Genomic DNA, 72089 nt, shown 5'->3' with positions numbered 1-72089 from the left:
TTAGGAATTTCCATGTAAGCAAAACATTTTAAGAAGCAATGACTTATCACATGCTTAGTGGCTTTTCCAGTTTGTGCAGTGGCCATTAAGTAGCCTGAATCAATCAATTGCCACGTGCACATATTTTAATTTGCCAAACTCTGCAATATGAGTAACACCCATTTGTCATAAATCATTGGGAAGCAGGCCTGGAGGCTTTACTCCTAATTGGTCACAGGTAATTATTGTGGGCACACAGCACACTGTTTGACAATTTGAAGATCAGTTTCTCTAATTAAACCCAATTGGTTCTTAGACTTTTCTATTTTGGTGATGAAAGGTATGTGACTGCTGAGCCAGTTTTACCTGGCATAAGTGACCATCTTTGCTAATCCATCAGCTGACTCATTAACTTCACCAGTGGTAACTCAGGAGCTGGAGTTACAGAAGATGTTGAGATACCCTTATATTGGGCTGGAAACCAAACTCAGGTACCTGCTCATAACTGAACTGTCTCCTTTGCTTTCCCCCTGTTATTAGACAGCGTTTAACTGCAGCCCAAGCTGGCTTCAACCTCATGGGAGATCCTCTTGCCTCTGACATCCCTGTGCTGGGGTTACAGTGTTGCCCTGTCATGCCAGGCTCTCCTGACTGTCTCCTAAGGGTCTAGCATCCTTCCATACCTTTACACTGGGGAACAAGTTTCCAGCACACAGCGCTCTTGGGATCAAGACCTCTTAAAGCAGAGTGTCCTCCTAGGAAGGCAGTGACAGCTGAAGTCTTTTGGAAACTAACATGGCTGAGTCCAGTCAGCAGCCTCAGGCAGGGCTGAGGAGCCCAGAGTACATTTTGTGACCTCAAGACTTTGCTCCAAGATAAATTCCCCAGCAGATTAAGGCTTATTGTCTGAGGTGTTTATTTATTCTCCAAAGACTGTTGCATGAGACCCGCCCATAGGAATGTCAACACAGGGGCGCAGCATTTGTTCCTTCTCTTACCCTTGTTGTGTGAACTTGCAGAAAGTACATCATGAGTCACTGTCCCCAGTGCCTCCTAGAACTGCCCCATCAGAATGCTAAGCAGGGATGACATTACAAACCTGTAGCCCTTTCAGGATAGACTATGCCACACACAACGTGAAAAACCACTGGGCGTATGTGAGTATGGGTTTGCACAGGGTAAAGAGGAAACTTTGGTGGCTTGTTTGGAAGAGTGAGCTCAGGGCTGGGGTAGGGGCTCGGTGGGAAAATGTTCATCTATCATGGATAAAGCCCAGCACCTGTAAGCAGGGGTTAGCGGCTCATGTCTGTAATCCCGGCACATGAGAGGGAGAAGCAGGAGTTCAAAGCCATTCTTAGCTACATAGCAAGTGTGAGACTAGTATGACTCCACGAGACCCCATCTGCAAACGAAAGTGGGCTCTGCAGTCTGATGGACCCCACTGACGTCTGCAGCCTACCTACCACTTGCTGACTTGGAGAGAGGCCTTCAGTACTTCTGTCTTACCCCCTCCCCTTCTCTTCCCTGCTCACTCAAGTCCAGCCTGCTTCCTGGACACACCACGGCTCTGGCCCGCATCTCAGGACTTTTGTGCTGGCTGTTAGTTCTTTGAATAATACTTTTCCTAAAAGGTCAAGTCTTTCCCACCACCAAGTCCCTTAGGCCTTCACTCCATTCATCACCATGTTAAGGAGGCTTCCCCTCTGTGTTCCCACCCGTCTCCACCTTCATCATCACCTAGACACACTCTTTTCTCTTTGAGATACTGTGGGATCCCATATCTTGCTTGTGGTCTGTTTCCAAACGACTGTGAGAGCAAGGCATTTCCTGACAATGGTTTATCCTTTGGTGGGGTGTCCTGTAGCCCAGGATGACCTACAACTTGCTTCATAGTCAAGGGTACTCTTGGGCTCTTCCTCCTCCTGTCTCTTCCTCAGTGCTAGAAATGTGGGTGTCTCTCTTCACCTCTGTATAGCAGTCTCTAGTGTTTTTAACGGCCACCACTCAGCAAAGGAAGACACAGCACAGGACTAAGACAAGAACGCTGTAAATCGGACTTCCGTACTCTCTGACCTCAGCCTCCTCGTCTGTAACATGGAGGTCTCTTAAAAGCTATGAAAGCAGGCTGATGGGATGCTCAGGGGGTATGGGTGCTTGCTGCCAAGCCTGACTCCCTGAGTTCAAGCCCTCAGACACACATGGTAAAGGGAGAGCATACAGTCCCCCAGTTTGTCCTCTGCCCTCCACCTGCTCATCTTGGCCCACAATAAATAACTGGAATACAAAATAAAAAATATGAAAAACATCACAGGATTGAATGGCCACAAAACATTTTCAGTATCATCCGGCATAAGACGAACAGTTAATAAAGGCCGTCTCTCTGCGTCTTGGAAGAAGCCTTGTTTCTAAGACATGATCTGTGTGTGCTGTGAACTCTATGAAATCCATAACCCCATTTTTCCTTAAAGGGAACACGTGTTGTAAAATCAAATTAGACTGCAGCTAGGGACCGTATAATTGACTACACTGGGATTATTTTGAAAGAATGATTGTCAGTAATTAACCAGGGCAGGCAGAGAAACTAAAAGAATCATTCTTGCAATAAAGTCACCACCGATAGGGGCAGCAGAGGACAGATGTTATGAAACCAGTTTCCAAGTCACTTTCTGTGCCAGGGGCCCTTTGCTTGGGGACTGAGTTACCTAAGAGGCAGGGTCAAGTTGTGCCTTTTGAACGTTCCTTGGCTCACAAGCAAGAACATGTGTGGGAGCCTTGGCTTGGCATCCTGCTTCAGTAAGATCTAGGGTGGAGTCTTAGGGAGACATTGGAAGTGATTCTGTGTTTTCTCCTCTGCAGCACCTTCATCTCCCTGGCCAGAAAGATCAAAAGGTCTCTCTAAAAACAAAAATAAAAAGAGAGTTGTTGCTGGCAGCTGGGCGGTGGTGTCACATGCCTTTAATTTTCAGCAGTGCTTGCCCAGGCTCTGTCTCTAGCATGCCATGAGCTGGACGTGGTGGCTTCTGCCTTTGGTTCTAGAGCTTGAGAGGTAGAGAAAGTGTGATCTGGAATTCAAGGTCACCCTCTGTTACCCAGTGAGTTTGAGGATGAGACTGGGTTATCTGAGATGCTGCCTCCACCCGCCCCTCCCAACCACCACATGAAGAAAAACTCCCACTCGACCAGAACAAACACAAATCAGGTATGGGGGTGTGGCTCAGTGGTAGAGTACATACGGAACTTGGTGAGGACCTGGGTTCAATGCCTAGCACACTAAACCAAAAACCATGTTCAGCTGAGTATCTTCTCTGCTCACAATTTCCCCATGCTTCAGTCTCTATGACCACAATCCATTCTCCATCACCCTGGTGTCCAGGGACATTCACTTTGTGCCTGCAACCCTGACCCTCCAGCTGCCTCTCAGAACTCAATCCGTACAGCAGCACCCGCTGTTCCCTCTGAGTGGAGCTTATGTCCTTCAGACAGCTGTGCCTAGCACTTGCTTGTCTTGGATCTTTTTCCAGTGATCCGTTTCCAGCAAGGGATCTCTCATGTATGTAAAAACGACAAACGGTGGGTGCCTTGTGTGGCTATGCTGCTGTGATTGTATTCTTTCGTACACAAAAGATGTGTGAGGGAAGGACCCAGTCCCAAATGTCACCTAGGAAAACAGGACGCAGATTCATTGCAGCCTGTGAGCTGAAGCCAGGCAATGGTAAGACAACCAGGTCATAGCCAGATGGGGGTTGGCGTTAGCACGGGAGGTGGGCTTGAATTTCAGAGGTAGACATCTTATAGGGTCTGCTGCTGTGAAGAGGCACAATGACCATGACAACTATTATAAAGGAAAAATGTTTAATTGGTGTGGGCTGCATTTTCAGAGGTTAAGTCCATTACCATGGTGTTACGTGGTGGCGTGCAGACAGACATGGCGCTGGAGAAGGAGCTGAGAGTTCTACACATTGATCCGAAAGGCAACAAGAAGTGACCTGAACTCTAACAAGGGGTGTAGCTTGAGTAAAGGAGACCTCAAAGCCCACCCCTACAGGGATACACTCCCTCCAACAAGGCCACACCCACTCCAAACAGGCCATGCCCACTCCAAACAGGCCACACCTCCTAACAATGCCACTCCCTTTGGGGGGCATTTCCTTTCAAACCGCCTCAGTAGGGCTGTAGATTCGGGGTCCCAGGAGGCAGAAAGAAGTGGGTGAGGAGTGCTGCCACACGTCAGTGAGGGAAAGAGCTTGGCATGGGCCAGAGACTCTTAGGACATTCTCAATTCCCTGATGACCAGGGAAGCAGGGTTCTGAGAGCCAGAGGCTGTTGGGAAGGAGAAGCATCAGAAAAAGGTGGAATTTGCTGAGTAGGTTTTTCCTCTGAATTCAAATGCTCCTAGAGGGAGGAGATACCCGAAGCTAATAAAATTTGCTATATATACCCAAGATGCTCAAAAAGCTGTCAGAGTCACAAAGCCCCCAGCCAAAGTTGTAAAAGCAGCAAGCAGTTGAGGCTGGGCAGAGACTCTTCGGTGCAGCTGCCTGTAGCCCATGGAGAGAACTCCAGGGGCGTGGCTTTCCTCACTGTGTTTTCCTAGGCAGGGACTCTACCACTGAGCCACGCCCCCAATCCCTCACTGGGGGATTCTAGGCAGGGGCTCTACCACTGAGCCACTCCCCCAGCCCCTCACTGGGGTTTCCTAGGCAGGGCCTCTACCACTGAGCCACGCCCCCAGCCACTCACTGGGGGATTCTAGGCAGGGGCTGTTACTTCAGAGCTACACCATCCCCTTCTCTATGCTTTTGTTTTGTTTTATAATTTAATTTGTTTCTAGACAGGTTTTTGTTTTGGCCCATGCTGGTCTTACGCTTGCAGGACTTCTTTCCTGTCTCAAGTGCTGGGCTTACAGGTGTGCGCCACACCTCCTGACTCTTGACTTTGAAAGAAAAACTATTTTACATTTTTGAACTTTTGCCTGCACTTATGTTTGTGTACTTTGTGTCTGCACCATGTGTATGCTCCTGTCCCTTGGGGGTCACAAGAGAATATTGGATCCCTTGAAACTGGAGTTACAGAGTCAGGGAGCCATGTGAGAGGAACAGCAAACAGCTTTGGAACTCAGCACAAAGAGGCCGGGAGAGCCTTGGAGAGGCAGATCCGCAGGACTGTGTGTCCTGTGGTCCTCGTGCTGTTATTGAGTGTGGCTCTGCTTATTACCCTCTCGGTCAGCACGTCCCTCACAATGCGTTCTCTGAAAACTCTCAGGGGGCTTCTAGCTGCTCTGGGCAGTGGCACTGACACTTACAATGACAACGACTGACCTTCTCCAAGCATTGCTGCTGGAGCAGATTAATGGCTCAAACTCCGCCCGTAGAAAGGATTTAGACCTGTAGAGTTGTTAGTAAGGTCAGGTTAAGATGGTTCTGCTATGGCTTTGATGCACAACAACTTGGGGAACAATTTAAAGCTTAGAAAGGCACTCTCTGAGGTCAGGAACCAAGTCAATGGTAGCGTGGCTGTTGCTGGCTGATGTGCCCTTGCCTGGAGAGGTTGGTGATCAAAGATTTTTAATTTCTTGGTACCCATTTTTTGCCCTCTGGACGCCTCTTCTTCAGTTCTTGAGCTGCTGAGAGCTATTTTCATCGGCAGGGTTACAGGTAATTTTTTAGCTGTTTTCATAGGAATGTCCATCGAACCCGGAGCCTCTGGAAGAGCAGCAGCCATTGCTCTTACCACAGAGTTATCTCTCCAGCCTCTGACTCCTTCTCTCTTTTCATTTCTCTTTAACAAGTGTTTTCATTCCACGAAGTCGTTAAGGTTAAACTATTTCCCAATGTTTGCATTGCTGTGGAAGTTTTACGTAACTCTAACAAGAGTGGCTATGAAAAAAAGCTGTGTATTATTTGGATTAGATGGAATTTAGTTTAGAACTTTCAGCATATGTATGCTTGTATTTAGGCTTTTTTTTAAGCAAATGGACACTGTTCTAACAACACCTTTGGGTGTTTTCAATGTCTAGCACCATCAGCAGCTCCCGGATGAACTGGGCATGCTCAGGAGCAGGTGTGACTGGAACAGATCTGGGCTTCCCTTTCCTCTAGTCACCTGAGTCCAGCTGTACTATCTGTCAGATGACAGAAACTGGCTTATGCTAAAGAAGACAGAACAGAGAAGATTGGCGTTCTCCCCAAAGGCACACAGCGTGGACACTGCCCAGAGAAGGACAGGAAGTCCGGGCTCCTCTTAAAAGCTCCACTGGTATCTAGAACATCTCAGGTTGAAGTGAAGCAGGTCGTGGACTGGTTGGGGCCATGAACGTTGGAGTGGAGCAACGAGAGAGCTGTGAGATCCTGTAGGAGGCGCTGGCACAGAAGACCATGGCTGCTCGCCCAGGGCAGCCCTCACAGGTGTCCTCCTGGCATATGTCCCCCAAACTCTAGAACCTACTCAGCCCTAGGGACACAGGGTGTGAGAGAGTGGCCTATGAGGTCTGCTCTCTCCCAGCAGGGCTCCTGCAACCTTCTCCTTTTGCAACAAGAGTCTGGCTGTGTCTACCCAGCACAACCAGTGAGTTGCAGATGCGTCTTGTCTTGCAATGGGGCAACCAGTGGCCACAACCCCACTGGAGGGACAGATACACCTGGTGGCTGTGCACCCTGGAGGTTTTGCCCTGCTGAGTCGTGACTGTGTAGTCGATAGAAGCCATTGCCAGTTCACCGGGGGTTAAGAGACAGAGAGAGAGAGAGCGAGCACTGCATATCACAGGTAAAAACTCCAAAGCCTGGGAGCAGAGAGATGGCTCAGCAGTCAAAAGTCCTCTCCAGCCTCTGTGAGCACCACACATGCATGGTGCAGACATGCATGGTGCAGACATGCATGCTGACAAAGCAAGCTTGCCCGGTCCCAGCTCTCTCAGCTCGCTGTGTCGCCCACAGGCTCTCTATAGCGTCCCACCTCATGCCTCCCAACACTCGGTTTCCATCCCATGATGCACCTGTACACCATTAGCATCCCTAAATTTTCCAGTTGATGAAACAGCGGGGGACAGCAGCACTTTAGGTATTTTTCCCCTCACTTAAAAGATTAGTTCTTACTTACAATGTATTTTAATCACATTCATGTGCTCAGGACAGCTCCTCCTGGTCCCCGCCCCCAATCATTCAAATTTGCATCCTCCTGTTTTGCTTTTTAAAAACCTTTCAAGTCCAGTTTGGGCAGCAACACAATACTGCCAGCCTGAGGTCTAAGCGGATTATCCTGTGTACAACGCTTTCCCATCTTGCTACCCAGGGGTGGAATGAGGACCTGAATTGCCCAGTAAGAAGAGCAAGACCTTAGGTTCATTAAAGTCCATGGTGGCATCTGGCCAGCGCATGAGTGTGTGAAGATCTGGGTGTGCTGTTGCTCCTCCCCCACAGGGTCAGAGGGGTTTCTGTGTGCCAGCTTCTGGAAGCTTTGACCTTTAGACTCAGACACAGCACTGTCTCTATCTGACCTCCTCCACCCCAATCAGGACTGTCAGTAACAGAGGTTTGTTTACCTCTGCAAGCTGTGGATTGCTCATTTAAACAGAGAAGGAAGCAACAGTGTGAACCCACTGGCCACAGAACCCACACAGCAGGGAATTAGGGCAGAGTCCTGCTGAGATGGGCTGGATCCAGGCTTCCCATGATAAAGGAGACAGGACCCCTTCCTGCTAGCCAGCAGCTGCACTAGAAAAGTCTCAGTTCCTTGAGGTCAGAGGACTGAGGAAGGACAGAGATGCTGAGGAGAGAAGAAAGGAGGAGTTTGGATACAGAGGATGGGGAGAGAAGGAAAACAGAGCGTCATGCCCCAAAGGACACTCAGACAGTGAGGGACATAGGCAGAACCAGAGAGGGAGAGAGTGACCACCTCAGTCAGAGGGACACAGGAGTCCATGAGTCACAGCTCATACCTTCTCCGTTCCTCTCATTTCTGTCTATGGTTTTTCCCGAAGAGAGGGAGAGGAGAAAGACACCTTCAGGACACATTCTCTCTCCTCTCTCTCTCTCTCTCTCTCTCTCTCTCTCTCTCTCTCTCTCTCTCTCTCTCTCTCTCTGAGTACCAGATAGAATTCTCCTTGTTCTATACCATGAGTATGGGGTGTCTTCAAAGTCATGAAAGGTAACCAAAAGCATTAGAAACAGGCTGTAATGTTTAGTGAGGGTGGGTCTATGTGAGTCATTTGTCCAGTTCAAGAAGATGTAACCTATTCTCGGTACTGGGGGCTTTATTTGGTGTCATAAGATTCCTAGTTGGGTTATTGTCTTCCTCATTATGTGACAATGCCATTTAAATTCCTTTCCTTCTTGAATGTATTTTAGGACACTTCTACACTAGCAGGTTTTTTAAAACCTTCAGTGTTAATTTTTCTTCCTCTCATTCTCCCTCTACTCTGTTTGGTACCCAACGATATGTTGACTCCGCCCCCTGGCAATGGGTGGGACACAGCAGACTAACCCCCTCCCCAATAGCATTGCTTGGTGCCTCTAACGCATCAGGGAGGCCTTTGTGAGTTTTGTAACTTTTTGAGCCTTGTGTCTTTGCATAGCATCCTGTGTTTCCTTCCTCCTTCCAGGAGAGAACATTTCAAGTCACAAGAAATAGCTACACAGCAAGTCTAAAGGCTGGGACCCCTGGTGGTGCTACTTGGATGTTCTGGGACTTTAAGAGGTGGGGTTCAGGGTGGGGGGAGTGGGGGATAACATGTTTGTTGTTGGCCACTCTGAGTGAGTAGTCAGAGTCTGGTCCTTCCTCTTCTTTTTGGGGTGTGGCCATGGGATGACTGCTTTTAATCTGCAACATGCTTTTGTTAAGATGCGCCGTCCACCCTGGCTCAATCATTGGCATCCTTACCTCAGAGAAAAGCCCTGACCTGCACATATGTTAAAATGCTTTTTAACAGTTATGGAAGCAATCTACAGGAGGAATTACATTTTCAACCAATGTCGCTGACAGACTGGCTATCAGTGTGCCAGAGGAGGAACCCATGCATGTTACCATAGGCAAACATTGACTAAAAATGCATCACAAACCAAAATGAAACTCCACACTGTAAAACTCCCAGAAGAAGTGTGCGACATTTGTGGCTGGCCTAGGGTAGACATTCAGATTTGACACTGATGACATAAGCCATGATAAGAATGGTAAATGGAACTTTATAGGTGGAAAAAAAAAAGCATGGCCCCTTACACGACACCGTTGCTGGGTTCCATGGCGTACGCCTTCAATTTCAGCATTTGGGAAGTGGAGTTTGTTGTAATTTGAGACGTGTCCTCTAATTTAAAATGATTGTTTGCATGTACATTTTTCAATTTTCTGATTATTTAAAAAAGAGGTTTAAGGATGGGGCTGGAGCTCAGTTGGTAGAGTGCTTACTCAGCATGCGGGAAGCGTCCGGTTTAGCCCCCAGAACCTCATAGACTTGGTGGTGGTGTCCACCTTCCATCCCAGCACGTGTGGAGGCAGGAGGATCAGTTCAAGGTAGTTTTAGGCTACAAAGCAAATTTGAGGCCAGCATGGTGTAAATGAGACCTCATGTCTCAGAAACAAAGCCCAACATCGCTCATTTCTACCAACTTTCCTGCATCATCTAACGGCACCAAATTTGGTGATAATAAGATTGTTTACATGCTTTGATAACATTATGCCTTCAAAAATCCTTGTTTAAAATGTGAGGTCCTTTTTTTTCATAGGCTGTGATGTGGTCGATTCTCTCCCTATGAAGACAATGACTGGAAAATAACGGGAACTTTGTGCATCATGGGAATAAACTTTTAAATGAGAAACTAAACATTCTGAGACCCCATGGTGGCAGAAGGATCCCAACCACAAGACACTGTGCATCACAGCTCTGGGCTCCTGGTATGTTTCATAGTTCTGAAGTTCTGGGGTGGGTCTTCTGCCCTGATGGGGAAATGTCCTCCTGTGTAAATGTTTCCCTTATTGGCTGATGAATCAAATAATGATTGACCAGTAGCCAGGCAGGATGTATAGATTGATCTCCCAAACGTGGAGAATGCTGGGTAGAGGAGAGACAGTAAGAAACTTCCAGGGAGAACCATATCCTTAGTGGCCAGTCTGTGTACACTAATAAACCTGTACAAAAGACTTAAAATTTTTTAAAATTTGTATGTGTGTGTGTGCGCGCACGCGTGTGTGTGTGTGTGTGTATGTGTATTTGTATGTGCTCATGTTTATGTTACAGGCCAGACAGTGATGTTTTGTTCTTCAGTTGTCCATTTAATTACTAGTTTGATTTTTTACGTGGGCTCAGGGGATCCAAACTGAGGTCTTGTGCTTGTGCGGCAGATATGTTTCTGACTGAGCTATTCCCCAGCTCCTCTTCAACTTTAACTTTTTAAATATATAAAGTAATGGGTTTCATATGTCATTTTCATACATGTCATACTTCACTCCACTGCTACCCTGCTTCTCTGCAATGAGGATTAAACTTATGGTCTCATTTACGCTAGTCTAGTGTCATTCCAAATTCTCACTGTGGATGGCCAGAGTCCAGGTACAGTGGTTTGAATGAGAGTGACAGCATAGACTCATGTGTCTGAATGCTGGTCCCCAGGTCATGGAACTGTTTGGGTAAGATTAGGAGGTGTGGCCTTATTAGGAGGTGTGGCCTTATTAGGAGGTGTGGCCTTTGGAGAAGGCATGCCATTGGGGGTGGACTTTGAGATTTCAAAAGCCCAATCATTCCCATTTAGTGCTCTCTCTCTCTCTCTCTCTCTCTCTCTCTCTCTGTCTCTCTCTCTCTCTCTCCCTTCTCTCTCTCTCTCATGTTTGTGGATAAGGACTTGAATTCTCAACTACTGCTCTAGTACCATGACTGCCTGCACATTGCCATGGTTTCTACCTTGATGAACATGGACTCAAGTGCCACAAGATACTCTTTGTGATGTAAGCTGCCTTTGTCATGGTGTCTCTTCACAGCAATATACAACTAACTAAGGCATCAGGCGAGTGTTCTACCGTTGTGGTACATCACCAACACTTTTTTTGTTTTGTTTTGTTTTTGGCAACACGGTTTTTCTTTATTGCTTTGGAGTCTGTCATGGAACTCACTCCTCGGGCAAGGCTGGCCTTAAACTCACAGAAATCCATCTGTCTTTGCCTCCTGAGCGCTAGTATTAAAGGCATACTCCACTTTCTCCTTCAGCCTTAGGTGGTACAGTTGCTGACCCCTATATCATGTTATAGTGCAACAGCAAGGGCCTCACCAGACACCAGTGCTGTGTTCTTGCAAACAACTGCTTCCAGAACAAAACATCCTATTCATATAATGGCTGGGTTTCCAGTATCCTGCTACAGCAGCATACAGACTAATACAGTCTCTGCATCTTGCAGCATAGAGTCTAACAGGGGTGAGGGATGGGACAGAGACTGTCAGAGAGAGAGAGAGATAGCAAGAGAGAGGGTCAGAGAACTTCATGTTCTGTGAAGATAGTAGTAGAATAGAATCATCTGTCTTTAGTCACAATGATCAGAGAATATTTTCGTTAGGGTTTCTAATCTGTGGCAAAACACCACGACCAAAAGCAACAGGGAAGGAAAGGTTGTATTTTGTTTGCATTTCCTCTTCACAGTTGGTTATCATCCAGGGAAGTGAGGGCGGGGACCTAGACGCTGGAGCTGATGCAGAGCCTAGAGAGGGTGCTACTTCCTGGCTTGTTCCTCATGGCTTGCTCAGTCCACTTTCTTATAGAACCCAGGACCCCAGCCCAGGGACGGCAGCACCTGCAGTGGACTGAACTCTGTCAATCATTATTAATCACTAATAAAAATTGCCCTGCAGTGTGATTTTATGCATGCATTTTCTCAGCTGAAGCTCCTTCCTCTCAAATGACCCCAGCTTGTGTCAAGTGAACATAAAAGCAGCCAGCACAACACCCAGAGGTTCCCACCGCTCCTCTGCAGGTTTCAGCCTCTCTCTCCTCTGGCTCCACAGCCTCTGCCCTCCTGAATCTCTTGCCTCTCCTCCTCTCTCTTCTTTTCTCCCAGCTGTGGCTGTCAGGGACTCTGGAGAAATCGCATCTGCGGCCCTTCAAGGACATGGGTTGGGGGCTGCATAGACACACAGAGACACACAGAGGGCCATGGGACAGTCTTCTTCTCACTTCAATGTAGCCACATTCACATATGAAGCTAAGCACACGCAGAAGGACCTCCACCATTGAAGACTGTACCTGCAAACACACCCCACACGTGCAAGAGTAGACTCGCTAACATGTCTAGACTCAACCGCAGAAACACACAGCCTCACAGTTATAATAGAAATGACCTTTCACATATGAAAAGTGTACAGTGCACACACTCAGGTCCATGCCTGAATAAATAATCTGATAAGTCTGAGCTGACATGTGTACACTCACCCCAAGAAATAGATATTCATTACTCCCAATGCCCTTTTGTCCTATGTATCTGTTTCATGGTGTCCCTGCCAACATCTAGGGTGGGGTTAAGAGGATAGGGAGTGAACAGATCACCAGCAGCCCAAGCAGGAATTATGGGTGCTCCACACTACTGGACAGTGATGAGACAGAGGCGGCAACAGCTGAAGTTACATAACTGGGTGAGAGGCGGGTTCAGCATAAAAGGTCCTGCTGGAGTGTGCAGTGAAGTAGAAGGTGTTTAGACGAGGACCATGGAGTCTAGTGTCCTGCTCCTCCTCGCTCTCCTCGTGGGCTTCTTGCTCCTCCTGGTCAGGGGCCACCCAAAGGCCCGTGGCCACCTTCCTCCAGGACCCCGCCCTCTGCCCCTCTTGGGGAACCTCCTGCAGATGGACAGAGGAGGCCTCCTGAACTCCTTCATGCGGGTGAGACTTACGTGGGGATTTAGTGTGGGCTTACCTCTGCTTTTGTCTATGGAGATCTCTCATTAGGATGAGGAACGGACTCCTTCCAGGCCGTAGGTTCAGGTGGGAAGTTCGCTGGGTGTAAGGTGAGATGCTGGTTGGTAGTGGATGGTGCTCAGATTGACAGGCTTGTCCTCGCTATGCTGGAATCGTGTGGGGGCGCTGTGCTTGGCGTGTGAAAGGTGTCCAGGTATTGAGGTGTAAGCGTGTAGAATTTCACTCCAAGGGGCCCGTCTGTTGCACAAAAGAAAGGAAAATGTCAGAGGCATCAACAACAGGTTTTGCTCCTGTCAACAAAAGAGAGAGCCAAGATTAGCTTGAGGTGTCCAGGGACAAAGGCAGAGCAGGAGGAGGGGTGAGTAGGGCGTGCTTATCTGTTTCTTCCAGCAGCTAGCATTGTATTTTCCAGTCTGCATTTATTTTCATGCTTGGGACTTAATGCTTAATTAGCACTGTTTTTTAATAGTTAATCATCATCTGCACCCATGGTCCCACCTTCCATGAGAGAGCTGAAGCAGGGGCTGTAAGTCCCACTCCTCTGTCTCTCCCTTGGTTGTGGAGATCAGATGTCCCTCTTGAACCCTGGATTTATTACCTCCTGGCTTTTAAAAGATTCTACTCCCCCCATCGATGGCAAATTTAGTTATTTTAATTTACATTGTGTGACAGTGTCTCCCTGTGTTTTTTTAGGTTGGCTTCCAACTCCTGATTCTCCTGCCTTAGCCTCATGAACTCGATGGCAAGTGTGTACCCCATGCCCTGACATGAGTGTTTGAAACATGTGCTTCCTACTCGTTAGAAAGCTCAAGTCAACACCATGCTGATTTTATTTTTAAAACTCCTGTGACAATGTAACATATGTGTGTCCCGAATCTCAGTCATTTGTGATCCCCTTTCCCCTCTCTCCTCCCTCTCTCTCTCATAGAAACCTTTCTTTTTGCCAACAAGACCCATCTTACCTTAGTATCCTTTAGTTTTTCTCCCCCTGAGTTTAACTGGGGTCATTCACAGTGGGCTTCTGTGTGACTGATTGCTTGAAGATCATTAGGCACAAGGAGAAAGGACACCTTCTAGGCTCTGATTCAGGAGGGAAGGTTGGTGAGGAAAAGGTGAGATACTGACCCCCAGCCCACCCCAATAAGCATGGGTGGAGCCTATTTTCTCATGAGCATCTCATGAGTGACTACGCCACCAGAGACTCTGACACCTTCCCCCAGCTCCACTAAGTGCCCACAGAGAGGGTCTGTCGTACTGGGACAATGCTGCATTTTTTCCCTCATTACAGATGGCTGTGAGCCACCATGTGGTTGCTAGGAATTGAACTCAGGATCTCTGGAAGAGTAGCCAGTGTTCTTAACCTCTGAGCCATCTCTTCAGCCCCATGGGGACAATGGTCTTAATGACATGAACACACAGTGTCAATGGAATGTGCAGTCTGCAGGAAATTAGAGCCTGATATGATTGGCTGCCTTTCTAACTGTATTTCTTGAATGATAAAGAGTCCCATGTTTCTCCTCATAGCATGATGGGGCAGAGTCGGGGAGCAGAGCTGCATCCTTGTCACCCAGGAGCTGACAGCCTGGTTTGAGTGCAGAATAAACACAGGGACATTAATTAGATAAGTCACCTGCTCACCTGGATTATCGATACAGAACACAGGCAAAGCAAATGGCTTTCCTCCCTAAGGTTGATTATTATTTCACGTGTGTGAGTGTTGCCTGCATGTATGCATGTGGGCCACATACATGTTTGGTACTCAAAAGAGGCTGGGGTCCCCTGGAAATGAGTTAGGATGGTGTGAGTACTGTGTGGGTCCTGAATCCAGGCCTTTGCAAGAACTGAATCTTTCCAGCTCCAACCCCAGCTGAGTCTTAAGGTCACCTAAGGGTCCATAAGAGAAGGATGTGATGAGATTCCCAAAGACTCTGGAGGGAGAATAAATGGAGAAAAAGCTGTTTCTGAGGGCCAATGGGGGAAGCCAGGAAGGAACAGTCCCAGGTGGAAGAGAACATGGTGTCATGGTGGAGAGGTAGGTGTTGAATTTTGGGGTCTTGGGGAGGAACCAGCTTGACTGAAGCCAAGAAGGCTAAGATGTGAAATGGTCCACCCAGGCCAGAGAGAAGGTGTCTCCTGGTGACTCTGTCCTCTGTTGTTAGAACACTAGGCAAGAGGCTCAGTCTTTTATAAAGTAAAGAGGTTTATGTCCTGGAAAGATGGATCAGTGTAAGGATGCTTGCTGCTTTTCCAGAGGACCCAGTTTGGTTCCCTGCACCCATATCTGACAGCCAACAAGACTTGCAACTCCAGCTCCAGAGAATCTGATGTTTCCTCTAACCTCTGGGAGTACCCACACACATGTGGCACACACACGCACACACACACACATACACACAAACATACACACACACAAACATACACACACACACAAACACATATATACACAAATACATAGACATACGCAGACAATGAAAATTAAAAGCAAGGCTGTTTATTCAGCTTATAATCATGAACAGACACTCCAACATCAGGCACTCCTTTATCCAGCCTCTGGTGAGAAGCCTTCTCATGTGTCACAATGCAGCAGAGGACAGAAAACGTGTCACATACCACTGATGACCGTACCAGCTCCATGAGTCCCAGCTCAATTCCAAATTGCTTGTTGTCCCCACATGCCTGGGTTTCCTGGCATGTAATCTGGGATGTTCTGGAAGCTTAACTTGTAGCTCAAGAAAACATCTAGTCTCCAAGCCAGCTGTGTTGTTGGAAGTGAGTGTGGGTTTTATCATGTGTGTTTTTGAGGTTGACATTTTAAGTATGATGAAATCCTGTTGGCCAGGAGTAGAGAAACAAATCAAAGCTGTGGCCTCTAGAACTGCCAACATTTGGGCTAAAAACATTCAACTGTTTTTTTTCTTGTTTCTCTGTATTCTTTTGGAGACTGTCCTGGAACTCACTCTGTAGTCTGGCCTCAAACTCACAAAAATAAGCCTGCCTCTGCCTCCCGAGTGCTGGGATTAAAGGTGTGTGCCACCAATGTCCGACTTCAATGTCTTTTTAAGTCTTTAACTTTTCTCCTAAACTCACGGACAGTTTTATTAACATTTGAGAGAAAAACATCAAAGCAGGTAAACTGTGAATCTTGGTGGCTTCTAGAGGATGAAGTTGAAGAGGAAGAGGGAAATTCCTGCTGTTTGTAGGCTCCCACTTGTGGAAAGAGGGTGTGGGGGGGTGTGGCATCGGAGAAAGAGAGAGAGCACAGAGCGCCAGGGAGCACACACCCAGCCTTCAGTAGTAATCCAGAAGAAAAATGTTAAAAAGAAAACAGAAGGGCAAGTTTGGTTCTCCTTTCTCAGGGATCACCACCTGCCTGCCAGTCCAGGGGCAAGGGAGCAGAAGTAAATGAGCAGGGACGGACAGTTTGACAGCTCTCTGGGGAGACAGTTTAAGCATTATCTTAAAGCTCCTAGTACAAGACTTAGTTATCATGTGTGCAAGCCTGGACCTACTCTAAAGCTCCTAGCACAAAGTCTAATTACTGTATGGGCAGCAGGGGAAGAGCTCTAGCAGGGAACCATGCCAGAGGTCACACTACAGATGAATAAGGCATCCAGGCCTAGAGAGCTTCTCCAAATAAGGGCAGGTAGAGAGCAGGACATCCCACGAGGTGGGGGGGAGTCCTCCATGTTGCCCAACCTGGAGAGAGCTGCCAGGCCATGGTAGACCACAGCCTCCGACCAGCAAGGCTTCCCCACGGAATAGAGACTTGAAAAGCTGCGGATGAGAGTTCAGCACCATGGTTAGGGGAAGAGAAGCACAGAGTGGTCATGAAATAGGGGAAGATTATTCCTTCCGTCTGCTTGTATTGGTGTAAGTGAATCAGCCTTCCCCTGGGCATGTCTCTTGGCTGGGTGACTGAGAGGTTCAGTTGAATTAACTTTTAAGGGAGGAGTCAGTCTTTGGAGCAGGTATTAATATCCTGTCTCCAATCAGGATGAGGGAGGAGGGATGATGGATGATGGATGAGGGAGAAGGGATGATGGATGAGTCTATGCTAAACTGCTTTTAAGGCTCGTTAACATTCTCTTAAGAATGGGACTCTAGCTGGGCAGTGGTGTTGTACAAATTTAATGCCCTTGGGAAGCAGAGGCAGGTGGATCTCTGTGAGTTTTAGGCCATCCTCAACAGCCAGAGCTGTTACACAGAGAAACCCTATCTCAAAAAAAAAAAAAAAAAAAAAAGAATGGGGAATCTAAAACAGATTGTTAGATGGGCTGAAAACTGGTGATGGAACATTTCCAAACTGTGGGTTGGTTTCAGTCACATGTATCTCCAGGAAGAAATGCGCATTTAGGAGAAGACATGAGAAGGACCAGGGATTGGTGGTGATGGTGGTGGAGAGGCAGCTCAGTACTTGAGTTCTGGCCGCACCTTAAAGGACCTGGTTTCAGTTCCCAGCATTCCAAATAACCGGCTCACAACCATCTGTAACTCCAGTTCCAGGGGATCTGATGCCCTCTTCTGGCCTCTGGGGCACTACATCCATGTGGCCCACTTAGATATATGCAGGCATAACATTCATACAAAATCCATTGTGCTCCCTTGGTAGGCTCACAAGAGCATGCATCTGTGTCCGCTCACTGGGCTCCTCATCCGGCTTTTAAGTGTGACCTCTGAGGCTTGATTCAAGAGTGGTGACCTAGGGTCTATTTCCAACTGCTCTGATAGCTGTTGGGGTGGCTAGAGTCACGTTCTGGGGTCCCTCTCAGATGGATCCTGAAGTCCTGGAGCGTGACTGCCTGTTTTATCCTCACGGGCACTTCTGTAGAGTCCCATCTTGCTCACATAGTGTCAGAACCTCGGACAAACTCGCTGTTACCATGGAAACTGGTGTTGGAAACAGACTCAGGGAGCTCAGGGTCAAACTTATCAGAGTGTGAGACGAAAAACACCAGGGCAGGCAAGGGGAAATCTTGGCAGCTGCTGGAAGAGGAAGACAGGTGACAGACATAGAGGAATCGATGTCATTTGTAGACTGACACATGGTGAAGAATGAGCGGGTGAGCTTCAGAACAGAGAGGGAAGGCTCAGAGTGTCAGGTATATCATGCTCAGCTTTGATCGGTATCTGGAGGAACAAGAGGTAGAAAGGAAGTTTTGGAAAAGTCATGGTTTTCTGTATCAGGACTTAGAAGAGGGGACAGGTCCCAAGGTGGAGGAAGGTCTGCAAGTGGCTGCCTAGAATTTGGAAAGAAATACAATTACTGTTGTTGTTGTTACTGTGTGTCTGTTTGAGAGTAGTGCATTCTGTGTGTAGATGCATGCACCTGTCCTAAGGAGGCCGGATGGGGGCACTGGTTGTCCTCTTTCACTCTCTGTCTATTCCTCTGAGGCAGGGTCTCTCTCTTAGCCTGGGTCTGGCATTCTCTCAGCTGGGCTGGAAACCAGCAAGCCCCGTCATCCTCCTGTCTCCACCTCCACTTTGGATTTGCTGGGGACACCAGGCTTATCACTGGGGGACTGGGGGACAAATCCCAGTCATCGTGATGTAGTACCAAGTGCCAGGCCACTGAGTTACCTCTCCAGCTTCAAGTACACCTTTAAAATGATTTCTTTTAATTTTGTGTGTAAAAGTGTTTCACCTGTACAAATGTCTTTTATCATGTGTGTGCCTGGTGCCTGCAGAGGCCAATAGACAGCATTGGATCCCCTGTAACTGGAGTTAAATTCCTGTGAGCTGCCACGTGGGCGCTGACAACCAAATCCAGGTCCTCTGCCTGAGATGTTAACCTCTGAGCCATTTCTTAAGCAAGCCCAGTTTTAACTTTCCAGCTATGACATTGTTGAAGTTGATCATCAGCCTTCTTAGTGCTGCAACCCTTTAATACACTTCCTCATGTGGTGGTTACCCCCAACCATAAAATTATTTCCTTGCTACTTGTTAACTCTAATTTTACTTCTGCTATCAATCAAACTTTATATATGTGTGTTTTCTGTTGGTCTTAGGCGACCCTGTGAATGGATCAGTCGATCTCCAAAGTGGTGAAGACCTACAGGTTGATGACCACTGCTCTAAAAGAGCACAGCTCAGTGACTTTCCAAAATGAACACATTCTTATCATCCATGTGTGGATCAGCTCACATTACAATTGGCCCTGACTTACGTCTTATGTTTACGACCTTCTCACTATACTGACTCTGTGGGTTGACTTGACCTGTGTCCAGACTGCATTTAGATAACAGCAAATGTAAGCAGAAGCTGTTTTCATGCCAACATTAAGTTGGTGATGATTAGTATCATTCATCTGATAGGCAGGTTGCTATTTCAGTGATGCTTGAGATTCCCTGGTGTGAACTCATCCTGTCTGTTTTATTTAGAAAGCTTCTAGGATAATCTGGTTCTTTAATTGGGTTCACATGTGCATGTATTTTTGTTGTTGTAAAGCACTTAGAGGCAAAGTTTATCTCTATGTTTAAAATCAGCTTCAGAAATTATAGCTGACTATCCATAAAGGCAGATTCTCTGCTCACGGATTCAACCAGCTGTGGGCTGAAAATACTTAGAAAAAAATACACTCAGGACTAGGTGTGCCTCACACCTGCAACCCCAGCACTTGAAAGACTGAGGCAGGAGAATGACAAGTTTGAGACAACTGCATAGTCAGCTGGCCTACATACCAGGATCCTATCTCAAGACACAAACACGTGTAAATCACACATCTGTTGAAATTTCCTTAGCACTATTTCATAAATAACATCAGGCACTGACCATTTTCATAGCCTTTCATTTCTATTACTTGCGCTGCAATCTAGAGAGAGTTAAAGTTTATAAGAGGATGAGGGTGGGTTACTTCAAAATACTGCCCCACTCTCCTCAAGGGCTCTCAGCACTGGAGGGTTGTGACATTCCTGGGACCAATTCCCTGTAGACGCATAGATGGTCTCATTGCCAGGTATTTCCCCAACTGTCTGTACTGTAGTCATGGCTCACACTGAGTACCACTACTAAGTGACAATCACTTCCTGTCCCACATAATCCAGTGGGTGGGTCACAGCTACTGTCTTGATTGTTGTTAGGAGGCATTGAACAGTTTGAAGCTAGGCCACAGGAAGAATGTTTCTTCACTGAGATTCCAGAGCTGTCCAGCTGAAGATTATGGCCTACTATCTATATCTGTATTTATATTCATATCTATATGTATCTATCTGTCTGTCTGTCTATCTGTCTATCTATCTGTCATCTATCTACATCCATATAATATCCATATCAGTGTTTATACCAATATCTGTATCTGAAGCATCCGGTTAAGACCTTTCCCCTCACCAGTATGGATTTACTTCAAAACCCAAGAATTAAGAAAAAATGTCTTTCCTAATGCTCATCTGGTTCTGGCCAACTTCTAGAGAAATTCTCCTCAAAGAGAAAATTTTAACAGTGTCTGTAGGTCTTAGGCCCTATCAATTCCTTCGTGCTATCATCTGTAAATAACTTTTAGGTTCCATTAGACTTTGAGGTGTTAAACATATGTTACAGAGCTAGGAACAGGAATTCTGGCTGTTTCAGATAAATGGGGAGTTCCAGCAAAGACATTGTCACCATTACTTTTAAAGTAGACCAGTGTTGTTCTTTTTGAATCATGATGTCTGTGTCTCAGTCACTGTTCTGTTGCTGTGAAGAGACACCATGACCAAGGCAGCTCCTAAAAGAAAGCGTCTAGTTGGGGCTCGATTATAGTCTCTGATGTTTAGTTCATTATCATCGTGTTAGGAGCATGACAGCAGACATGGCAGGTACTGGAACAGTAGCTGACAGCCACATCCTGATCCTTAGACAGAGAGAGAAACTCTGTTCTGTAGGCAGAGAGAGAAACTCTGGGCTTAGCATGGATTTTAAAATCTGAAAGCCCACCCGCCGTGACATACTTCCTCCAAGAAGGCCCCACCTCCAAATCCTTCTCATCTTTTCTGCTTTAACCAAACTCTACCTTGTGAGGCTCAGCATTTCCTAAGCAAGTTTGTCTTTGCTGACTCCATTGTAACTGCAGTTCAACACTCTCAGTTTTCCTATATCACATCTATATCTTGTTTATTTCTTTGAGACAAACTTTCATGTAGCCCCAGGCGGGCCTCAAGCTCAAAAGCAACCCAAGATGATCTCGAGTTCCTGGTCCACCTCATTTACTTGCCCAGTGCTGGTCCTATAGTGTGAGTCACACACACACACACACACACACACACACACACACACACACACACAGCCATACTGTAATGTTGTGCTGCTCAGGACGTCCAGCATCCATGAAGACCTTCATGCTGGCGGTTTACCCTGAAATTGCTAGGTTCTCCGAAGCAGAAGGGTGGCCAGGGGAGGGGTTCCTACTTACCAATCTGTGTCTAGGTGTTTGCACAGTGTAACGACAATATCTGCACTGACTAATCAAAACCCTGGTTCCCTTATGATTGGCAGCTTCGAGAAAAATATGGAGATGTGTTCACAGTGCACCTGGGACCAAGGCCCGTGGTCATGTTGTATGGGACAGAGGCCATAAGGGAGGCTCTGGTGGACCAAGCTGAGGCTTTCTCTGGCCGGGGGACAATTGCAGTGGTTAGACCTGTCTTCAAGGACTACGGTAGGAGTCTCAAAGGTTGGGATGAGGTGGAATGGAGAATGGGCACAGAGAGGAGAATCTGCTAGAAGGGAGGACAAGGGCTGGGGAAGGAGCCAGGCTTATTTGAACTCACTCTACAAGTCACCCATTATTCTCCTACTTTCTTAGGTGTGATCTTTGCCAATGGGGATCGCTGGAAGGCCCTTCGTCGATTCTCTCTGGCCACCATGAGAGACTTTGGAATGGGAAAGAGGAGTGTGGAGGAACGGATTCAGGAGGAGGCCCAATGTTTGGTAGAGGAGCTGCGGAAATCCCAGGGTGAGTCCCGGAGAAAGGGCATTAAGGAAGATGGAGAAGCAGAACATGAGAGCACAGCCAGAAAGAGTTAGAGACTCACATGGGCAGAGAAAGATACACACAGACACACACAAACATGTGTGAACACACAGACACACACACACTGGCAGAGAAAGATACACAACACACACACATACACACAGACACACTGGCAGAGAAAGATACACACCACACACACACACACACACACGGGCAGAGAAAGATACACACACACAAACACACACACACATACAAACACACACTGGGGTAAGGATGGGTGCAGGAGAGAGAAATACAGAATCTATATCCAAGAATAACTCAGAGACATAGATTGAGTGATTTCCATGCTGGCTACTTATGTTCACGGAAATCAATACCTATCTGGATTAAGAATATGTGTCAGGCTGGTATGATCACACAAGCCTGTATTGCAATATTCAGGGGACTGAGACAGGAAGGTCACAACTTCAAAGCTAGTCTGGCTACATCATGAAATCTTGCCTCAAAGAGGAAAGCGTGGTTGGTGCTGTGGAAGCAACTGAGGCATGCAGGACTTGCCTGGCAGACACACAATTTCCAGTCTGGTCACTAACCCCACAATGTTGGCATGATGATGAAGCAGAGGCAGGGGTTTAGATGCTGAGTTCATCCTTGGCGTTATATGGTATACAAGGCCATCTTGATTATATCAAATAGTCTCAAAACATTGTCTAAGTCTAAGGCGGGTGTTGGAACAGGGAATTGTGGTTTTATCTTGTGAGGGTCCTGATGGTCTTTTACCTTGTGGCAGTCATAAGCACTTCTGGGTACTTATAAAACTTTTTAACAGAGGTACACAGGTGACCAAGTTTTTTTCTAGAACCTCAGTCCTTCATGCTGGTGTTTATCCTAAGATTTCTTAGGAGACTCTGAGATGTCCATGCAGAGTAGAAGGAATCAAGGGTCCAAGAAGAGAGAAGGAGAAAGAAGCTGAGATGGAGCATGAGGAACCAAACAGCAGTAAACACTGGGGAGCAGGAGTGAAGGGAGCAGAGGGGGAGGAAAGTAGGTAGCAGGAGAGAGAAGAGAAAGAGACTAAAATGCTGTAAGACATTTATACAGGAAACCAGAGAGACAGATAAAGACTGACAAACGCCAGGGAAAGATCTGCAGAGGAATCAGGGACAACAGACAAGTGAGACCAGAGAGAGGGACAACAATGGCCCAATATTGCTGGGCTGCCAACATCCCTCAACCATGAGAGCCCATGGTGGAACCCAGAATGCAAAGGCAGGAGGCACCAAGTGCTGATGGTTGTTGAATACCACAGAGCCTAGAATCAGAGAAGGAATGAGGAAAGACTTCTAAATCCACATAAGCAACCAGTGGGAGATAGCTGTGTTAGCTCAGAGTCAGAGTGTTGCCCTGGGAGGAGGTGCAGGGTGGGGACTAACTTACACATGCTCTGCTTCACAGCTCCCTGGTATAAATCCTGGTCCCAGTCGAGTACCTGTGTTACCTTGGAGGAGTTAGCTACTGCCTCTGTGTATACTAATCACATTGCATTCTATGTACAATATTGAGAGAATACTAAATAAAATGGTGTGTGCCCTCTTGAGTGCAGGAACTGGTGCATCTCATGTGCAAATGAGGTAGCTTCTGTTGCTATTTTATCAGTAGTGAGTGGTGAGGACACCTTTACAGAGATGGGGTCAAGGCCAAATGTTCCTCGTGATGCCACATCTTCTGTCCTGTCTCTTCATCACCCAGGAGCCCCCCTGGACCCCACCTTCCTCTTCCAGTGCATCACTGCCAACATCATCTGCTCCATTGTCTTTGGAAAACGCTTTGACTACAAAGACCGCCAATTCTTGCGCCTGCTGGACCTGTTCTATCAGAGCTTCTCACTCATCAGCTCATTCTCCAGCCAGGTCAGTGTTTGGGAAGAGAGGAGCATCCAGGGTAGAAGAAGAACAGGCTGCCCTGTGGGTGCAGAGGGGGTGTGCTAGGATGGAAGAGAGGCAGAGACAACATGGAGAGGGAAGGAGGTTAGGGGCAGGAGTGACAGAGGAATGTGGAACAGGGTGGAGACAACATGGAGACAGAGGGAGCCTGAGGTCTGGAGGGAAGGAGGGGGAGTGTTTATCAGGGTGGAGAGACCTGAATGCAGAAGTACAGAGCCATCCAGACGTGAGAAAATGATGACATGGGGACTGTGGATGTAGCTAAGAGGGTGGAGCACTTGTCTATCATGTATAATTTCCTGGATTCATCTCTAACACAAAATAAGGCAGGTATGGTTCGTCCACATATGCAATCCCAGTACATGTGAGATCTTTGGATAAGTATTAAGTTTTAGGATAGTCTGAAAGATAGAAGACCCTGATTGAAAAAACAAACCAAAAAAAAATGATGGCTTAGGAAAGACAGATGGAGAAGACAGGACAAGTGTGGAGAAGGATTCATGGAAACAGACTGAGCGCATGCCCTGTGTACATGTGCACGAGAGGGAAGGAAGGAAAAGAGAAGACGAGGAAAGCAGGGCAGGAAAACACAGGGGGAAGTGCAGAGGACAGAGGAGAGAGCGCAGATCCTCATGAAATATGGGGACCTAGGGACACATCCTGCTTCTCGAGAGCTGACAGCTCCAGGTGACCTTCTGGACCCTTCTTTCCTGCAGGTGTTTGAGCTCTTCTCTGGCTTCCTGAAATACTTTCCCGGTGGCCACAAACAAATCTCCAAAAATCTGCAGGAAATCCTTGACTACATTGACCACAGTGTGAAGAAGCACAGGGCAACACTGGATCCCAACAATCCAAGAGACTTCATCGACACCTACCTCCTACGAATGGAGAAGGTAAGTCCCGCATGATTGAGAGGGCATGAGTGAGGGTGAAGCCTGAGGATGTGAGCAGAAGAAATGAGGGCAGGGGATGGGAAGGAGAGACAGGAAATGGAGTGGAGGAGATGCAGAACATCTGGAAAATGAAGAAAAGAGAAGAGAGGAGAAATGAAATAAGGGGAAAGAAAACTGTGGAGGAAACACAGGGCAAGAACAAAAAGCAGAAAAGAACTCAGAGGAAGAAAGAAACCATGATAAACTACCAGAGAGCAGAGTAGAGAGAGCAGACACAGAGCACACAGAGACCAGGTGACATTGTCAAGGTTTAAGAAATACCGTGCAGTCCATACGGTGAGACTGAAGGACAGTGCCCAGGATCGTGTCATCTCCCTGCAAGGCTGCAGTCACCCTGACCCTCCCTTCTCTCCTCTCTGGAACCAGGAGAAGTCCAACCCACAAACGGAGTTCCATCAGCAGAACCTCATTATCTCCGTGCTGTCTCTCTTCTTTGCTGGCACCGAGACCAGCAGCACCACGCTCCGCTATGGCTTCCTGCTCATGCTCAAGTACCCCCATGTTGCAGGTGCGCCCCAGGCAGCCAGTTGGGGAGCTTCTAGCTCCCTTTAGTCTGTGGAGGTTTGTGTGAACAAGAGAGACCTGGGTCTCTTCCACCTGGAACTCTGAAGGCTCCGTCTACTTCTAAACTAGGGCAGTGCTCTGGGCAGTGTGTGAATGAACCCTTAGCTGAGCTGTTTTCCACTGTTCTCTCCTATCATTTAAAGGTTGATCCATCCATCCATCCACCCATGCACCCATCCATTTGTGCATCTGTCTGTCCATCCATCCATCCATCTATCCACCCATCTTTCATCATCTCTTCATTCATCTTTCCATCCATGCACATCTTCATCCATCTACTTATCCTGCTTGTTCACCTACCTATCTTTCAACCGCCAACCCCCTGTCATCCATCCACCCCTTCATTCATTTTCCCATCCATCTCAACATCTCTCTATCCAAACCCCTGTTTACTCAATGATCCTTCCATATACCCACGTACAAACACGTATTCACACACACACACACACCACTAATATCCACCCATTCAACTATATATCAATCCATTGTCCAATTGATTCTTCAATTACCCAACCAGCCATTTCATTCAGTTATCTCAGTTAATCAACTTAGTTTTTCCTTTAATCTGTAGAATTGAATAAATTATCCAGCATAGATTTATTCATACACTCATGTATCTTTGTATCAACAGTGTCATCCCTTAATCCTTTCACCAACTGGCCTTTGAATTCATCTTTCATATGTTTATCCATTCCTCCACTTATCCAATAATTGAATCGTGTGTTGACTTACCAGTGGAATACATAATTCAGTGTTTAGTCTTTTCATTTCATTTAATCCTGAATCTGTCCATTTATTAATTGATGTATCCATTAATTTTCTTACGTATTCATTTTTACATCCATCCATTGATATATTTGCTAATCTACCTACTTCTCTGTTATATTCCTGAGGATACAGCTTTAAGTTCTTAATATAAAAATTCATGTGAAATTATGGTACATGTGCAAGTTAGAGTGTGTGTGTGTGCATGCGTGTGTATATATGTATGCATGTGAGTGTATATGTGTGTGTGCATGTTTGTGTGTGCACATGTATATGTGTGTTTATGTTTATATGTGTGTGTTCATATGTGTGCAAGTGTGTATGCATGTGTAAAAATGACTGTGTATGCATGTGTCTGTATATGTGTATATATGCATGTGTGTATGTGTGTGTATGTGTGTGTATGTATGTATGTGTGCATGTGTGAATGTATTGCATTTATGTGGGTGTATATGTTTGTGTGTATGTGTATATATATGTGTGTAGGTATGGGTGTGCATATATGAGTATATGTGCATGTTTGTATGTATGAGTGTATAGATGCATGTATGTATGTGTGCATGTGTGTGTTTGGGTGTATGTATGTATATGTGCATGTGTGAGTGTATATGCATGTATGTATGTGTGTATACACATGTGTATATGTATATACATATGTGTGGATGTGTGCTGGTGTGTGTGCATATGTGTGTACACAGAGACAATTCATTCCCTTACAGGTGAGAACTTTTACTTCTTTTTTCCCTCATACTCCTACACCAACACGATTGCTATGAAGTGTCCCTATGCAGTAGCCCTTTGCTGTATGTTTTAATTACTTATTTTAAAACCTGGCTGAAATGAGGTTGAAGCTACAGAGGCAGCTTTAATTTAGTTTTAAACATGGGCATAGAGGGACAGTCACTTAAGGATATGACAGCTTTGCACCCTCGAGTACACTGCTTTTTTCAGGAGAATCTCCTTGCTGGACTCTTTCCTGAGTTGTTAGCACATAGAATAGAACATCATTGCTACAAAGCAGGCAGAGTAGATTCACCGTTTCCCTCTTCTGTGCAGAGAAAGTCCAAAAGGAGATCGATCAGGTGATCGGCTCACACCGACTTCCAAACCTCGACGACCGCACCAAAATGCCATACACCGAGGCCGTCATCCACGAGATTCAGAGATTTTCAGATCTTATCCCGATTGGTGTGCCACACAAAGTCACCAAAGACACTTTGTTCCGAGGGTACCTGCTCCCCAAGGTGAGACTGGCTGTCACTCCACATCTCTACTCCACGAGCCTCCTGCATTCTCCTTGATCCCAGGACCAGCATGGTGTTCATTTCCCAGCATTCCTGGTGTATTATTGATGGTTTGACTCTGCATATGTGAGTCAGGGCATGTTAACACCTTTGTATCTCGTAATGTCTCCTAGGACACTGAAGTGTACCCCATCCTGAGCTCAGCTCTCCATGACCCACAGTTCTTTGAACAACCAGACACCTTCAATCCTGACCACTTCCTGGATGCCAATGGGGCACTGAAGAAAACTGAAGCTTTCATGCCCTTCTCGACAGGTGAGACTCACCTGTGCTCCCTTTCCCAGTCACTAGAGGTCAGGCTCATCCTCCAGGACACAGACAGGAGTAGGTCCATGTTTCATGAGTCTATTCCAGCTGTTCTGCCTGAACCATCCCATCTGCCCTGGCTACAGCCCCACAAGGGGTCTCTTGAACTAAAGAAATTTCCTGGTCATGAGGACTTTGGGGAAGTATTTAAGGTCCTCTAACCCTGAGCAAATCATTTTCTTAAGAAACGGCAGCAAGAACAACTGACATAATCTATGTACTGTGCTATGAACTGGGTAGGGTCTTGATGGCTGGGAGACACTGACTTCATCTGTGAGCACTGGTGACATGGGGCATGTCTTCACACTTGGTCCTGTTTGCATACTTGTGTTACATTTTTAAGAGACATCAAAATTATTAGCATTTATTTGATCCAAGAGACCACTCATGATGGATAATATCCTGAACTAGAGAACGTTCAGAGTCCAGCACCCATCAGTGTCAGCACGTGGTTTCTGTAGACTCGAGGGAGCTGGGCATGGACACAGACCCTGATGGGTGCCATGCTGGGGTAGTTGTCAGCCTGGGGTAGGTCAGCTGCTCTGAGTGACTGAGATTTGTTCTTCACTGAAATAATATAATCTCAAGTTAGTGTGTAGTGTGATTGCCTGTTGTGTTAGGTTAGTGTGTCACATAAGAAGCTCCCTTTGGCCAAATTTAATTCATTTTAATGGACTCTACTGGATGTAAGCATGGACACTTTGTGTTCATGTTTGTTGTCTTTTGGAGAAAGGGGAGTTCTACAAACAATGCCACAGCCTTTGTTGTCCCTCTATCCCAACTGAGTCCTCATGCTAGGGGTGAAACCCAGGGCTGATTGCATGTTAAGCAAGTTCTCTTCAAAAGAGTCCACTCCTCCAGCCTTTCCCTGGTGCATTCTAGAAGACCCTTGTAAGACAGTTCTGGAGCTGCAAAGGTGTCCTGACTTATCAGGAAGCCAGGGTAAACTTAGAGCCGCCATAGGACATCTCTGTACACTAGAGCTGCAATAGGACATCTCAGCCCTGGAGGGAAAGGTGTCCTGATTTGCTAAGTCAGGGATACCTGAATCTGGGGTGTGGTGGGGGATGGTCTCCCCGCAGGATATAGAAATCTTGGTCCTCTCCTAGAGAGAGCAGTTACAGTTTATCTCTGCTCTGTTCCCCTGAGGAAACATTCTAGCAGAGTTCTCTGCTTTTTCAGCTGAGGCCCAAGACGTTACTTTTGCTAAACTCTGCTAAAGAAGCCACTGTAGAAATAGAGCAATCTCCCCGGACTCTGTTGAAATGTTGTTACCTTTTCTGCTTAGCCTTCTGAACTTGAACGCCCCTAAGTAACCATTCCTGCAAGGATTTTCTGCTCCTTCCCCTAAGGCAACTCAGCAAGGTTCTATTTTGCACTCTTTTGAGAAAGATTTGTTTGGGAAGGAGGAATCCAGGAGAGTGGCTGCCTCTGTCAGGGTGGGAAAGGACAGCCAGCAACTCAACAGGCAGAGAGCTTATACAGGGCTTCTTACTGCGGAGTTTTTCCAGGAAGATTTTTTTGCTCAGGGATTGGTTAGTTTTGTGTTTCAGTTGGTCACGGGCATAGTTGGTGGCTCTGTATTCAGGGCCAAACTGTGTTTCCTTCACTGGCCTTTTTTTTTTTTAACTTTTAGACTCTAGTTTGCGGTCTGGGCATATATCTTTCACTGGCTCTGGTTCCAGGGCCAAGGTGTGTTTCTTTGACTCTGGTTTCAGAGTCAGGCTGTGTTTCTTATATTCTAGGTTCAGGACTAACGTGTTTCTTTCACTGGCTCCGGGTTCTGGGTCAGTGTGGTAGATTTCATGCTCAGGGTTGGTTGGTTTCTTTGGCTGTCCCTCTTACTCTACTGTTCTTTCCTTCTGAGCCTCCCTGAACTCTGTCCTCATCCCCTCACTGAGGGATTTTAGGCAAGTCCTCTCCAGGTGATCTGTGCCTCAGCTAAGAATTGTCCAGTCTTGAGTGTCCAAGAGACTTCAGTGACCCTGGGCTCAATGTTGTTTCCACATCTGTCCAGTATAATGGGCTCCTTTCAAATTCCATTTTCAGAGTTGTAGACATGTAGGGCGTGAGATAAAAGTGAATTGTCCGTATAACAGACACACGTTCGGAAGGGCAGGGATGTGGAGAACAGGGACATAAGAAGACATGAAGGAATGTGTGACCAGATGTGGTTAGACAGAGAGGGAGGAGGGGCCAGGATGTCAGCTAGAAGTTAGAAAAAGGAAACAGGAAAGAGATGAAAAGACACAGCGATGGCAGATACAGACACAGGCTCAGGCAGACTGCCGTGGGATACCAGCATGCAGCTGTGTGAGCAAACGGGCAAACCAAGAGGATATTAGAGCCAAAGAGATAGGAACGGTGTCCAAGTCTCCAGCTCCAGGCTTTGGGGCATAAAAGATGCTCTGGAGAAATCTGTGTCACAAATCCAGTTCTACGAGAACCATCTTGGAAAGCTACCCCATGAAATTCCAAGCTCATGAAAGCTATGTTCTGTAAATGGGATTCCCAGGGCATAGTGTGGTTTCCCTATACCCCCATACACAGGTACAGTTTCTCAACAACTGGAAGGCACAGGCTTTGCTGGAAAATTCCTCCTCCACCTAGAGGCCTGAGGCATCCAGTTGCAGATTAAGACTCACTGAGGTACAGGGCAGGTGGTGGAGCCTCTACCCAGGCTTTCAGGCTCCCATTCCTCTCTCTGTGGTGCTCGATGCCTGAGGTGAGAAACCAACACGGGCTACTTACGCCCCTGAGAAGCCAGTGGGTGTCATAGATGACTTACCATGGGCCCCGCCCATCTCAATTGCAGGAACAACTGTGTTTGGGAACTTGTTGATCTCAAGCTGAACAAGGGCTAGCTGAGAGGAGAGTGTGGGTGGGGAGCAGCAGGAGGAAGGGGAGAGACAGAGGATGCACACACAGTGCTCCTTCTGTGTGGTCCAGCCTGTTCTGAAAGCTCAGTCCCCCAAGTGCTGCACTCGCATCATGTGCCTCCATGTCTGCCTCACATGGGACCCTTGACACCATCCATTGTTAATCTAGGAGTTTTCTAATCAGTACTTCACCCTCAGGGCAGCCCAATGAGATGGGTACCAATCCCTCACACGAGAAAGCAGGGGCACTAAAGATGCTGTGTTACACATGTGGACACATACACACTTTGTGCCTGCTCTAGGTGGGGTCTTACAGATCTGGAACACAGGACTCTGATAATCCAAACAAAAGTTAGGAATCTGTCAGAAGTGACCACGAGACATCCACCAGCAAACTAACTGTCCTACATGTTACCATTAATTTATTCCTTTCCTACCTGGCTGTATGCGTACACATGTGTGGTGTGTGTTTACGTCAGAGGACAGACTGTGGGGTTAGTTCTCTCCTTGCAGCATGTGGGTTCAGGGGATTGAACTCTTGTCCTCAGGATTGATGGCAGGCCCCTTCCCACGCTACGACATTGGTGTTGGCTCTTGAACCAGTTGTTAAGGTTTTGGGAATCTCTTAAAGTTGTCACCTGAATTGCAGGTTGAGGGTCAAACCTTCTTATTCATTGCAAATTACAGAGTGTCTGGGTTTAGGGATGGGACAGTCTGCAGGTTGTATACTGCCTTGGGGCTCACATGTCTCATCCTCTGTACCCACAGGAAAGCGCATTTGTCTTGGAGAAGGCATCGCCCGCAACGAATTGTTCCTTTTCTTCACCACCCTCCTCCAGAACTTCTCTGTGTCCAGTCCTGTGGATCCTAAGGACATTGACCTCAGTCCCAAGGAGAATGGCTTTGGCAGAGTACCCCCAACATACCAGATCTGTTTCTTGACCCGATGAGTGGGGTGAGGTGGCCAGATGTCTCTACTCATGTTCTAATGTCCCAATTTCTCTGCCCCTGCGAGACCTGATGGAAACCATGTTAAATCACTCCTCACCTCATCCACCTTATGTAACTAATCCAAAGCCCTAAGGTGTGTTCTTCTGCCCTGTGAATGGTACTGGAGAAATCAATCAATCGATTGTGTGAACACAGAGACTTCTGGAGGCCACATGTCACACTGAGTCACTCCCATATTGCTCTCAACAGCCAGCATTCCAGGTATCAGCTCCAGGTGTACCGTGACTAATCTAATGGACTCTGTATGTGGTCTGAATTCTGCATATATGGACTTGCCTCATATATATATATATGGTTCACATAAATGAAATCACACGGTGTGTGACTTGGTGTGTGGTGTCTTTACTTCACATAGCATTATCTAGGGTCCTATGCTTTGATTCCCACAGTCACACACCTTCAAGTGCCTTCATCATGGTCTTTCTCCGCAAAAGCACAATTGCCTTGGTTCATGTGTTCTGCCAGCAGAAGGTATGGCCCTGATTTTGGGTGTGTCTTCCTGCTTCTAATAATCCTATAGGAAATCTGTCACAGGAGTGTCCAGCATCCGGGGTTTAGTTGATGACTGATATGGTCAAGTTAAGACTCAAGAGCGGCCATCACAGTGCCCAGTCCATGGTCTCCTGGCAAGTCTTACATGTGACCTCTTGATGGCTGGTAACTAAGGTTCTTTCCGGAAGGGCTTCTTGCTGCAAACTCAGTCCCATCCATACCAGGTCGTAAAGGAACACCCTGTTGCTTTGTTTCTCCTTTGCTGTGAGAACCTGGAACAGCAGGTGGGTGACACCAGGTGTTTACTACAGTGGAAGGGAAACAGTAACTACATAAACAATCCACCAAAGTGGCACAACCAGTTGCTCCTTAATCTTGCCTCATGTGCCGCTGAACCTTGTATGTCTCTGATCTCTGTCACTACCCTCTTCTGACGACCACAGTAAATCCTTGCCCCAAAGTGTCCAGGCTGACCCCAGTTCTGTGAGTCATCAGCTCTTGCTGCCTTTTCATCTTCTGTCAGAAGTGTCTAGGAGATGCCGGGCGTTGGTGGCGCACACCTTTAATCCCAGCACTCGGGAGACAGAGGCAGAGGCAGGCGGATCTCTGTGAGTTTGAAGCCAGCCTGGTCTCCAAAACAATACAGAGAAACCCTGTCTCGAAAAAAAAACAATCTCAGCTTCAACAGACTGCACTGCTGGGAAAAGCAGGTGCTTGAGGGAGGTACTGTTTGCTTAGGAAGATGTCTGTGGGTAGCCATTGGCCAATCAGCAGGCAGCTCTCAACTCGCCTCTGAGATACTAAATTTCCACCTGCCTCACCAAGCTTTCTGGAACCTAGGGAGAGTTACCAAGAGCTTTGCCAAGGGAGATCCCTGGCATACCCTCCTCCACCAACCATGGAAACAGTACAACAAACAGAGCCTCCCGCCCTTCAGGAAAAACAAGGGGATGTGCAGCACACTGACGTAGGAGCGTGGCACTCTGGCTAACCCTGAATCTTGCTAGTCTAGACCTGGAGTGACTCCGGTTCAAGGGCTATCTGTCTTCTGGACAAGAGCTTCTGCCTTTCCTGGAGAACACTTTGCAAACAGACCCATGAGCTTACTCAAGTCCTTCCAAGAGCTAGGTGTGGAGGGTTAGGGTGAGGAGGAGGAAACCAGGCTGAGGAGGAGGAAGTTGGGGTGAGGAAGCAGGATGTGGAGGAAGGAAGTGGTCCCCAGGCAACAAGGGGCTGGAAGTCCCTTCAACAGGTGTCTCTGGATCAGGCTGAGAATTCTCTTCCTCCAGCCATGGTGTGGCAATAGAGAAGCTTCTAGAATTCTTAAGAAAACAAACCATGGGAAGGTAGGTAGGGAGACGGGTTCTGGTACATGTACTGTGGTCTCCATTGTGGAGAGCAAATTTGTGTGTGTGGAGTCTGTGAAACTCATAACCTCCAAAGCTGAGAAGGCGCTCAGAGAAGCTGGGATGGGAGGGGGTGGGCTTGGGGAAGAGTATGTGAGATATGATCACCTGAAACCACAGAGTTCAAGTTCAGGTTCTTGCCTGATGAGACCCAGACAACACTGGGGAGTGTGATCCAGTGAGAAGGACCCATTGCGAGGGCCAGCCTGTAGTCAGAAGAAATACTGTCACATCCTACACAGGGCCTCAGCCTATCCTTGTCCTGGGTGAACATGATCATGGCGATATGGGGGACTCAAGTGAGTCAGGCTCGCGTTTTCTCTGGCCAAGGGCTCGTGGTCCTGAGAGTAGCGGGAGGGAAGATCCAACCCAGTCCCACGCCGAGGCATGAATTTTTTTCATTGGTTTGGTTTTTGGCCAAGGAAAGACTTGGACCCTCCTCAAGTTCCTCAAGAAGTTCAGTCTGACCACCACAGATAACTTTGTATCAGAGAATGGAGCATGGAGGATGGAATCGGGGTGGAGCTCAGGGTCTGGTGGCAGAGCTTTCGACAACCTGGGCTGAGTCCCAAGGAGCCTGGGCAGGAGGCCAACATGATGGAGACACAGAGATGGAGAGTGTGGAGGTTGCGCTCCCAGATAGAGCGGTGCAGAGAGAGACAGGTTCAGGGGGTGAGGGTGGCAGGGATGACAAGCAAAAGATTCAAGGACACATTTAGAAATAGAAATTTCACAGAAAAATAATCATGACTAAAATACGTGACACTCAAAGCAGTCAGTGGAGACCCAAGCGTCTTGGCGGAAGGAGAGATGGCTGTGAGCCTAACAGGGGTGTGGCGGTTTGAACGAGACTGGCCCCACTAGCTCATATAGTTGAACACTTGGTCCCCCAGTTGGTGGAAATATTTGGGACAGGTCTGGAGGCGTGGCCTTGTTGTGGGTGGTTTTCATTGAGGATGGGCTTTGAGGTTCCCAAAGCCCTTGCTTTTCCCAGTCAGTGCTCTGACGGCCTCCAGGCATGGGTGAGATGCAAGCTCTCAGCTACTGCCTCAGCACCATGACTGCCTGCCTGCTTTCATGCACCCGGACATGATGGTCACCACTCTCCTCTGAAACTGTAAGCCCCAATAAACCTTTTCTTCCCTCTAGGTTGAGATGGACATGGTATCTTTGCAGAGCAATAGAAGAAGAACTAAGACAAAGGGCATGAAAGGAGAACAGAATCTCAAAGAAAGAGTCAGATGAGACCAGAGAGACACAGATGCACAAGGGTCCACGCCATGGCAGTGCATGGAGAATTACAGACACAGCAAGGTTTCAGAAATACAGGCCAACCAGGAGATGGTCCCAGCCATGTGAGAGTCAGTCAGAGGGACAGTGCAGGGCCACCTAGACCTCTGTGATATACCTCTTGTTCCCAGGGGCCTATCTGAACCCAGCCCTCCTCTTTGACTCTGCCATGGCTACCGTCATCTGCTGATGCTCCAAATGACGCTGTAACGATAAACGGCACACTTACTGAGAGTAAAACTAAGTATTTATTGTAGAAACTACTCACAAGATGCCAAACAAGTAACCCAGATGAGCCCAGTAGTTTTCCACTGCCGATCTGGAAGCTGAAATCCGGAAAAAGAGAGACCAAGACTTCCGTTCTTCAGTCTTTTATGCCTTCCCCCGTAACGCCCCCTAGCCATGCCCAAAAGTGGGCCTGGCTAGTGACATAGTTCACCGCCTACGTACGTATAAGTCTTTACGTCCGTCCGTATATGTCTTTAGTCATGCCTAAAGTGGGTGTGGTTAGCATTGTGGTAAACTGCTCTTTTATTACCTCATCTGTATGTGCCTCTAGTTAGTCACATGGCTAATGGCAGCATACAGGCTTCCTCCTACAATTCCCCTTTTAGTCTAAAAAGGACAACTAACTTGTGTCAATGAACAAAATGTATCAAACATCTATTCTATCTAAACCTAAACTTATCTGAAAGAAATACTCAAATATGAACACCTCCTTCCAATCCCAACTCTAAAATAATTGAAAACTAACACTAACAGGTGTAAACTATCCTATAATATCAATAGTAGGGAGAGGGGGCATAGAATTCTCAAAACTACTTCCTGCTGAGATGGGACTATGATAATCTCATGGGGACCTGTGAGAAATAAAATGTTAGTGTAACAAAATCTTTAGTAGATCAGACAGTCTCTGTATGGCAGGAGATGCTTGATCGAAGTTCCTGACTGGGGTTCTAGTGTTGATTGAAGCTCTCGTCTGAAGCTCTGGCCAGATTGTAGAAGGTGTGCTGTTTCAGTTTCTTGGTCTGGAGTTGTGTAGAATGATGTAGTTTCAAGCCAGTTTCAGGATAGTGCTTGTCAGGTGGAGTCGATGATGTGGGGCAGTTCAGATGCCTGTAGTCGAATCAGGTGAAGTCAAGGAAGTGGATCCTCATTCTCTTTCTGAAGCAGTTGAAGATTGCTGTCAGGAAATCCCTTGTTCTCTGGAAAACTCAAACATTAATGTTAACAAAGAAATATTCTAACTTTTATATGTATGCATACTGGAAGAGGTGACAATAGGGAAGATGATAAACATGAAGGAAATTAAACTTTTCAGAAAAATAAATCCACAGATAACAGTCCCTAATTTTACTTTCTTGTCTTATATCAGTGGCTCTTTGATATAATACAGAAATTCTGAATTTTATTTAAATAATATGCTTTAATTTAGAGTAGGAGAGCCAATCCAACTCCAAAGCCAGCTTCAGTTAAATGAATGGGGACTGAAGTATATGAAGAAACAAAGATAAAAGGGTACTATGAAAAACAATATAGAGAGATTTAGACTTTGATACCACACAGTGAGTTACTGTTTGTTTGATGGTCCTCAGGGTAGCTATTCATTCTTCTTCAGGAATCCATATGTCCAGTATTCTTTGCTGAGTTTACCTGTGAAGACAAAAAACAAAACACTCCTCTTTCCTTTTATGAGGTCACTTTACCCATGGTAGAATATGATTTTGTAGATGAGCTGTTATCTTCTTCCTCCTGAGATGTCTTCTGTTCTGATCGAATCTTAATTAATTTTGATGGAACCCAAAGCTTTTCTTCTCCTGTGGAAACAAAAGCATAACCCCTTCCCCAATGTAACACATATCCTGGTTTCCAGACTGAGGCCATAACATCCTTAAAATACACTGGTTGGTTCAGTTCAGAAGTCTTCTCTGTAGTCCAGTGTCTTTCTGCTGCAGTTTGTCTTTTTTCATCAGCATTAAGAAAATTCAACTTTAGTAAAGCATTATGTAACCTGTGTTTAGGTGTCTTTGTTTTCCCTGGCTGTTTATGAAGCATCTCTTTTAAGGTTGGGTTAGATCTTTCAATCACTGCTTGCCTTTGGGATTGTAAGGTATACCAGTTACATGTTTTATATTATAATATTTGAAAAATTGTTCCAATTTACTGGAGACATTATTTACAATGGGCAGTGGATCTTCTAATTGCCCTGGGAGAGGCTGTCCTCCACTGTCACTGGGAATGACCCAATAATCTTTCTTTCTGGGGCCTGCTTGACTCCCCTATTCCCATTTCCCGGCTGTAAGGATGTACCTTGTCTATCTTTAGTGGACCAGCATTCGTTGGTCCAATGTTCTCCCTTTCCACACCTCCTGCAGAGACCAGGAGGCTGAGGCCTTCTGTTTGATGCATTCCTGGTAAAAGCATTATTTCTAGGAATGTGTTGTCTACAGTTCCTACTTAGATGTCCTATTTTACCACAGTTAAAGCATGTGGCATCTTTATGTCTGTTAAAATTCTTGGAGATTGCCTTCCCTACCCAGGCCTCTATATCATCACGGTAGGGAGGGTATTTGGCATCCTGGTGCCTCCTCAAGCCTGTAGAAATAGCTTCACCTACCCAAGCTCCCGTATTCTGACTTTTACATTCCAGGTTCGCTGTATGTAGGACCCATTCCTCCAATGGCGCTGATCTTATTTTAATTGCCAAATTACCTGCCTGCATTGAGGATTTGTGTTCTCATATGCCAAAGATTCTATAAGGAGTCACCTAGATTCTGGATTTGCTACTTGTACTTCTATTGCTCTGGATAATCTCTCTAAAAATTCAGTGAACCTTTCCCTTGGGCCCTGTAATACCTTGGTATAGGGTTGCATTATCTCTCCTGTTTCACAAACCTTATCCAAGGCATTTAAAGACAACATGTGCTAGTCATATGCAGACTGAACCTGCGTGTCAGCATAAGGACCCTCCCCAAGAATCTTGTCTTGGGGTACTTCATGACCGTTCTTTAATTCCTGAATCTCTAAGGCTTTTGCTCCTTGCCTCCATAAAGCTCTCTATTGAATTTGACAAGAATTGTCGAGCACTGCCGAGGCTAATTGGGCCCAGTCTTTTGGGGTTACTTTTGAGGTTAGGAGCTCTCTGACAAAGGGAGAATGAAGACCATACAAAAAAATGGCCTCCTTGACTCCCTTTAGATCTTTCATCTGTATAGGTTCCCATTGATAAGCAATGGGACCATTTGATTGTTTTTTTCGTTGCTGGTTTTTCTGTTACAGATACTGGGAAACCCATAGATGAACGCATAGCAACCTTAGGGAAATCTTTCCGGCATTTGAGAGGTGTTGGGAAACTCCTGTCCTGACCTGTTGCCTGTATGTCTGATTCTGAAGTATTAGATTGAACGTCTTCTAAAACCTGCAGTCTATTCATCATTGTTTCTCTGAGCTCTTGAAGTTCTTGGGACCGAAGCAAGACCAAAAACTAGCTTGGCAAACTCCAAAGTCTGCATCTCCATGTCTGATGTCAAAACGCTTTTCAGATCTCCAGCTGCTTTCAGCTTTGTTGACTGCAACACACTTCTCTCTCTTGGGCTGGTTCCACTCCCCGTTAGCAGCTCTCCTCAGCAGGTACCAATGACTCTGCCTTCTCCGGCATCTTGTTGCCTCCAAGGCAATCCAGGCTCCACCTTCACAGCTTCTTGAAATGATCTCTCTAGGCCTCCATGCAGGGAGATCCCTGAGACACGCCTGGCCTCAAAGGCTGTATTCCATAACTCCTTTCTTCTATCCTTAACTCTAAAACCAGAACCGTGTGGCCAAAGCTGCCGAGTTCTGCTGTTTACCGGGGCTGGAACATAACCCATGCAGTTATATCCTCAGGGTTTTTTTTTGATGGTTTCCTTCACTGTTTAAACTTGGATTTCCTGGAACTTGCTCTGTGGACCAGGCTGACCTCGGACTTAGATATCTGCTTGCTTGCCTCTGTCTCCAGAGTGCTGGTCATAAAGATGTGCACCACTATACCTGGAAAGAAACTTTTCCTTAGTTCCTTTTCATAAGTTAGAAGCTCAGCTGGGTGGGGTCTCGCCCTGAGGTTGCCACTCCCTTTATTCCATTCATTGATCTGTTTATCTGCTTGAACACAATTCCACTTCCTGGAGCCCTCTTCCTCCCTGATCTGTACTTTTTGCATTTTTACTTGCTCAGCTTGCTCTTTTTTATTACAAATCTTCCACATGACAAAGTATATATGAGGCTGTTTTGAGATTTCCTTTGCCAATGCAATTAATCCAAAACACTTCACTTTAGCCTCAGGTAGACTTTCTGGACAAGGGCAAAAAGCATCCACTTTCTTCACCAAAATGTCATAAGAATGTGATTTCTGGACAACATACTAAAATACTTCTCTTCTGAAACCTCTTAAACTAGGCCCCCACAATTCAAATCATCCTCAGGATCACTGTCTTCTGTGCTCCTATCATTCAATCCCACTGTTTTCCTAACCCAATGTACCATAGTCCGTATTACTACAAACAAAAGCATGATCGGTCCTATCCCAGCAACACCCCACTCCTGGTACTAACTTCTGTCTCAGTGAGGGTTTCTGTTGCTGTGAAGAAATATCATGACCACAGAAACTCTTATAAAGGAAAACATTTAATCAGGGGAGATTTAGTTCATTATCATCATGGTATGACATGGCATCTTGCAGGCAAAATCAGTGCTGGAGAAGGAGCTGAGAGTTCTACATCTTGATCCACAGGTAGCAGAAGAAGACTGTCACATTGGGCATGGCTTGAGCATATATGAGACCTCAAAGTTTGCCTCCACACTGTCACACTTCCTTCAACAAGGCCACACTTCCTAATAGCGCCATTCCCCATAGGTTAAGCATTCAAAGGCATGAGTCAATGGGGGCCAGACCCATTCAAACCACCACAGAATGTTAGCAGAGATTCTTCTGTGTCTTCACATTCCTCACAATTGGCTTATTTAATGCTGTGTGACTTTTCCTGGGGAGATATGAACAAAAGTATTCATATCAGATAGGTGACAGCTGATAGACCCAAGAAATGAGCCTACCCAGTGTGTCGGTAGATCAACGCCTTTTTAAAAATACAGGATCCCTGAGGATTAATATACAGGGGCATGGGTGACAACTCATGAAACTGGTATCCTTAGAGCTCACTGTCAACCTTGAAGGCAGTATTTGCTGATTCTATAGCCACTTGAATCTGTCACCCCTTTGAACTTCCTGAGCTCATAATCCTTCATTCTCTCTGCAGGGGAGCACACTTCAGTGCAGAGAAAGTAGCTCCACAACCCCTGAAAAATGTACTTATGCAGAGATACCTGAGGAAAGACAGAGAATGAGACAAGACAGAGGCTGCTGTAGAGGAAGGACGGAACAGAGTGGCATAGTCACACACAAGAGAGACAAAGACAGAGACACAGAGTGACAGAGATAGAGAGACAGACAGAGATACAGATTGGATGCTCCACAAGTACTCCTGAAACGTCATGTTTTCCCTCACCTCCTACAAAAAGTACGGGTTTGTGCAAGAGGTTAGCCCAATGTGAGCCCTGACCATCACCCTGCAGAACTTGCCCTTGGGCTGTCCTGAGTCTCAGAAGACCCAAACCCCACACCAAAGCTGAATGGGCTTGGAAGTTGGCCCTGTGTTCACCAGCTCTGCCTCTTGCCTGTGGGACACAGGAAATGGCATGTGATCACTTCGGGACTCTTGGCTCAGCTCCTAGTCCTTTAAAGGATGGAACTGTGGATGTCCCGATATCTTTAATGCTTTCCCGGGACTGCAGAGAATTTCATTTCATTTTTACCCACCCCAGAGTAGTCCCCCAGATCCCTTTAGATCAGTGCTTCTCAACCTTCCTAATGCTGTGACCTTTAATTCTGTTCCTCATGTTGTGGTGACCCCCAACCATAAAATTATTTTTGTTGCTACTTCAAAACTCTCATTTTGCTCTGTTATCATAATGTAAATATCTATGTTTTCTGTGGAAGGGGTTGTGATCCACAGGTTGAGAACTGCTGACCTAGATGGTCTTTGAAGTTGGCAAAGGAGAAACCCTTATGGTTTCAGTGTTGAGAAAATACGTTTAGGATTTAATGTGAATTTTAGCCCCGGTAGTTATGGAAACGGAGGCTAATACAAGAGAGATGTGGGGGCTGGAGAGATGGCTCAGAGGTTAAGAGCACCGACTGCTCTTCCAGAGGTCCTGAGTTCAATTCCCAGCAACCACATGGTGGCTCACAACCATCCATAATGAGATCTGGTGCCCTCTTCTGGTGTGCAGACATACATGGAGGCAGGATGTTGTATTCATAATAAATAAATAAAATCTTTAAAAAAAAAAAAAGAGAGATGTGTACAGCAGGGGCGTGATGGCAAGGTCAGGCATGCTAGCTCCCCGCTTGTCATTCAAAACCCACAACCTCCTTGTCCTTCCTTGAGTGAGAGGGTTTGTTAATTTCTCAACCTCTGGGTCATGTACATCCAAAGTGTCTTCACTAAGTCTCTGATAATGAAGGGACCAGACCCTCACCCAGCCCCCTGCCTCAGCAGCTGTGACAGGCTGCAGAAAAGACCCAGCAAGATGTAGACCCCTGGCTCAACAAAATGTACTCAGCTTCCTTACCTTGCCTGGCCTCCTAACCACTAGGAGGTCAGATACCCTCCACACGGCAAGGAACCAACCAGAAGCTAGCTGGCAGGCTCTGTACTTTACGATAACAGTGGCATAAGAGTGGCTTGCAGAGCATAGCAACCGCCCTGGGATGGCCTATAGCAACCAGTTGACCAAGCCCAGAGACTGTTTTAGATTCCTAGACACTCCCTTTGCCCTCCCCGATAATCCCCTGCCTCAAGGCCCCTCCAGGTCTTTCTCACTCCACCCGCTGTGTGGAATGGATGGACGGTCCCCGTTCATACAGTTAACTCGTTGATTTTTAAAGACTCCTTGTTTTTGCATTGGAATAGGTCTCTTGGTGATTTGGGGGTTCAGAATTTGGGCACAACAATCCGAGTTCTTCGAAAAGTCCTAGTTTAAAGTAACACTCTACTTCTCAACCAAAGTGCTGCGTGTTCCTTGCTGCTCTACTCTTGTGCAAGAAGGGACTCACATGTCTAGAATTCACTGCATAGCTCCTGGCTGCTTGATCACAAGAGATGCCCCTGCCTATGTCTCTAGGAGGCCATGATTACAAAAACACTTTTGTAATTGCACAAAGAAACTCTTTACCTCCCAAGAGGCAGTGCGAATTCTCCTCTTTCTCAGAAACACAGCACCATGAGCATGCCGTTTCTGTGTTCATGGATTAACCTACTTTGAATGATAAATGCACACACACACACTGGGGATCAGTAGGTAACCCAGGCTATTATTATGGAGTTCCTAATCTACGTGCCTCATCCCCCCAAGTATCTGGGATAAGATATGTATCACTGTGTCTGGTGTGTTGTGTCCATTTTTGATTCTGCTGGGTATGGGTCTTTCTCTCAGCTGATTTCTTCTTGCTGTGTCCCTGTGGTGGCTACTTTTATGTGACCTTGATGCGAGCTAGAGTCACTTAGGTAGAGAGGAGCTCAATGGAGAAAATGCCTCCATTTCCACAGGAAAAGACCCACCATGTTCTGCAGCTCCACATTCGGCAGCTGGGAAGTGTGATGGAATCATCTGGGCTTCAGTGGTCTGGGACAGCCCTGTCACTCCAGCCTGTCACCTCAGCAACGGGACTTTTCTCTTGGGTTGGCTTTTCTTGGCGCCTTCATTTTCTTCAGTGAACATTCCATGGTTCAAACATCTCCAGCATTTTTGGGTCTCTATTCCAACTTAGAATCCGCCTCCCCAGCTTCATGTTGTAGCTTATCAGTCAGGGACCCACAAGGGGAATCCAACTGTGCCGGTGGGTGCTGGGCCCTAGCAGTTTTCTGGAACATTGATGTACGCCTGCAGGATCCCATCAGTCTTGCATCTTTCCTCTCTGATAAACCAGTACCACATGTGTTCTGATGCCAAGTTCTAGTGCTAGATCAGCCATTGCCTTGCTCCACCGATCACATTGTTCTATCAAATGAAGAACTGTTGGCCACTGGTTTCTTTCCCTGGGGTAACTCTTCCTAGGTGACAGTTTTCTTAGAAAGGAAGCTTGCATTCCACAAACCTGAGCCTACAGTGGGCAAAGTCCTGCCCTCAGGACAGCTTTCTTATTGTCCAAGTGCAAAGCACTGTAAATCCCAAAGATGAGAGGAGAAAGACCACTGGCCCAAACCATCATGATATCATGGTCAAATGAATTAAAGCAAGCCTTTCAATTCATGTACACAGGCTGCCTCCCCCTAAAGCAGAACCATCATGATATCATGGTCAAATGAATTAAAGCAAGCCTTTTAATTTACGTACACAGGCTGCCTCCCCTAAAGCAGCTTCAAGATGCCAGCATTGGACCCGAGGATGACAAGACTTTTGTAGAGCTCAGAGGCAGAGGGTAGACGTTCTGCCCCACTTCTGACTCCTTGTCACTATGGGCTTGGATAAAGCAGTGAGCAGTAACCATGCTCCTGCCCTACTGCTGTCTTGTCACCAAGTGTCCTTCACCAAATGAATGAGTGTAAGCGTTTTGTCGGGATGGGTCAGGACAGGATGGAACAGGAGTGGGTCAGGTATTCTGGCACTCGGGAGTCACAGAATACTGAGTGTTACACAGCTCAGGTGGAAAGGTATCCTGGAGCTCGGGAGCCAGGGATACTGAGTGTTACACAGCTCAGATGGAAAGGTATCCTGGAGCTCGGGAGCCAAGGACCACCACAGGTTGCAGTAAGCTTAGCAGCTTACAGCCCAGCCTCAGGGAAAGGCTTCCCCAGTGTATCAGCTCCACTCCGGCAGGACAGGGTCCTCCAGCCCGGGATGTTCGCCTAGTGTAGCAGTTTTGCTCCGCAGGAGGTTTCTCGGGCGAAGTTGCTACAGTTCAGCTCTGCTCCTGGAGAGCGGAGAGCGGAGAGCAGGGAGCCAGGAGCAGAGTGTAACAACTCTGCTCTGCCAAGGAAGGTTTCCCGGGCAAGTGTTACAGCACTGCTCGCTCTGCTCTGCTCTGCCCAGGGTCGCCTCTGCTTGCTCTGCTCTGCTCTGCCCAGGGTCGCCTCTGCTCTGTCGCCACCACAAAAGAAGATCTTCACCCGAAGCTCATCCAAAGGGGTTTATTGGAAGGCAGCTGGACCAGCCAAGCTGAACATACACAGGGTTTATATAGGAATTCTTGGGGTTGGGGAAGTTTTTCCAGAGTAGGGATTAGTCCGATTTCAGTGCTGAGCTCAGATTGGCTAGAGCTCTGCTCCGGGATTGGTTACTTTTTTACACAGGATTAGGGTCAGATTTGGCTCTGGTTTCAGGGCCAAAGTGTGTTTCTTTCTCTGGTCCTTTTTAGCCTTTTGGCTCCAATTTTAGGGCCAGGGTACATTTCTTTCACTAACTCTGATTCCAGGGACAAAGTGTGTTCCTTTGGCACTGGTTTTAGGGTCAGGGTACATTTCTTTGGTTGTGGTTGCAGGGCCAAAGTGTGTTTCTTTGGCTCTGCCCAGGGTGTGTTTCTTTGACTGGTCCCTTTTCCCTACAATCATGATATCATGGTCAAATGAATTAAAACAAGCCTTTCAATTCATGTACACAGGCTGCCTCCCCCTAAAGCAGGTTCAAGATGCCAGCCTTGGACCCGAGGATGACAAGACTTTTGTAGAGCTCAGAGGCAGAGGGTAGACGTTCTGCTCCACTTCTGACTCCTTGTCACTGTGGGCTTGAATCAAGCAGTGAGCAGTAACCATGCTCCTGCCCTACTGCTGTCTTGTCACCAAATGTCCTTCACCAAATGAATGAGTCCGTTTTTTCTTCATTAACTTAGTTCTCCTTATTGATCCCTTGGGAACTTTACATCATGCATCCCAATCCCACTAATTTCCCAGTCCTTCCATGTCTGCCCTCTACCCTTACAGCCTCCCCCACAAAAAAAGAAATTCAAATAAAGAAGAAAAACACTTCACTTCTCAATTTTCCTGCCTCTCTGTCACATATTCATTTGCCCTAGTGGCCCTGGGGACTGTGGTGTGTCATGATTTCAGACACGGAACCTGTGCTTTCCTGACCCTGGCACTTGGCCACCCTAGACTCAACTGACACTAGGACCTTGTACTTGCCAAGCTGGGTGATCTGGCATTGAACATGGATCATTTTTCCAGCCCAGGATTCCTGGTGGGAGCCATGAGGTGAGTTCCATGGAGTAACTGACAATTCACACTTTGGGGAGGTATGTTGCCTTCCCTTATTAATATACAGAGGAACTACAGAGAGGCTGGGATATTGCCTAAGGTCACACAGTGGATTAGAAGTGCTTGGTGCAATAGGAAAGCTGCTTTCTAAACATGAAATATGCCAGATGTCATGGCATACGTCTGTAATTCCAGCACTAGGAGGCTGTGAGAATAGCTCTATGAGTTCAAGGTAAGCCTGGGCTACATATAGGGAGAACTTGTCTAAGACAAACAGAAACAAACCAATTTAAAATGTTGTATGGATAATCAAAGTCAAACATGGCAGTTTTATGATACGCTTGAAACAACCCAGATATGTGAATTATCTTTTGTATAAATCAAATATTTCTGAAGGGAAATTATGATAAAAATTGTTATCACTTTGAAAATACACAGACTCTACACACATTATGAGCACCACCACCACCAATAACAACAAAATCATACCCAGAGCTCCTGGCATAAGCCTATAATCCTAGTTACTCAAGAGAGATCACAAGTTCACGGTCAACCTGGGAGGCAGAGCAAAACCCAAATATCATGAACACATATTGGCACACACCTGCAATCCAAGTGCTGGGATGTGGAGGCGTGGGTTACATAGTGATATTATGTTTCCTAAAAATAAACAAAGCCAAAACAAAGGAAATGAGTGCTTGCTGTGTTGTTAGAATGTTGCCTTGCCCAGTATAGGTAGAGCCCCGAGTTCAATCTCCAGCCATGCTAATATAACCATTGTGGTTCACAGCTAATGCTCTCAGCACCCATAGAGGAGTCAGGAGGATAGTGTGAATAAAATCACCCTTGGCTACACTGTGATACAGGGTAGGTAGAGTCTAATAAGACCTCCTTACCAAGAAAGAAGGAAAAAAAGTTTGTTGTAGAATATTACTTTAAGATGTGTTACATTTGTTTATGCTCTGGAACATCTGCTTAACAATGTAAAGATGTGTTGCTTTTATTTATGATGCATTTGTTTAATTCTGTGAAGCTGCAAATTTTTGCCTGTCTAATATACCAGATGGTCTAATAAAGAGCTGAATGGCCAATAGCAAGGCACGAAAAAAGATAGGTTGGGCTTCCAAGCAGGGAGTATAAATAGGAGAAATGAGGAGGAGCAAGAGGAAAAAGCAAGAGATCATAGATAGGGGGTGCTAGGGTCAGCTATGTAGCCAGTCAGCCAGCCAGAGAATAAGAGTAAAAATAAGAAAAATAGAAGTAAGAAAAGGAAAAATTCCAGAAGCTAAAGGTACTTTAAAGCTAAAATCTGGCAATCAATAAGCCAAGCTAAGGCCAGGCATATATAAGAAAGACTAAGACTCGGTGAGTGATATATTTGGTAGATGGGTAGTGGACCCCCCAAAAAAGAAAGCATAAAAACGAACAACAACAGAAGTCTATTGAAGTTTTAAGTTACTTTTTTTTAGCTTGAACGTTCTTTTTTATTTTAATTTTAAATAGCTCGTTTTACATGTCAATCCCAGTTCCCTCTCCCTCCCCTCCTCCCGCACCCCCCCCATTATCCCCCCCATCCTCCCACCCTATCGCCAATTCTTCCCGCATAGGGGATATCTAGAGTCTGTCATTTCACTCAGGGTAGGGTCCAGGCACTCCCCTAAGAGTCCAGGCAGAGAGAGCATCCCTCTTTGTGCTATGGACACACGATGTCTGTTAGTATTCGAGGAATAAACACTGGTCCACTGCTCAAGACCCCATAGGTAGCCCAGGCCTCCTCATTGACTCTCACATTCAGGGTGTCTGGATCGGTCCCATGCTGGCCTCCCAGCTGTCGGTCTGGGGTTCATTAAGTTACTTTTGATCTGCTTGTCTGTCAGGATGACAACGCACGTTGGGTGATCCTTGACCACTGGTCTACAATGATGCTGACATATGTGAGGGGCAGCTGACGTTGATGGTTTTGGGTCTTCGATAACTGAAATTCCTTGTGGTGAAGTACTTTGGGAAGGTCTGTAACTGGACTCTGATCCTTATGTAGTCAAGAATGACCTTCAGGGTCCTGAGATTGTGTGTGTTGTTTATCACACTCACTGGGTGCAGTGACAAAACCCAAGACTTCAAGGATGCAGGAAATGCATTCTATCAACTGAGCCCATCGCCAGCCGGTTTTGTCCTTGACTGATTATGTAGCTCTGTAGATGCCAGTGTTGTTCAAACGACTGACTCTACTTCACTTTTCCCCTCCCATTCCTCTTCCTTTCGTATGACACAACACGTCCTTCCAGGTTCTTCATCTGTCATCTCTTCTTTTTGTCAAAATGTCAAGATAAGACACAATTTACGCCATAGAGAATGAAGGTTCTCTTCTGAGACACAGGCATGTATTTGACTTGACCCCAGTGTGTATACGTTTACTAGTTTGTAGTTTACAACTGAAGGATGACTAGCAAAGTTGGTAAAAAGAAAAGTGGTGACTATGGGAAAGGCTTTAACTCAATTTAAAGTTTGAGATATTGGCATGGAATGAGTACATTTTATTTGAGGAAGTAGGATGGGTTGTCTTTAAGGGGATGGGAGGAAGCAGAGTGCTAATTGTTGAATATCTCCTCTAAAATTCAAGCTGAATTTAAATGCCATTATAGTTGCATTAAGAAGTGAGATGTGAACTGGGGAAGGGGTTCAGCCGTTAAGAGCACTTGCTGTTCTTGCAGAGGTCCTGGGTTCAGTTCCCAGCACCTGCACGGTGGCGCACAGCCATCTACAACTGTAATGTGTGTACAGTGCCCTCTTCTAACTTCTTGGGCATCAGACACACATGTGCTGAACATATGTAAGTTCAGATGAAGCAGTCATACACATCAGATGAAAATTTAAAAAGAACAAAATGACAATGTGAAGCTCTTCAGCTTCACAATGCCTCTTCTAAGTGAATAGATGTTCACTGAGATGTGGATCTGGTCAATTTCTGTGTGTTATGTTTTATAATACAGTTAACTTAATAAAGCAACAAAAGAAGAAATGAGATATTTAAGATGTGAGTCAGACTTTGCCTTTATGCTATGTTTTGGTTGAGGAATGTTCCTTACCAGCTTACTTACTTGATCAGTTAATCTTTACTTGATGGTGATTTTTTTTGAGTAGTAGGATACTAAAGGTGAGGAGTGGGTGGCTGGCTGGTGGTATCAAATTACTTAGATTGGGCTAACATTCATATCCAGGCTCTGTCTCTCTCTCCTATATGTATTTCTTTTTGGTACTGATACACCATTAGTCCCAAGTTCTCATGTCAAAGCTGTGGCCCAAACTACCGAATAATTTCAAATGAGGAACTAAATGGTGAGATTTGTCACATAGCAACCCCACTCCTGGTACCGATTTTCTGCATTAGCTGCTTTGTCACTGTCACTAAACACCTCTTCAGAAGCAAGTGGGAGGATAGATTTATTTGGGGTCTGCTTCAAGACAGGAAGGCAGGGCAGCTAGAGGAGGTTTGCTGTGAGAGCATGTGGCAGGTGGGAAAGAAAGACAGTAGGGTGTGAGGGAGAGAGTCCCTCGAGTGGCCTACTTCTTTCTGACAAGTTTGAGAACATCTTAAAAATACTGTTGGTTAGAGAGCCAGCATTCAAATGCATGGAGTTGTGGGAAATCCTTCTCATTCTAACCATGGTACTTGGTGAATGGATGTATGTCATTATCACAGGAGTGGGTCCTCCTTGGGGGTGTTCAGTCTCCTTTTTAGCTCTTCCAGTCTGTGGCACAGTTATTTGCCCCATGTCATTTTATCACCATGCACACACGCAGGCATGCACGCACAAATCTAGAGGAAGACACAAACATAAGAAATGTCCCTGCACGTATGCAGCACACACAGATATCTGTGCCTGAGTCAATAAACAGACAAAACTGAGCTGACAAGTGCACACTCACCCCCAGAAGTCAAGATGCAACACTCCCAATGTCCTCTTGTCTTGTGTATCCGTTTCCTTGTCCTTGCCAACATCTATGGAATAAGGAGTGAGCAAATCACCGTCCTCCCAAGCAGGAAGTATGGTGCTCACACTCCTGGACAGTGATGAGACAGGAGGCGGGAACGGCTGAAGTTTCTCAACTGAGTGGAGAGGCGGATTCAGCATAAAATGACCTGCTGGAGTGTGCACTGAAGTGGACGGTGACCAGATCGGACCATGGAACCCAGTGTCCTGCTCCTCCTCGTGCTCCTTGTTGGCTTCTTGCTGCTCCTAGTCAAGCGCCACACAAATGCCCATGGCCACCTCCCACCAGGACCCCGTCCCCTGCCCCTCTTGGGGAACCTCCTGCAGATGAACAGAAGAGGCCTCCTCAACTCCTTTATGCAGGTGAGGCATGCGCAGGCCCTGTGTCCTATGGCTCAGCCCCATATTTTCTCTTGGAGATCACTCAGCTGCACACACACACACACACACACACACACACACACACAGAGAGAGAGAGACAGAGACAGACAGAGAGGCAGAGACAGAGAGACACAGACAGAGAAAGACAGAGAGACAGAGACAGAGACAGAGAGAGAGACACACAGAGAGAGAGAGAGAGACAGAGAGAGTATGGGGAGGATGAATTGAGGACAAAGGAGGGAAGAGACATAAATACAAAGGCATGGAAGCAAATGTGACATATGCTGTGTCCAAAATAACTCAGAAGCATGTACGAAACATGGTGGCCATTTCTCTTTAGAAAATTGACCAGCGAATTAATTCTGTTTGTTAGTTATGTGTGACAGGTGCACACTCATCCTCTCAGAATGCAGAAGGTGTGGCAAGATGGTCATGAGTTCAAGGCCAATCCAGTGTACACTGTGAGGTCCTGTCTTTGATGTGTCTGTGGCTGAGTTGTAGGTGGCTTCCAGAATCATATACATAAGGCATGGCCATGTTTGTTTGTCTTTGTTTTTTTCCAGACCAGGTATCTCTGTGGCTTTGGAGGCTGACCTGGAACTAGCTCTTGTAGACCAGGCTGGTCTCGAACTCACAGAGATCCTACTGCCTCTGCCTCCCAATTGCTGGGATTAAAGGCGTGAGCCACCACTGCCTGGCCTGTTGTGCATGTTTGTAATCCCGGCACTCCAGAGGAGGAGGCACGAGGCTGGGAGTTCCAAGGTCATCTTCTACTGCACGTAGAGTTTAAGACCACTTTGGTTTAACACTCCCCACCCCAGCTGTGGTCTTATCAAAGACAAGCACAGATCTTAGGCAAATGGGAGTGAAGGGAACAGGAGGAACTGCAGACACCCTAAGCCAGGAACTGTGTTTTCTTCCTTGTGACTGTGCTGCTGAACAACAGTGAGCACAGGGGCTGATGGGAGTTTGGCTTTGGTAGAACTCAGCAGCCCTCTGGGTGCTTTAAGGGTCTTTATGTCAAGGGCATTTTGGTGATTTGCACATTTGCACGCACCTCCACTTCTTTGCATGGGTATTGGCCATCTCTTATTGGCCTTTCTCAGGAGACCTCCAAGGTCAGTGCAGAGGCAGCAGGGGAGAAAGATGCAGAGGCAGAGGAGAATGACGGGAGAAAGAAGCCATAGACGGAGGGACCCAAAGGAAGAGAAGCCAGTTCTACGGCTGAGAGTGAAGATGAGGAACCCCAGGGAAACATCTGCATGGGATCAGAGACCACAGACAAGCCAGGCCCAATCTGAGGGGCAACAGTGGTCCAATACTGCCGGACTGACCACAGCCCTCTAACCATCAGGGTCCGTGACTGAACCTGACACACAAAGGCAGCAGGCAGCAGGTGCTGAGGGCTTCTGGAACACCACAGAGTCCAGAAGTCAGAGAAGGGATGGAGGAAGACTGGCAGATGGGTGTGAATTCTCACCGGCAATCCCTGAACCCTTCTCTGAACCATTCCTGCCAGTGGGAATTAGCTATTGACTCGGTCAGAATGTTTTCTTGGGAGGAGGTGCATGGTGGAGACTAACTATACAAACTCTGTGTCTGTGTCTGAGCATCCTAGTCCGGCATGATTAGCTGTGCCATCTTGGAGAAGGCAGCCTCCCCTTGCGTGTATATGAATAGCACCCCATATTCTGTACAGTACTGAGGGAAGTTAAATAAAAGGATGCATGCCTCTCTGAGTGAAGGGCTTAGACTCAAACGTGCATACTTGCAAATGTGGTGGCAGCTGTTGCTGTTAGTTCTTTTAGTTGACTACTGAGTGATGGGGACAGCTTCACAGAGATGGGATTGAAGGTAAACATTTCCTAATTGCATGTCCCCTGTCTATTACCCTGCATCCTCATCCTCCAGGAGCCCCCCTGGACCCCACCTTCCTCTTCCAGTGCATCACCGCCAACATCATCTGCTCCATTGTCTTTGGAGAGCGCTTTGACTACAAAGAACGCCAGCTTCTGCGTCTGCTGGACCTGTTCTATCAGAGCATCTGGAAGATGGAGGTGTGGGTGAAGTTGTAGCTCAGAGGATAGACGACTTGATCTTCATGCTCAAGGCCCAGCACTGTATACGCTGGGTGTGGTGGCACATCATACAAACAACTCCAGCCCATGGTGGCAGGGAGATGAGACATTCAGGGTTATCCTTAGCTGTATTGCCTTTAAGGCCAGTCTGACAGGCATGAAACCCTGTTTCCATAAACTCACCCCACATCCCCATTTGAAACACACAATGGCAATTCGGCATAGGGTATTGGGAGAGAGAACAGAGGAGGGGAAAAGGGAGATGCAGAATGTTCAAGGCAAAGGATAATGACAGATAATTTTCAAAAGCATGGATATATACAGTGTACACAAACAAGGTGTGTGTGTGTGTGTCTGTGTGTGTGTGCGCATGCGTTGATATTCTGTTTATGCTATAACAAAGAAAGCTTGCCTGAGGAACAGAGAAGCAGAGCAGCCACTAGAGTTCTTCCCTCTTCCAATGCTCAGACCAAAGGGCGATTCTGTCCTAGGATTGCCTCCTCAGAATACATCCTCAGACTGCATCTCTGATTACATCCTCAGACTGCATCTCTGACTGCATCCTCAGACTGCATCTCAGACTGCATCTCTGACGGCATCCTCAGACTGCATCTCTGACTGCATCTCTGACTGCATCTCTGACTGCATCCTCAGACTGCATCTCTGACTGCCTCTCTGACTGCATCACTGACTGCATCCTCAGACTGCATCTCTGACTGCATCCTCAGACTGCATCTCAGACTGCATCTCTGACTGCATCTCAGACTACATCCTCAGACTGCATCTCTGACTGCATCCTCAGACTGCATCTCTGACTACATCCTCAGACTGCATCTCTGACTGCATCCTCAGACTGCATCTCTGACTGCATCTCTGACTGCATCTCTGACTGCATCCTCAGACTGCATCTCTGACTGCATCTCAGACTACATCCTCAGACTACGTTCTCAGACTGCATCTCTGACTGCATTCTCAGACTGCATTCTCAGACTGCATCTTTGACTGCATCCTCAGACTACATCCTCAGACTGCATCTCTGACTGCATCCTCAGACTGCATCTCTGACTGCATCTCAGACTACATCCTCAGACTACATTCTCAGACTGCATCTCTGATTGCATTCTCAGACTGCATCTTTGACTGCATCTTCAGACTACATCCTCAGACTGCATCTCTGACTGCATCTCTGACTACATCCTCAGACTGCATCTCTGACTACATCCTCAGACTGCATCTCAGACTGCATCTCTGACTGCATCCTCAGACTGCATCTCTGACTGCATCCTCAGACTACATCCTCAGACTGCATCTCAGACTGCATCTCTGACTGCATCTCAGACTACATCCTCAGACTGCATCTCTGACTGCATCCTCAGACTGCATCTCTGACTACATCCTCAGACTGCATGTCTGACTGCATCTTCAGACTGCATCTCTGACTGCATCTCTGACTGCATCTCTGACTGCATCCTCAGACTGCATCTCTGACTACATGCTCAGACTGCATCTCTGACTACATCCTCAGACTTCATCCTCAGACTACATCCTCAGACTGCATCTCTGACTGCATCTCTGACTGCATCTCTGACTACATCCTCAGACTACATCCTCAGACTACATCTCAGACTGAATCCTCAGACTGACTTCTCCTCACAATGCTGCCTCACACTGACTGCCCTGACCTCCTATCTCCTTCCACCTTATACTCATCTCTCTGCATAGCCACATCACTCCTGCCTGCACCTCCCTAGCGCTGGAGTTAAGTCGTTTCATCCCAAGTGCTGAGATGACCTTTGTGTGAACTCTGTTTCTCTTTTAGACTGAATCGATTTCATGTGGCCCAGGATGGCCTTGAACTCACAGAGATCCGTCTGCCTCTGTCTCCGCAGTGCTGGGATTAAAGGTGTGCGCCACCACTGCCTGGCCTCTCAGCCACTAGTGTGACTACCTCTGCACTCTGATCCTCAGGCAAGATTTATTTGTTAGATCATAAACAAAATATCGCCACATGTGTGTATGTGTGTATTGCGTGTTTATTCGTGAAATATAGAGGCCTAGGAGAATGTGGTGGTTTGAAAGAGATTGGCCCACATAGGCTAGTGTCTTTGAAAGCTTGAGTCCTAGCTGAAGAGCTGCTGGGAAGGATTAGGGTCTGTGTCCTTTTTGGAGGATATGTGTCACTAGGGGTAAATTTGAGGTTTCCAAATCCCAGGCAAGGCCCAATGTTCCCTCTAGCTCTGCTTGTCTGTCTGTATAACATGGTGTCGACTCTCAGGCACATTTCTGTCTGCATGTGTATCATGATGTCAGCTCTAGGCATATGCCTATCTGCCTGCTTTGTGCCATGATGAAAATGGACTAACCTGAGTCTGTAGGTAAGCCCCCCAAAATGCTTTTTTTTTGGTAAGAGTCGCCTTGGTCATGGTGTCTCTTCATGTAATAGAACAATGACTAAGAGCACTGCCCACTTCCTGTGACCCAACAGCTCCAGGTGTCCTACTGGGTCCTTCTTTCTTGCAGGTGTTTGAACTCTTCTCTGGCTTCCTGAAGTACTTTCCTTGTGCCCACAAGCAAATCTTCATAAATGTGTAGGAAATCCTTGACTACATTGACCACAGTGTGGAAAAGCACCAGGAAACCTTGGACCCCAACAATCCAAGAGACTTCATCGACACCTGCCTTCTCCGCATGGAGAAGGTAAGTCCTTCATGATTGAGAGGGGATGAGTGAGGGTGAAGCCTGAGGATGTGAGCAGAGTAAATGAGGGCAGGAAATGGGGAGGAGAGACAGGAAATGGAGTGTAGGAGATGCAGAACATCTGGAAAATGAAGAAAAGAAAACGGAGGAGAAATGAAATAAGGGGAAAGAAGACTGTGGAGGAAACACAGGGCAAGGACAAAAAGCAGAAAAAAACTCAGAGGAAGAAAGAAACCATGATAAACTATCACAGAGCAGAGAGAGAAGACAGAACACACAGGGTCCAGGTGACATTGTCAAGGTCTAAGAAATGCCGTGTGGTCTGTAGGGTGAGACTGAAGGACAGTGGCCAGGATGTGTGTCATCTCCCTGTAAGGCTCCAGTCACCCTGACCCTCCCTTCTCTCCTCTCTGGAACCAGGAGAAGTCCAACCCACAAACGGAGTTCCATCAGCAGAACCTCATGATCTCCGTGCTGTCTCTCTTCTTTGCTGGCACCGAGACCAGCAGCACCACACTCCGCTATGGCTTCCTGCTCATGCAGGTGCACCCCAGGCAGCCAGTTGGGGGATCTTCTAGCTCTCTTTTGTCTGTGGAGGTTTGTGTGAACAAGACAGACCTGGGCCTCTTCCATCTGGAACTCTGAAGGCTTGGTCTACTTCTAAACTAGGGCAGTGCTCAGAGTGGTGTGCGAATGAACCCTCAGCTGAGCTGTTTTCCATTGTTCTCTCCTATCATTTAAAGGTTGATCCATCCATCCATTCAGCCATCCATCTGTCCATCCATCTGTCCATCCATCCACTCACACACCCATCCACGCATCCGTCCATCTGTCCATCCATCCATCCAATCAGCCAACCTTTCTTCCTTCCTACCTTCCTGCCTTCCATCTTTACATCATCTATTCATTTATCTTTCTGTCCATACTCATTCTGTTCATTTGCCCACATCTCTTCACCCAGCAACCTGTCATCCACCATCCTTTCATTCATTTTCCCTTCCATCTGAACATCTGTCTACCCACACCCCTGTTTACTCAACCATCCTTCCATCTACCCACATATAAACACTTATTCAGACACACACACACACAATACTCACCCATATATCAATCCATTGTCCAATTGACTCCTCAATCACCCAACCAGAGATCTAATTCATTTATTTCAGTTAATCAACTTATTTTTCCCGTTGTTCAGTAGAATTGAATGAATTATCCATCAGTGATTTATTCATGCACTCATGTGTCCTTCTATCAACAATATTATCCCTTAATCCTTTCACTAACTGGCCTTTGAATTCATCTTTCATTTATCTTTTCTTCCATTTATCCACAATTGAATCATCTGTTGTCTTACAAGTTGAATACATAATGTAGTCTTTATTCTGTTCATTTCATTAACTCATAAGTCTGTTTATTACTTAATTGATTTACCCATTAATTTTCTTAGATTTTCATTTTTATAGCCATCTGTTGATAGATATATTTGTTAATCTACCTACTTCTCTGTTATATTCCTGAGGACATAGATTTGAGTACTTAATATAAAATTCCATGTAAAGTTATGGTGCATGTGCAAGTATGAGCATGTGTGTGTATGTGTATATGTATGTGTGCATATGTATGTATGAGTGTGTGTGCATGTGTATGTGTATGTATGTATACATTTGTGTATGTGTATGTGTGTATGCATGTATGTGCATTTGTGTGCATGTATGCTTGTGTGTATGTATGCTTGTGTGTATATGTATATGTGCATGTGTGTGCATGTGTATATGTGTGTGTTTGTACATGTGTGTATGTGTGTATGCATGTGTTTGTGTACATGTATATGTGCATGTGTGTATAGGTGCATGCATATGTGTACATGTATTTGTGCATATGTGTGCACACGTGTATGTGTGTATTTGTGTGTGTGTCTGTGTGTGTACATGTGTGCATGTGTGTGTCTGCATGTGTGTGTATAAAGGGACAATGTATTCCCTTGCGAAGCTGAGAATTTTTAGTGCTTTTCTCCCTCACTCTCCCACACCAACACGATTGCTATGAAGTCTCCCTGTGCAGTAGCCCTTTGCTGTATGTTTTACTTACTTTTTTTTAAACCTGACTGAAAAGAGGATGAAGCTATAGAGGGGAGCTTTTAATTTACTTGTAAACATGGGCACAGAGGGACAGTCGCTTAAGGACAGGACAGTTTTGCACCCTCAAATGTATTGCTTTTTTCAGGAGAGTCCCCTTGCTGGACTCTTTCCTGGGTTGTTGGCTCATAGAATAGAACACCATTGTACAAAGCTGGCAGAGTAGATTCCCTGTTTCCCTCTTCTGTGCAGAGAAAGTCCAAAAGGAGATCGATCAGGTGATCGGCTCACACCGACTCCCAACCCTTGACGACCGCACCAAAATGCCATACACCGAGGCCGTCATCCACGAGATTCAGAGATTTTCAGATCTTGTCCCGATTGGTGTGCCACACAAAGTCACCAGAGACACTTTGTTCCGAGGATACCTGCTCCCCAAGGTGAGACTGGCTGTCACTCCACATCTCTACTCCACGAGCCTCCTGCATTCTCCTTGATCCCAGGACCAGCATGGTGTTCATTTCCCAGAATTCCTGGTGTCTTACTGATGGTTTGACTCTGCATATGTGTATCTTGTAATGTCTCCTAGGACACTGAAGTGTACCCCATCCTGAGCTCAGCTCTCCACGACCCACAGTGCTTTGAACAACCAGACACCTTCAATCCTGACCACTTCCTGGATGCCAATGGGGCACTGAAGATAATTGAAGCTTTCTTTCATGCCCTTCTCGACAGGTGAGACTCACCTGTGCTCCCTTTCCCAGTCACTAGAGGTCAGGCTCATCCTCCAGGACACAGACAGGGCAAGGCCCATGTTTCCTGAGTCTATTCCACCTGCTCTGCCTGAACCATCCCATCTGCCCTGGCTACAGCCCCACAAGGGGACCCTTGAACTCAAGGAACTTCCGGGTCATGAGGACTTTGGGGACGTATTTAAAAACCTCTAAACCCGAGCAAATAATTTTCTCTCTCGTTTTATTGTGAGTGCAAAACCTTTTTAAACAAGTGAAAACATTTGTCTTTTATTGTGTTTAAGTGCCTGAAGAAGGAGAAAAAAATATCTTTACAGAGAACAAAATGGATTTGTGAAAACCAGGTTTTTCCTGCCGCTCCCAACAATAAATAACAGATTAATTAATAGGCGGGATGGCAGCACAGATGTTCCCACATCAGGATGCCAGTGCAGTACTTCTCATGTAAAGCCCTAGAGAGAGCAGAAGACAGTTTCTCCTCCCTAGAAAGTGTGGTGATCAAAACAATCCCCCAGTTCTTTTCCAGCGGCATCAAACCCATCCACTGTGTTGCTTTTCCTGTTAGACTTCTGCTTGTCTCTCTTTTTCCCAGTGTTATTAAAAATACGTTTTCTCACGCAATGAATACGGATTGCAGTCTACCCCTCATTCTGTTCTACCCCACCTCCCCTCCCCTCTGGATCCACCCATTGCTGTCTCTCAATAGAAAAGTACAGGCTTCCAAGAGACAACAATCCTTCATGACAAGATACAGTACAAGGCAAAACCAAAGCCAGGCACAGTGCAAACCATTGGAAGGAAAAGAGCCCAGGAGAAGGCACTAGAAAGAAAGAGCCGCTCATCCACACACTCCGGAGTCCCATGAAGACATTTAACTGAAAGCTGCAACATACAGGCAGAGGATCTGGTGCAGACCCGTGCAGGCTCTGGGTATGCTGCTCTGTGAGCTCATAGAAGCCATGCTCGGTTGATTCAGAGGGACCTGGATCTCTTGTGTCCTCCATCTCCCTGGCTCCTATAGTCTTTCTGCCTCCTCTTCCTTGGGGATCTCTGAACTCTGGGGGGGGGGGAGTGACTTGACCAGGAAGTCCCATTGAGAGCTCTGTATTACAAAGTTTCTTTCTTTTTTGCAGTGTCTGGCTGAGGTTTTCTGAACTGTTCCCAGCTGCAGCAGGGAAGCTTCCCTGATGATGGCTGAATAACGGTGGCACTGATTTATGAGTATGGCAGAATATCTTTCGGAGTCATTTTACTGCCACCTTTTCTTGGACATTTGGCTATGTCCCACATCTCTGGGCTGTCTCGTCCAGGTTCTTGATAACCCAAGTGGTGTCACATATGCAAACCAGACACTGGATATTTATCCTACACTGTGCCACTGCTGAGCCCTGGAATATCTTGCATTGATCATCAGAGTTTTTGTGGCTGGGTTGGCGTATACATTTCTCCTTCAATCGACTGCAGCATACCTTCCTCTACCAAAGACACTAGAACATGGGGGTGAGGTTTTATGTAGGCACCAGCTCCATGTTTCCAAGTTTGATGAGCTGTGTGAGTGTTGTCTTCATCTATGGGGCCTTGCCCTCAGTTTGTGGAGAGCAACCTATTGTCTTGGCTTACTTGGGTTGTTTTGGGTTTTCCATGGGACCTCTTTGGCCGACAACTTCATTGAATGTAACCAAGTCCTGGTACTAGATGCTTCATTTAGTGGCAAGGCTATGTCTCCCACATTATTTGGAGACTTCATTATGATTGACTTCTTATAGTTTAGCAAGCTTCCCCTGCACTAGGTTTCCATACCAGCACTCAATACCCCTCAATTCTAGCTGTCTCCCCTCCCACATTCTATCTCTCCAACTCATCTCTCCTCCCTGCCTGATCTTCCAACTCCTGTCTTCTCTGATGCCCTTGGTCCACCCATGAAATCTTTTTTATTCTCCCCTCCCAGGGATCTCTATGTGTCCCTCTACCTAGCCTTTCTGGGTCTATGGATGGTAGCTTGGTTATCATTTATTTAATGGCTAATATTCACATATAAGTGAATACACACCAGGTTTATCTTTCTCAATCTGGGTTACCTCACTTGGGACTTTTTCCCCCTAGTTCCATCCATTTACTGCAAATTTCATGATGTTGTTTGTTTAAACAGCTGAATAATACTCCATTGTGTTAATGTACCACATTTTGTTTATTCTGCTGTTGAGTAACATGTAGGTTGTTTCTAGGTTCTGGCTGTTATGAGTAGAGCAGGATTGTACATGGTTGAGCAAGAGTCCTTGTGGTAGGATGAAGCATCCTTTGGGTTTGTGCCCAAGAGTGTGTAGCTAGATCTTGGGGTAGATAGATTCCTAATTCTGAGAATCTGCCACACTGATTTCCATAGTGGCTGTACAAGTTTTCCCTCCCACCCATAATGGAGGAGTGTTCCCCTTACTCTACATCCTCAGCAGCTTGAGCTGTCACTTGTTATACTGATCTGAGCCGTACTGACAGGTATAAGAGGGAATCTCCAAGTCATTTGATTTACATTTCCCTGATGACAGAGAGTATTGACCATTTCTCTGCGTGTTTATTAGCCATTTGAGTTTGCTCTATTGAAAATTATGTTTATATCTGTACCCCATTTTTAAATTGAATTATCTCTTTTTTATATCTAATTTCTTGAGTTCTTTATATATTTTGGATATTAGTGCACTGTTGGATGTGGAGCTGGTAAATCTTTCCCCTTCTGTAGGCTTCCACTTTGTCCAAATGATGGTCCCCTTTGCCTTGCAAAAGCTTTTCAATTTCAGGAGGTCCCACTTAATAATTCTTTTTTTCTTTTTTTATTTAAATTAGAAACATGCATGATTCAAATGTCAATCCCAGATCCCCCCCCTTCTCCCTCCACCGGCCCCACCCACCCCCAGCCCAATCTCCACATCACTCCCCAGGGAGGGTGAGGCCCTCATAGTCTGCCATTTCATCCAGGGCAGGTTCTAGGCCCTTCCCCATGTGTCCAGGCTGAGAGAACATTCCTCCATGTGGAATGGGCTCCCAAAGTTCATTCATATGCCATGGTGAACACTAATCTACTACCAAAGGCCCAGAGATTTCTGAGGCCTCCTCACTGAGAGGCCATTCATGGATTCTGGATCAGTGTCCTGTTGGCCTCTTTGTCATCAGTGTGGGGTTCAAGAGCTCCCCCTTGTCCAGTCAGCTGTCTTTGTGGGTTTCACCAGCACGGTCTTGACCCCTTTGCTCATCACTTCTCCATTTCTGTCTGAGTTCCAGGGAGTCAGTTCAGCGTTTAGCTGTGAGTATCTGTCTCTGCTTCCATCAGTCACTGGATGAAGGTTCTAGGATGGCATATAAGTTAGTCACCAACCTTATCATCAGATAGGGGCTATTAATGTAGTCTCTCCACTATTACTTAGTTTTCCAGTTGGTGTTATCCTTGTATATCTTTGGAAATCTCACTAGTTTCAGCTCTCTCCTCAAAACTATAATGACTCCTACTATTGTGGTATCTCTCATCCTGGTCTCCTCTATTCTTACGCTGACTCAACCTTCCTGCTCCTGAATGTCTTCTTCTCCCCTCATCTTATCCCCCTCTCTTTATCCTGGTTCCCTCTCCTCTCGCCCAGTGTTCCCAATATGCTCAGGAGATCTTGCCTATTTCCACTTCTCTGGGGTATAATGCATATCTCTTGGGAACCTCCCTGTTTCCCAGACTCGATGGCCCTGGGATTGTAGGCTGACACTCCCCTGATCCATGTCTAAAACCCATATATGAGTGAGTACATACCATGTTTGTCTTTTTGTGACTGGGTTACCTCACTCAGGATGGTTTCTTCTAGTGCCATCCATTTGCCTGCAAATTTCGAGATTCCATTGTTTTTTTTTTCCACTGAGTAGTACTCCATTGTGTAAATGTACCTCATTTTCTCTATCAACTCTTCAGTTGTGGGGCATCTAGGTTGCTTCCAGGACCTATCTATTACAAATAATGATGCTATGAACGTAGTGGAACAGACATCCTTGTTGTATGAATGGGCATCTTTTGGGTATATGCCTAAGAGTGGAATTGCTGGGTCCTGTGGTAGACTGAGTCCCATTTTCCTGAGGAATCTCTGTACTGATTTCCACAGTGGCTGTACAAGTTTCCACTCCCACCAGCAATGGATAAGTGTTCCTCTTTCTCCACATCCTCTCCAACATAATCTGTCATTGGTGTTTTTTATTTTAGACATTCTGACAGGAGTAAGATGATATCTCAGGGTTGTTTTGATTTGCATTTCCCTAATGGCTAAGGATGTTGATCACTTTCTCAAGTGCCTCTCAGCCATTTTAGACTCTGCCATTGAGAATTCTCTATTTAGCTCAGTCCCCCACTTTTTAATTGGATCCTTTAGTGTTTTGGAGAATAGCTTCTTGAGTTCTTTGTAAATTTTGGAGATCAGCCCTCTGTCCTATGTGGGGTTAGTGAATATCTTTTCCCAATCTGTGGGTTGCCTTTTTGTCCTTTGCCTTACAGAAGCTTCTCAGTTTCAGGAGGTCCCGTTTATTAATTGTCAATCTCAGTGTTTGTGCTACTGGTGTTATGTTCAGGAAGCAGTCTCCTGTACCAATACATTCAAGGGTACCTTCCACTTTCCCTTTTAACAAGTTCAGTGTGGCTGGATTTATGTTGAGGTCTTTGATCCATTTGGAGTTGAGTTTTATGCAGGGTGATAAGTACGGATCTATTTGCATTCTTCTAATTTCAGTCATCCAATTTGACCAGCACCATTTGTTGAGGATGCTGTCTTTTTTCCCAGTGTGTATTTCTGTCTTCTGTATCAAAGACCAGCTGTCTATATGTGTGTGATTTATGTCTGGGTCTTCAATTTGATTCCATTGATTAACGTATCTGTTTTTTATGCCTAAACAATGCTTTTTTATTACTATAGCTCTGTAGTACAACTTGAAATCAGAAAGCGAGATCTCCTGCAATTATACTATTGTTCAGGATTGTTTTAGCTAGTGTGTGTGTGTGTGTGTGTGTGTGTGTGTGTGTGTGTGTTTCTATATGAAACTAAGAATTGTCCTTTGAGATCTGTGAAGGATTCTGTTGGAATTTGATTAGGGATTGCATTAAATCTGCAGAATGCTTTCAGAAGGGATGACAGTTTTTTACTATGCTAAACCTCCTGATTCATCAGCTGGGAAATCTTTCCATCTTCTGATATCTTCCTCAGTTTCTTTCCTCAAACACTTGACATTTCTATTGTGCAAGCTTCACTTGCTTGGTTAGAGTTACCCAAGATTTTTTGTATTATTTGAAGCCATTGTGAAAGGTGGTGTTTCCCTGATTTCTTTCTCAGGCCATTTGACATTTGTATATAGGAGGGCTACTGGTTTTGTGAGTCAATTTTGTATGTAGCTGTTTTGCTGTAAGTATTTACTAGCTGTAGGAATTTCCCAGGGGAATTTTTATGTACGTAGCTTAATGTGTATATATTATAATACCATCTGAAAATAAAGATACATTGACTTCTTCCTTTCCAATTTGTGTGTCCTTGATCTCTTTTAGTTGTCTTATTGTTCTATCTAAGAACTCTATTGAATATGTGTGGAGATAGTAGACAACTTTCCCTTGCTTTGAATTTTGGTGGCATTGCTTTGAATGCATCACTGTTTAATTTGATGTTGGCTGTACGCTTGTTGTAAACTGCCTTATTATGTTTCGATATGTCCCTTGTATCTCTAGTCTCTCCAGGCCTTTCTCATGAAGGGGTGTTGGATATTGTCAAAGGCCTTTTCAGCATCTAATTAGATGACCATGTGGTTTTTCTTTCTTTCAGTTTGTTTCTATGTTGGATACATTTGTTGTTTCCTTATTGAACCATCCCTGTTATCCCCAGTTTGAAGCCTACTTATTCATGTTGGATTCTCTTTTTGATGTGTTCTTGGATTTGTCTTGCAAGCATTTTATTGAGTATTTTTGCATCTATAAGGAAAAATGGTCTGTAATACTCTTTCTTTGTGGAGTCTTTATGGTTTGGGTATCAGGGTAACTATGGCCTTATGAAATGAAATGGGCATCTTGGCGTTGGTTGCACACGCCTTTAATCCCAGCACTCGGGAGGAAGAGGCAGGCGGATCTCTGTGAGTTCGAGGCCAGCCTGATCTACAGAGCGAGTTCCAGGACAGACTCCAAGATAACAGAGAAACCCTGTCTCGAAAAAAAAAAAAAAGAAGTGGGTCGCTTTCCTTCTGTTTCTATTTTGTGGAATAATTTGGGGAGTATTAACATGATCTCTTCTTTGAAAGTCTGGTTGAATTCAGTGATAAAGCTACCTGCCTCTGGGGTTTTTAGGGTGGGGGGCATTTAATGACTGCTTCTGTTTCAATAGGGATTGTAGGTCTGTTTCAATTCCATATCTGATCTTGATTTAACTTTGGCAAGTCACACCTATGGAGAAAATTTTCCATTTCTATTGCATTTTCCCATTTGGTAGAAGACAAGTTTTTTAAGTATGTCTTTAAAAGTCTCCTGATTTCCTCAATGTCCATTATGTCTCCCTTTTTACTTCTGATTTTGTTAATTTGGATATTCTCTTTCCACCTTTTAATTTGAATAAGGGTTTGTCTATGCTATTGATTTTCTCAAAGAGACAATTCTTTGTTTCATTGGCTTCTGTATTATTCTCTTTGTCTCTGTTTTATTTACTTCAACCCTGAGTTTGATTATTTCTTGCCATCTACTCATTTTGGGTGTGACTGTGACTTGTTTTGTCCCAAAGCAGTGGTTCGTACCCTTTCTAAAGCCTGATCCTTTAACGCAGTTTTGTTGTGATGACTCCGAATCCGGAAATTATTTTGTTGTTGCTTCATGACTATGATTTATTTACTGTTATGAATCATAATGTAACTATCTCTTATGTAGGTTAAGAACTACTGTTCTAAAGTGTGCAGATGTACTATTAAGTTGCTAGAATGAGATCACTTCAGTTTGGTGTGTGTGTGTGTGTGTGTGTGTGTGTGTGTGTGTGTGTGAGAGAGAGAGAGAGAGAGAGAGAGAGAGAGAGAGAGAGAGAGAGAGAGAGAGAGAGAGAGTTAGTGTTATGAACTTGACTCTTAGCGCTGCTTCCACCGTGTCCCTAAAGTTTGGGTATGCTGGGTATTCATTTTCATTGGATTCAAGAAAGTCTTTGATTCCTTTATTTATTTTGGTCTTGACCCATTTTCATCTAGTACAGAGTTGTCCAGATTCCATGAGTTTTTACACTTTCTGTTGCTGTTGATAGTTGATATCCATTTTTAATCCATGGTGGTCTGATAGGATGCATGGTGTTATTTCAATTTTTTTATATCTGTTGAGACTGTCTTTGTGACCCACTATGTGTCAATTATGGAGAAAGTCTTATGCGGTGCCGAGAAGAAGGTATATTCTTTTGAATATGGGTAAAATGTTCTGTAAATACCTGTTAGGTTTATTTGGTTTAGAACATCAGTTAACTCCAGTGTTTGTTTGCTTTTGTCTGGATGACCTGTCTATTGATGAGAGTGGAGTACTGAAGCCTCCCAATATCAGTGTGGGAGGGTCAACCTGAGATTTAGTCTTTCTTTTACAAACTTGGGTGTCCTTGTGTTTGGGGGCATGGGTGTTAAGAATTGAAATTTCCTCTTGGTGGATTTTTCTTTACATGAGTATGTAGTGAGCTTCCCTGTGTCTTCTGATTGATCTAAAATTTACTTTGTTAGATATTAAAATGGCTACACCAGTTCACTTCTTAGTTCATTGTCTTGGAATAACTTTTTCTATCTTGATGTTGAGGTGTTTTTCTTGGATGCAGCAGGAGAACGGATCTGCTTTTGCATCCAATCTGTCAGTGTTTTTTTTAAATTGAAACCACTGATATTGAGCAATATCAACAAACAATGATTATTGATTCCTCTTATTTTTTGTTAATTTTGTTGTTGTTGGTGGTGGTGGTGTGTGTGTGTTTCCCTTCTTTTGATTCTACCAGTCTGGATTATTTAATCCCTGTGTTCTCTTGTATGTAGATAATCTTTTTAGCTTGGAGTTTCTCCTAAAGTACTTTCTGTAAGTGTTAGATTGTTTAAGACACACATTGTTTAAATTTGACTTCATCGATGAATATCTTGTTTTCTCTATCTAAAGTGAGTGAAAGTTTATTGGGTATAGAGGTCTCTGCTGACATATGTGATCACGTTGAGTCTGTAGCACATCTGTCTGGGACCCTCTGGCTTTTAGAGCTTCCCTTGAGAAGTCAGGTGTAATCCTAATTGGTCTGCCTTTATATGTTACTTGGTCATTTTCCCTTGCAACTTATAATATTCTTTCTCTGTTCTGTACATTTAGTGATTTGATTATTATCTGCTAAAGGAACTTTCTCTTCTGGTCCAATATATTTGGGATTCTGTATGCTTTTTGTACCTTTATGGACTTCTGGAAATTGTTCTTCTCTGATATTGCTGAAAATATTTTCTGGTCTTTTGAGCTGGGATTCTTCTCCTTCTTCTGTTCCTAATATTCTTAGGTTTGGCCTTTTCATACTATTGCAGATGTCTTGTAAGTTTTGTGTCAAGTGTTTCTTAAAATTTAACATTTTCTATGTCCAATGTATCCATTTCTTCTATTGTATCTGCAATGCCCCAGATTCCTTCTGTCTCTTGTGTTTTGTTGGTGAAGCTATCTTGTGTAGTTCCTGTTTGAGTTCCTAAATTTTTCGTTTCCACAGTTCCACCGATGTGAGTTTTCTTTATTGATTCTATTTCCCTTTGCAGGTTTTGGATCATTTTCCTTTCCATGGTTTGTCTTTTCCTGTAATGAGTTATTCATTTCCTCCCACTCACTGAATTTTCCTAGATTTCTTTGCGGGATTTATTCATTAACTCTTTAAGGACCACTATCATCTTCATAGGGGGATTTTAACATACGGTTCTTGGGCTTCAGCTATGATGGAATGTTCAGGGTCAGCTGTGGCAGGGCTGCTGGCCTCTAGTGAGACATATTGTCCTAGCTGTTACTCTTTGTATTTTTATGTTGGTATCAGGTAACCTGGGGTTGGGGTAATTATAGGTCTAGGTGCTGATATCTGGGTTTGTCTTTGTGGTGTGGATATTTTGTTTCTTGGGTTTTAGGTTAACATGTTGGCTGTGTGTTGCCTAGTGGGAAATTTTCTGTGGGCTTGTTTCCATGGCCTGTCCACCTGGTGTGTTCCCACCTGGTGTGTGCCTGCTGGTGTTGGGGCCAGGGCTAATGGGATGAGTTAGAGGAAGGCAGGTTGGAGGAGAAAATCTTTGCGATTCATTGGGTATGGGGTAAGGGAGGAAAGGGAGAGCACATCATGCATTCTTCTCCAGAGCATGGAATGAGACTGGGGCAAGGGTGAATCTGGAGGTGCAGCAGGACAGGTGTGAATCCTCTGTCAGCCTGCCTGCTTCCTTGGTAGGAGTGACCTTTGTGTTACTAAGGTGTGTCTTCTGGGGAAGATCTGGGGGATCCACAGGAGCTGGGGGAGGGGGAAAGGGAAGGCTGCAGCAAGTGTTCCATTTCAGAGTTGGGGTAAAGCTGGGCATTGGGTCTTGGGAAACACAGAGAGAGGTAAAGATCCGCAGTCAGCCTACCTGACTCCCTGGAGGAGCGGCCTGTGGGTTGGCAGAGGTGAAAATTCACTTTCTTAAGAAACAGTGGCAAAAACAAGTGTCGTCATGTGTGAACTGCCTTGAGCTTCAGAGGGTCTTGGGCTAGGGAGGCATTTGTCTGTGAGCACTGGTGAGACAGGGCATGTCTTGACACACTTGGCCCTATTTTTATGTTCTTGCTAAATAGTTAGTGACATCAAAATTACTAGTATTCGTTTGAGCCAAGAGGCCACCATGACGAATGTACCCTGAGCCAGACAAAGCCTGGAGTTCCAAAGCTCTTCAGTGTCAGCCCAAGGTGTCTGTAGACATGAGGGCACATGGATACGCAGCCTGAGGGGTGACAGCTCTGCTTTCCCCTGGAGTAGCTGTCAGCCTGGGGTAGGTCAGTTGCTCTGAGTGACTGAGACTTCTTCACCAGATGAATATAATCTAAAATTAGAGTGGACTTCAATTGCCTGCTGCATTTGGTTACTTTGTCAGATATAGAAGCTGCCTCCAGCTGAATTTAATCCAGTTTCGTGGACTCCACGGGATGTAAACGTGGAAACTTTGTGTTCAAGTTTCATACTTTTTTGAAGAAAGGAGAGTTCTGGGAACACTTCCTTAGTCTTTAGTGCCCCGCTCCCCAGACTAGGGTTGGAACCCAAGGCTGAGTGTTACTGTGTTAAGCAAGTTCTCTTCCATAGAGCCCCCATCTCCAGCGTTTCCTTGTGCACTCTAGAAAATGCTCTCCTGCTGAGCCTGTGGAGGCTCATGCCCTCTCTGAGGGATGTTAGGCAAGTCCAATGCTCCTGAGCCATGTCTCAGCCACTAATTGTCTAGTCTTGAGTGCCAAGGGACTTCGGTGACCCAGGGGTCACTCCTGCTCCATTAACAGTCCCAAGTCTAGAAAGGCGGGAATGCAGAGAACAAAGGGTCAGAGACAAATGAACAGAGGAGAGGTAAGGACATTGAGACAGATCCCAATAAAGAGAGGCGCACAGAGAGACGAGGACGCTAAAATGGGAGGAGCCACAAGCGTGGTAGGATTCAAGGACTGCCCGTGAGACAGCAGAGGGGCGAGGAAGCGGAGGTGAAGGAGGGAGACAGGAAGAGAGGAAGGGGAGGCGAAAGAGGGAGACAGGAAGGGAGGAAGCGGAGGTGAAGGAGGGAGACAGGAAGGGAGGAAGCGGAGGTGAAGGAGGGAGACAGGAAGGGAGGAAGCGGAGGCGAAGGAGGGAGACGGGAAGAGAGGAAGCGGAGGCAGAGGGCATGGAGAGAAAGACACGACGGGAAGTGGACTAGTTAGCATGAAGGAAGACACAGAAGGCGTCCTTAGACAGAGAAAGGTGAGGGGTTAAGGTGCTATCTAGGGAGTGTTAGAAAACACGAGTGGGTGGAGTAGACCAAACGGCACATAGTGGAGATAGCTACAGGTCCAGGTAGGCTGCCGTTGCGAGAGAGAGGGGGAGGGAGGGAGGGAGGGAGGGGAGGTATTAGAGCCAAAGAGACATGAACAGTGTCCCTTATTGCCAGCTGCAGGCTTGGGGACTTGGTGCTGAGAATGAGATGAAATATTAAAAGCTGCTCTGGAAAAATCTGGGTCACGAAACCAGTTCTGGGTGGACCATCTCAGAGAGGTACTCCATGAATTTCTGAGCTCGTGTCACCTAAATTCCAGTGATGACGTGTCCAAAGGCATAGGGAACTTTCCCTAAGTACTCCCAAGCAGGCACAGGTTTCCCAACAACTGGAGGGCACCGGAGTTGCTGCAAAATCCCTCCTACACCCAAGGCTGCCTGCCGGTTGAAGGTTAAAAATCTCTGAGGGAGAGGGCAGGTGTGTCACCTCTGCCTGGCTTTCGGGATCCTATTCCTCTGTGGTGCTCAATGCCTGAGGTGTCAAACCACCTGGGCTCCTTACACCTCTGAGCATCCAGGTGGGTGCCATAGACCCCTCATCACGTGACCCTGTCCATGCTCAGTTCTGTGTCCAGGGACTTGTTGAAGTTTATTGATTTCAAGCTGAAGAAGCAAAGAGGGCATGGAGTAAGGGAAAAGGTTGGAGCTTGGATAAGTGAAGAGGGGACAGAGAAAGGGGAGAGGCTCTTGCTGTGTGACTGCAGCTGCGCTGTGTGACTGCGACTGCGCTGTGTGACTGCGGCTGCGCTGTGTGACTGCGGCTGCGCTGTGTGACTGCGGCTGCGCTGTGTGACTGCGGCTGCGCTGTGTGACTGCGGCTGCGCTGTGTGACTGCGGCTGCGCTGTGTGACTGCGGCTGCGCTGTGTGACTGCGACTGCGCTGTGTGACTGCGGCTGCGCTGTGTGACTGCGGTCTCCCAAGTGGTGCTCTTATAGGCATGTACCTCCATGTCTGGATCATATAGGACCCTAAATGCCATGCAGTTTGCCCACAGGACAGTCCAATGAGATGGGTACCAACCCCCTCACGTGAGAAAGGAGGGACACTAAAGATGCTGTGTTACACATGTGGACACAGGCACACTTCGTTCCTGCACTAAGTGGGGTCTTACAGTTCTGGAACACAGGACTCTGATAATCCAACAAAAGCTAGAAATCTGTCAGAAGTGACCACGAGACACTCAACAACGATTTCTCTGGCATTTTATGATTGACTTATTATATGTGCTATGTTGTGTGTGTCTGTCTGTATGTATCTGTCTGTTTCTCTCTGTGTGTGTGTGTGTGTGTGTGTGTGTGTGTTTATTGCAGAGGACAGACTGTGGGGCTTGGTTTTCTCCTTGGAGAGTGTGGGTTCAGGGGATTGAACTCATGTCCTCAGGATTGGTGGCAGTATTTTTCCATGCTAACACATTGTACTGGCTCCTGAGATAGTTTTTAAACTTTTGGGAATCTCTTAACATTGTCACTTGAATTGCAGGTTGACATTCAAACCTTCTTGTTCATTGCAATAGACAGAGTGTCTGGTTCTAGGGTGGGACAGTCTGCAGGTTGTATGCTGCCCTGGGGCTCACATGTCTCATCCTCTGTGCCCACAGGAAAGCGCATTTGTCTTGGAGAAGGCATCGCCCGCAACGAATTGTTCCTTTTCTTCACCACCCTCCTCCAGAACTTCTCTTTGTCCAGTCCCGTGGATGTTAAGGACATTGACCTCAGTCCCAACAAGAGTGGTTTTGGCAAACTGCCCCCAACATATATGATCTGCTTCTTGGCCCGGTGACTGGCCCAATTACTGAGATGGCTGGGCGTTTCCACTCCTGTTGAGAATGACCCTAGTTCTCTGAGTGTGTCAGTCCGGTTGGAAACCAGGCCCTCCGTACTGCAGCTTCTCCAAAGCTCCAAGGTGTGTTCTTCTGGCCTGTGAACAGTATTGGAGAAATCAATCAAGTGCCTTTTGATGTGTGAACAGAGAGACTTCAGGAGGCCACATTTCATTCTGAGTCACTCCCATACTGCTCCAAACAGCCACTGTCCAGCTCCAGGTGCACTATGAAGTAATCTAATGGACTCTGTTTGTGATCTGAATTCTGCGTATATGGACTTGCCTAACATGTATGGCTCACATAAACACAATCATAAGGTGTGTGTGACCTTTGGTTTCTGGTGTCTTTTACTTAATCCGTATTATGTAGGTTCATATGGTGTGTGTGACCTTTGGTTTCTGGTGTCTTTTACTTAATCCGTATTATGTAGGCTCCTGACCTTTGAAGGGCACAGTAACGTACTTTCGTCATGCTCCTTCCTTAGCTTGTCCTTTCTCTGGGCAGAGGCCTCCCCAGCCCATAGAGCCTGAGCTATGCGATTCTGAACACCGACCTCGGGTTCCCTTATGATCCCACGAGAATCAAAATAATACCTTCATTACTCAGGATTCTCCAAAGGAACAGGATTGACAGAATCAATCAATCTGTCTGCCTGACTGTCTGCCTATCTGTCTATCTATCTGTCTGTCTGTCTGTCTACCTACCTATCCATCATCCCTATGTTTGTATGTATGTATCTGTCTGTTTATATGAATCTTTCTATTTATCCATCCTTTACTATCTATCTGTCTGTCTGTCTATCATCTTTCTGTGGGATTTATTAGACTGGCTTACAGTCTATGGAATGCTAGTGTATCAACGACTGTCCCATAATGAAAAGACTGAGAGCATTTGATAGTTTTCCATGCAAGAGTCTATAAGCTTCAGCTGTCCCACATGGTGCTGCAGTCCCGGGAGATGCCTGGAGAGCTGATGGTTTTCAGTCTATGTTGAAATCCAGAAGAATTTGGATTCATGCCAGACACAGCAGCAGGTTAGATGAACTTGAGTGAGAGCAGGCAGGTAGTCAAAAACCCTTTCCTTCTGGCCCTGGATCCAGTTCAGGTCAGGCTCTCTGTTTTTGCCTCTTTGTCTCCTATCTCTAGGTAGAGATAGGATGTTGTGTAAGAGTAGAATAATTTCAGTTTGTCTATACGTGTTTCTCTGTCTCTTGTCCCTGTTGCTATTCTTTCTCTGATACTGCTATGTGATCAGTGCTAAGTTCCCATATCAAAGACACAGTCCAAACTACCAAAGAATTTCAACCTAGCAGTTAAATGATGAGATTTATGGCACAACAGCCCTATTCCTGGTACCGATTTTCTGCCTTGGTTGCTTTCTGTGTCACTGTGGCTAAATATCTGCTCGGAAGCAAGCGGAAGGATACATTTATTTGGTGTCAGTTTCAGAGAGAAATGCAGGGCATTTATCAGCATGTATCAGGTGGGAAGGAGAGAAATGAAATGTAGATGAGATGTCCCCTTGAGTGACCTACTCCTTCCTGACAAGTCTGTGAACATATTAGAGATCCAGCATTCAAACACACGGACTTGTAGGAAACCCTAAACATTCACGGTCTTACCTTGGCACTTTGCGAATAGACCGATGTCATTATCATAGGAGTGGGTCCTCTATGGGAGTGTTTAGTTTCCTATTTACTGTCCCAGTCTTAGGCACAGTCCCTTGCCCCATGTCATTTTACAATGCAAATGCCTCATCACACACCAGGACTGTGTTCCCAGAAGTAGCTGCTTCCAGAAGCAGAAATGTAAAATATCTACTAATTATAACTTCCTGGTCTCTGGTACTCTGCCTCAGTAGACAACAGAGTAAGACAGTTCTAGCATCCTGCAGGTCAGAGTCTATAGGGGGCAGAGACATTGTCAGAGAGAGATGTGTCCTGGGGAAGACCAGAGAGCTTCTCATGCTGTGAGTCAGCCAGAATGAGGAAGTGGTCTCCTGTCACAGTGATCAGAGACCCAGAGGCTCCCACTCCTCCCTCCTCTACCAGGCTGAAGCCTCTCTCTCTGCCTGACTGCTGAGCCTCAACACCCTTTTCTCTGGTCTCCCTACATCTCCTTTTTCTCCCATCTGTGGCTGTCACAGACCAGAGAGTAAAATGGAAACTTTGGAGAAATCACATTGGTGATGTGGTGCAAACACACAGAGATTTGCACAGTAACATGCAACTCTACTCCTGTCACTCAAGTT

At 46.0% G+C, this 72089-nt stretch overlaps 1 protein-coding gene and 1 pseudogene across 1 annotated transcript; both read left to right on the top strand.

Moving 5' to 3' along the window:
- The first annotated feature begins 12622 nt into the window (after positions 1-12622).
- On the top strand, positions 12623-31848 carry LOC110339371 (cytochrome P450 2B1). Its single transcript, XM_040734353.1, has 9 exons — positions 12623-12823; positions 21326-21488; positions 21636-21785; positions 23553-23713; positions 24463-24639; positions 25066-25207; positions 27085-27272; positions 27446-27587; positions 31286-31848. The coding sequence occupies exons 1-9, from the start codon at positions 12653-12655 to the stop codon at positions 31465-31467; spliced, it is 1476 nt and encodes a 491-aa protein (XP_040590287.1). The 5' UTR covers positions 12623-12652; the 3' UTR covers positions 31468-31848.
- A 17335-nt stretch (positions 31849-49183) lies between these two features.
- Positions 49184-70158, top strand: LOC121135466 (annotated as a pseudogene).
- The last annotated feature ends 1931 nt before the right edge of the window (positions 70159-72089 follow it).

Source organism: Mesocricetus auratus, unplaced genomic scaffold, assembly GCF_017639785.1.
Source record: "Mesocricetus auratus isolate SY011 unplaced genomic scaffold, BCM_Maur_2.0 Super-Scaffold_100038, whole genome shotgun sequence".
Taxonomy (NCBI): Eukaryota; Metazoa; Chordata; class Mammalia; order Rodentia; family Cricetidae; genus Mesocricetus; species Mesocricetus auratus.
Note: the sequence above shows the minus strand (reverse complement) of the source record. Positions and strands in the feature narration are given on the sequence as shown.

Coding starts and splice junctions, on each gene's coding strand:
- LOC110339371 (XM_040734353.1), top strand. CDS start 12,653: ATGGAGTCTAGTGTCCTGCTCCTCCTCGCTCTCCTCGTGGGCTTCTTG. Junction 21,489..21,635: donor ACCTGTCTTCAAGGACTACG/GTAGGAGTCTCA, acceptor CTACTTTCTTAG/GTGTGATCTTTGCCAATGGG. Junction 27,273..27,445: donor GAGGGTACCTGCTCCCCAAG/GTGAGACTGGCT, acceptor AATGTCTCCTAG/GACACTGAAGTGTACCCCAT.